Below are 72,089 nucleotides of genomic sequence, written 5' to 3'. Positions count from 1 at the left end.
TAGACAAACACGGACATACTTTTGCCCTCCAAATTCTGGGAGGTGGGTAACGTCCATTTGCCAGGCTTCTGGTGGGCCTGTGCCACGAGGACTGACACCAGGGGCAAGGCCACTGGTGAACTGCTGACAGTCCAGGCACGACTGTACAATCCCTTTAGCCTCAGCAACTGACAGGTGGTGTTGTCACTGAAGCACCCTGGCAGACTGATGAAAGGATTCATGTGATGTCTGAGCCTGTGCACAGCGCTCTGCTGAGGGAGCAGCCCACGCTGGTGCTGCCAACCTGTCTGCTCTCTCATCGCCTTCTGCCAGACCTTGAGTTAGTGCAGTGTGGCTGCAAATATGGGTAATAAAGTACTGATGCTGTCGGTTAGACAGGAGGAGCCAGAATTCCTTAACCTGTTCAGAGTCCTGTTTCTTTAGGAGAAGACTTGCAGTGGTGGCCAGATAAGGTACTGAATTGTTTTTACTCTGTTATTTGCATGCTGTGCAGTTGATTTCTGATCCATTTTCTTTTTGTTTTTTAAATTAAATCCCCCCCCCCCAAATGTATTTTCTGTATTTCCTTTTGGAATATTGTATCTCAGTTTATGTGATATAATGTAATAAAGATTATTCTTTATTGTGCGCTTAGGAAAATTAAAAATAGCACCCTTATAGCTGCACGCCTGTTATTGCTGTTTTAACTTCCTTCTCTGTTTGCTCTGAAGGCCCTGCTGGAGATAATATGGTTTGGGGTGGGTTTTACTTCTTTTCTTTTTTAGGTGCACAAAGCATTTAATGTGCAATGGGAAACTCGTGAAGCAGTTTAAACTATCCTTCATCAAGAAACCTTCTTTGTTTTGATTGGCATTATTCCCAGAGATACTTTAGGCTTTTAAGCAGCAACAATGAAAGTTGATGTTTATTTGCAGTTGTGTTTGGAGTTGCCCAATAACAGAAACAAGTATCAGTTACTCCTTCAGAATCCCTTTGGCTTTGAATAGCTGGTTTTCTTTGGAACCTGAATTCATTTCCAGGCAAGAACTAATTCCCACATGAGATACAAGAATAATAGGGACACTAGCCAGCTAGCCCGGTGGTCAGGGGGTATCTGTAGTCACTTAAAGAAATCTTTGAGTGACTTTGACACTTGGGGAAATGTCTTTAAAAACAAAGCAAACAACCCAAAAAACTTGCCAGGAATAAAAGTGATTTTTGAATAAGGATATGGTATAAAAGTGCTACAAACTCTGTCCAAAGGTGTGCCGACTTTGTTAGGTCACCCGTTCTGGCAAGAATGTGTAAGAAATGACTGTTTCACTGACGTGTCTAACTCAAGACCTTTCTCTAGGACCACTGGCATTTCTAACACCAGTGCTGTGGGAACAGCCTGTGCAGTTTGCTCTGTACCCAGATCACAAACGTTCGCTCCACACGCTGAGCTCCTGAGCTTCTGTTTTAATTCTTCCCCCCCCCCCCCCCCCCCCCCCCGGCTCCGTTCTGCAGCTCCTGGTGCCCCCGCGCCGAGAAGGGCCCTGGCTGGGTTCGGCCGTTCCCGGCCGGTGGGTTCGGCAATTCCCGGCAGGCTCGGCAATTCCCGGCGGGTTCGTCAAGTCCCGGCGGGTTCGGAGGCCGGTCGCGCGTCGCCGTTGCCCGGGCAGCCGGTCCGGCCAGTCCCGGGCGGGGCCGTTATACGCTTTCGGACTCCCCGCTCCGTTTCCCGGGACACGCGTCCTGCCCACCCGCCGCTCTCGCTCAGTCGAGCCTTCGGCCATGGCTGAGCCGGTCGGTACTGCGGGAGCGGGAGAGGAGACCGGCCCCGAGCGCCGGGAGAGCGCTGAGCAAAGGGCTCGGTAAGCCCCGGGAGCCTCCGTCCTCTCACCCGCTGAGCCGGGGGGAGGAGACCGGAGGGGGAACCTGCCCAGGGGCCTGGCCACTGGCCGGTCCCACCCACCTGCGTCCCCCGGGCCACGGACCCCGCGGTTTGGGGGGGGAGAGAGAGAGGAGAGAGCCGCCCCTCTCCTCCGGCACCGCCGGGGAGAGCTCAGCAGCTCCCGCAGCGCCCACGCACGGCCCGGGCGGCGGCTGCTCGGCGCCGAGCTCCCCGGAGAAGCCCCGCCCGGGGCTTTCCGAAGGCGAGGGAAGAGGGAAGCGTCCCGCCCAGCCGGAGGAGGGGCCGGCCGGCCGGGAAGCAGGAGGCAGAGCCGGGGGCGGGGGGATGGACACGGCCCAGCCCACCCAGCCCGGTGCTGGCGAGGGAGGCCCCGCCCGCGGGAGGGGGAGCAGCGTGACCGCCCCTGGCCCCGCCCCTTGGGTTCCCTGGGCTCTCCCTCCCCTGACAGGCAGCGGTAGGAGCCCATGGAGGGGCTGCTCCGCAGGGTCGTGGGAGGGGCGGCCGGGCTGGGCCGTGCCGGGCGTTGCACAGGATGGGCGCGTTTCCACCGCAGGCTGCTGGGGGTCTTCGCCGCCGTTCAAGGGGCCGCCCCCCAGGTCAGGGAGCCGCCCCGAGACCGTACGGCCACTGAGAGCCTCGTCCCGTCCCGAGTCCCCGCGGCCTCTCGGGGTGCAGCCTGTGGGACCTGTCCCCCCACTCCCCTCCGAGCCAGCCCGGAGCGCGGCGCCTCGGCCGCCTCTCCTCGGCCTTAGAGCCCAGGGCGGGAGCGGAGCTCGGTGTCCCCCCGCCCCGAGAACGCCCCTGGCAAACACACCCCGCTCCCCCCCCGCCCCCCCGGCCATCCCCCACCGTTGGCTTTTCCGTCTGTGAAGCGGGAATTTGAAAAGAAACGGGCCCTGGGAGCATGTGTGGGGCAGGAGCAGAGGAGTGGGGGGGGTGGGGGGGGTGTCTGTGTCTGTGTCTCTGCCAGTCTGTCTGTGTGTGTCTGTGTGTGTGTGTGGGGGGGGGTGTCTGTGTCTGTGTCTCTGTCTGCCAGTCTGTCTGTGTGTGTCTGTGTGTGTCTGTGTGTGTGTGAGGGGATACAGCGGGTGGAGAGGGGTCCCGGCGTAGGGCGTGTGGAGAAACAGGGATGCCTTCCCAGGTGTTAACAGTTGCCAGTATCTCAGAGCTCCCAGTAAGAGATGGTGGATGGTTGTGGGGTGAGAAAGGACCTTAGAGATCCGTCTTGTTCCAGCCCCCATGCTGTGGGCAGCGGTGGCCACCCCATGCCTGTGGCTTCTGTGTCCCTGAGGAGAAGGAGCGTCTGGTGGAGAGAGACACCGGCTGCACCAGTAGTAGTTCCCAGCAGCCGTGCAGAGCACAGGGCCAGGGCAGGAAGGTGCCTGTGCAGGCGCTGCTGGCTGTCCTGGCACGATGTGAGCGGGAGACCCGGTTTCCCTCAGCGACCCCTCGCTGGGAATGGCGGGCGAAGCGGTGCCAGGGAAACCGCATCAGGTGCTTCAGCTGCTCTCCCGCTGCAAAGGGGTTTTCCAGCAGCGCTGGCTGGGACGGGCTGTAAGGTGGAAAAGGTGTTCCCAGGTCCCCTGTGTGAGTCCTTGCACGGAGCTCTCAGAAGGGAATTATCCCGGTGTGGCAGGAGAATTAGCGGTGCCTTGGCTGGGAGAGGCGGGGGATGCTCTGTGGTGGCTCTGTGTGTGTCTGAGATGATCCTGGGGGCTTGGAAGGGGAACTACAGCAATTAGCTTTGGAAGTTTGCTTGTGGGAAGCTCAGCCGTGGTTGTAAATCCCTGTTCTGTGTGTTCTTTCCTCAGCCCTCAGCCACCTGCAGAACATCCTGATGGGCAGGAAGCTCAACAGCTACAAGCAGGTGCCGCCCATGACAGAGGTATTTCACAGCCCTGGTTCTTCTGGGGTTTGGTGTCCCTTGGGAAACTGTGGGGTGTCTGAAACTGCAGAAGGGTTTGCAGCTTGGAATGAATCCCAGTGCTTTGGGTGGGATTAAGGTGGTGTGGGTGGAGGTTTTGCCCTGGCTACAGGCCAAATGCCCACCACGCCGCTTGCTCACTCCCCTTTGTTAGAAATGCCAAAGGTCCCAAGAAAGGACTCGCAGTGACATACTAGTGAAACAGTAATTTATTATACCTTCCTGCAAGAGAGGGTGACCGAGCAAAGTAGGCACACCTGTGGTCAGAGTTTACAGCATTTTTATACCATATTCCCATCCGAAATCCCTCCCCTGTTTATCTATGGATTAGGTGTTTCCAACAGGAAAACCTGGTACAGGCTCAACCAAGGCGCCTTCTTCACCTGCTGCATGTCTGGCAGGTTCCTGCTTTCCATTGAAGCCAAATGGGGACCCTCAAATGCTTGCCTTTATCTCACTGCTTAGGCAGCTGAATAGCGGGGCTTGATTGGGACTCAGGGCACGTCTTATTTTATTTCTTCTCCAATCCCCATATGTTATACTTGTCTGTTTATAACACCACAAAGAACATGGAATCCCCACACAAGAAAGTAAAAGTAAAATACTTCTCAAAATAACAAATGTGAAAAGTTGTTTGAGCCAGGCAAAGTTTGGGAGCCAGGAAGTGAGCTGATTCCAGACTACTTTAAATCCCCAGGGTGTATCATCTTGAGCTACTCGGTAGAGAATCTTTGTTTGCTTCCACATATTATTTAAATCTGTTTCAATTTCTTTTTTCTGACTTATGTATGCACAACAGCTTTGTTATAATACCATGCACACACCTCCTTCTTTGGCCAGCAGCAGATCTGAGGCCATCCGATTGTGTCTAACTACGTTACTGAAGGAGGAAACTTGTAATTGCAATCTATGGACAGCATCCCTTGTGTCCCTTTGGAAGAACTCCATGCTAGCAGATATATTAACTACAAAGAGTCCTTTTTCTTGTTGTATCTTTTGTGTTTGATCTGTTAATTTCTGAATGCTGGCATGAATGGACTGAGAGTGGTCAGACAGATTCCTGCAGCACGTGCCACCAGAATCTTGACAGCCGTGTCTGTGAGCCAGGAACAGGAGATCAGTTGCTGCAGGATTCTGTGAGGTGGCAGGTCTCACAGAATCCACATCCGTGGCGAAGTGGCTTAGCTACCTTTGCTGTTGTATTTGTTTGCTTTGCCAGTCAGGAGTGTCAGGAGTGTCTGGGTGTAGGTTACAGCAGCTTCTCTTCTGGTACAGGCAGCCATTATTGTCAGTGATCTTAGGCTGTGGGGAAGTCACTGTTTCACTAATTTTCAGGCGTATTTTAAAGACTGTCAAATAGTTCAGTATGTCCCAGAACAAAACTTGAGTCCACCGTGGCTGCAGTTGGAACACTTGACTGATCCTGGTGTCAGGATCTGGTCCTGGTTCCTGCAGGCTTGCTTTCTTCTGGATGCACAGCTTTATCCACTTGGCTGGTCCCCACTAGGTTCCCGTATCTGTAATGACACAGGCAGATCTCCTTCCCCCAGTTAGTACCTGTAACTTCATTTCTTCCTAACACCTGACATTGACTTTCTTTGATCCCTTCCAAACCTCCTTTTAAACCTACTCCATGTTTCACCATTGGAGGTGCCAAACTGTCCTGAGGCAGACTTAAATGGTTCAAAAGAGAAAGAGCTTTGTTTAGTCGAGCAGCTGGGGAGATGTCCTTCCCTCCCCCTTTTTGTTTGTGAAGCAAACGCTTGAGAGTTTGATTCCTCCGTTCCCCCATGGCCTGGCCTGTGGGCGAGTGCGGTGTCCCTGTGACATGGGGAATGCCCCAGAGCTGGCAGGAGGTTTGTGTTGCCTGTGCTGTATATCCTGGGCCACTGTCGGGTCTGATTTCAGGGGGTACCCCAGGTGCTGCTGTGGCAGAGCGCACGTGGCATTGGACATGTTTACTAGATCCCCCTTTGTGCAGTAGCCCCACACTGCCAGAGAAAAGGGCTCTAGACAAACATGGACATACTTTTGCCCTCCAAATTCTGGGAGGTGGGTAACGTCCATTTGCCAGGCTTCTGGTGGGCCTGTGCCACGAGGACTGACACCAGGGGCAAGGCCACTGGTGAACTGCTGACAGTCCAGGCACGACTGTACAATCCCTTTAGCCTCAGCAACTGACAGGTGGTGTTGTCGCTGAAGCACCCTGGCAGACTGATGAAAGGATTCATGTGATGTCCGAGCCTGTGCACAGCGCTCTGCTGAGGGAGCAGCCCACGCTGGTGCTGCCAACCTGTCTGCTCTCTCATCGCCTTCTGCCAGACCTTGAGTTAGTGCAGTGTGGCTGCAAATATGGGTAATAAAGTACTGATGCTGTCGGTTAGACAGGAGGAGCCAGAATTCCTTAACCAACCTGTACAATCTCTGGTCTGAAACCCCTTTCAATAGTGCCCGTTCCATGCGGGTCACTATTCCCACCACACACAGGGAGTCACAGACTGTATGAACCGGTTCAGCTTTCCGCTTGTCAAACACTTGTACAGCTGCCTGCACCTCCAACTGCTGAGCTGAGGCTGGGGCTCCTTTTAATATCAAATGCTGCCTTTCTCCATTCTCTTGCCATGTCATTGCAGCCTTCTGAGTTCTGCCTCCCCCATCAGTAAATACTGTAACACCCCGAAACGGACACCCAGACAACAAGGGCTTTTCTTCTGTTTGACAGTTCTGTGCTACTGTAGAGATTCTGTGTGGTGGGTAATGCACTTTCATTTCCCCTGCACAGTCTAATAAAGCTATTTGCAGGGCAGTGCTGTTCCTCAAGGCAGTGACCTGGGCTGTCGCCTCCAAACACAGAGTCACAGTTCCCTTTGGCTGCATGGGCAAGAACACCCATTCTAACAGCCTTAAGGGATCTTTGTCATTAGTCCCCTGCATTATAATAGCAAACAGTCAGAATCCCATGGATGGGCACTAATAACTTCCAGGGCCTTTTCAGCTGCTTCTGACAGGATTCTGGGTGCTCCTGCACCACCTCCTCCCTTCAGCAATGCCACTAAAGGTTCCAGTTCCCTATTTGTAATGCCAGACAATGGTCTAACCTAGTTAATATCTCCGAGCAGCTTTTGAACATCATTTACCGTGCTGACCTCAGCTGGGATCTCAATCTTTTGGGGTGTTACGGTACTTTTATCAATCTGCCACCCCAGATATTTCCACACTGGCTTCTTTTGAATTTCCTCTGGAGCAATCTGTAACCCCTTGCTTTTCAAATGCCCTGTTAACTCATGAATCCAACTGTCAATGCTCAAGTTTTTTCCTGCAATCAGCCTCTCCTCCATGTCATGAGAGAAGATGAGGTCAGGATGGGCTTTTCGTACTGGAGCCAGTGCCCAGGGTACATGAGCCTGGCACACAGTGGGTGAATGTTTCGTGCCTTGTGGGAGCACCACCCAAAGATTCCTCTCCATGGGTTCATTTTTGTTTGTAGCAGGGACTGAAAAGGCAATTTTTCCTAATCATCAGGGTGTAGAGGAATAGTGAAAAAACAATCTTTGAGCTCAGTGATGAAAACGCCCCCGTTTTTAGGTCTGCTGTCTGGAGGGGTCATCCCGGGCTGCCAAGCTCCCAGCTCTCCCATCCCTGGAGGGACTTTCCTTAACTCGTGCTCCCAGCGCCATCTCCCGTCCTTTCCAGGAATGGCACCAAGAGGCGTGTTCCAGGGCCCTGTGGCAGGCGGGATGTGTCCCTTAGCCAGTGGCTCCCGTGTTGGATCCTGTCGGTGGGCAAGTGGCTGTGCGGGTCACAGCCCCTGATCAGCCCCAGCGGGGTTTCTGTTCCCAGGGTCAGTGTTTCCTGGGAGCTGCCCCCTGTCACCGGTGGCTCTCAGAGCCCCTTTCGCTGTGTCCCCAGCCCTGCTCTCAGGGGATAAGCGCATCCCTGGCCGCGCTCTCTCGGCCGCTTCTCGCAGCGCCGCTTTTCTGCCTCCCCCAGCGCGCAGCACAGCGCGGTCCTGCCGGCCAGCGGGGCTGAGCCCCGGGCGAGCGCTCGGAGCCGGGGCAGCGCCGGGACCGGGCGCCGTTTCCACGCTCCCACCTCCCCCCGTCCCGCTGTCAACTTTCTCCCCCACCCGCTCGTTCCCGGGTCAGCTTTTCCCTGGTAGTTTCTGCGATTGAGCAGCAATTGAGTTCCCTTCAGTTGGAATCCACATCCCCAGATGGGGCTGTTTTTCCCGCTCTGATGCCACCTGACGTGCCCAGGCTCAGGTGTGATCCCCCATCTGATGCAATGACCCCAAATCGAGGTATTCTTTCATTTAGCAGTACCTTAGTTACTTCTCTTGCTTTGTTAGTTCTGCAAGGGAAAGCTTCTGGCCATCCAGTAAAAGTATCCGTCAGTACCAACAGGTATGGATAACCCCCTTTTCTTTGGAATTCAGACAAATCAATTGGCCAGGTTTCTCCAGGAGTATTTCCCTTTCCAATCGTACCCCATTTTATTCGATTCCCTGTATTAGGATGATTTCTTCAGCACACTGCACGTTGCTGTGTGATCTGTTGGACAGTTGTACACATATTTTTCCCTATCCACTTTTGGCTTAAATATTCCTTTAAAGCATCTGCTCCCCAATGGGTTTTATCATGTTCTTTCTTAACCAAATTCCAAATGAGATTGGAGGGTCTAATTATCCTTCCATCCTCTAAAAGTGCCCATCCTTTAGAGGGGATTTGTACTTTAAGTTCTGACATGAATTCCTGATCTGATTTAGAATATTTAACATTTTCCTGATCACATAATTCAAGTTCATAGTCTTTACTGGTTGGAACCAGAGTTAAAATTTGATTTCCAGATGTCCTTTCTGCAGCCTGCTTAGCTTCATGATCGGCCAGTCTGTTACCTTTTTCTGGATCAGTGTTACTTTTGGTATGTCCCCGACAGTGCAGAATGGCAACCCTGGCTGGTGGCTGTACTGCTTCTAATAAGGGAAGTATTTCTCCTGCATGCTTAATGTGTTTCCCTTGACTTGTTAAAAGTCCACGTTCTTTCCAAATCGCTCCATGGGCAGCACAGCTCCAAAAGCATTCTTGGAGTCTGTCCATATATTTATCCTTTTTCCTGCTGCAAGTTCCAGTGCTGTGGTGAGGGCACTGATTTCTGCTTTTTGGGCTGAAGTTCCAATAGGTAAAGGATTTGATTCTCTTACCTGGTCAGTAGTGGTCACTGCATACCCAGCCTTAGGGATTCCTTGTCAGACGAAACTGCTGCCGCCTGTGAACCAGGAATCTTGGGCACCTTCTAAAGGTTCTTCCTTCAAATCAGGTCTGCTAGAATACACAGCTTCCATAGTCTCCAAGCAATCGTGTACCAGTGGTTCGGTTGTAGTTTCACTGAGAAAAGCAGCTGGCTTCACAGTGTTAGTTACTTTAATCACAGTGTCATCAGACTCCACAAGAATTGCTTGATATGTCAGAAATCTGGATGGGGAAAGCCAATGACTTCCCTTTTGCTGCAGAAGAGCAGACACAGTGTGAGAGACCATTGGTGTTATCTTCTGTCCTAAAGTGAATTTCTGGGTTTCTTCAATGTTAAGAATCCCAGCAGCTCCTGCTCGTGAACACCCTGGCCATCCCTTGCTCACTTCATCTAGCTGTTTAGAGAAGTTTGCCACCGCTCTTTTATAAGGTCCTAAATGCTGAGCCAGGGTTCCCAGGGCTACTCTTTGTTTCTCATGTGAGAAGAGCAAGAAGGGTTTAGTCACGTGCGGTAGCCCTAAGGCTGGAGCTCTCATGAGTTCCTTTTTTACTGTATTAAAAACGTTCTGAGCCTCTTTTGTCCACACCAGTTCTTCTCCGATCTCTTTCCAGTGCAGAATCACACAACCCAGGGGCTTTCCTTAGGGATTTCGCTGCTTTGTTTCCCTCCCATCCTTAGTCAGAGTTACCTCTCAACCCCCATCTTTAAGGAGAACATTAAATACATTCCACACCGATTACACCAAAAAGAAAACAAACTGTAGATTTCTATCAGGTCATTTTCTCTCTCTCACAGACACACTGTGACTCGGGCACTCCCCACTCACACCAGAGTCAGCTCATTCCACTCACACCAACCGCTCGTCAAATCCAAATCCCTTTTCAAAAGTCAGTTCCTTGTAACAATATCCAAAGTTCAGAGCAATCACTCAGTGCCACCAGAGCAGCGTTGGGACTCAAACCCTGGTCTCCCTGTGACAGGCAGGAGCTCTCTCACTGACCGCAGAGCAGCACGCTGTGACAGAAGTTGGCAGCAGGACTCCACACTCACCTTGTGATTACTGAAACACCTCGGTCACACTGCACAAGATCTTTATATGATAAATCCAAACCAGAACAATGCTCACTCAATACAGTTATGGAGATTCTGATTGTTAGCAGCATTTACAGGCTACTAACCAGGTGTATACAATCAGGCACCAGTGACCTGGGATACGACACTCGCCTGGGATGTCTCCCAACTGCCTACAGTATCCCCAGACGACCGGTCTCCAGAAACCAAATGCCAAGATACCCAAGTACACCAGATACAGACGGGCATCCACCACACCAGGAGCTCAAATAAAGTTAAAGGAACACCTTAACAATGGGAGGATGGTCCTGGTCTGCTGTTGCAGTGAGCCAGGCAGGGCGCGGAGTCCCTGCGGGAAATCCCAGGGCGTGCTTGGGGAGTCCTGTTCCTCACTGGGTCCTGCAGCCCAGCAGAGAGGGTCCCATCTGGGTGCCAAAGTGATGCCTCGGAAAGCTGGAATCCAAACTCACCAGCCTTGGTGACTGTTAAGCAGGGATCCTTTATTGTAGCTCTGGGCACACAGGGGATCGCTTCTCCCAGTGTGTATGCCCATTAGAGCCAAATTTCTCCTATTTATACAGATTAACTCTACATATTCATTCTAATTTCTAGGGAAAGGCAGAGTTATGCAAATGATTTGTAAGAAGTCATTTCTCTTAATTCCCCACAGATAGAGCATGCTCAGTGACAGCCAGGGGGTCCCTCGGTGGTCCCCAGGGGTGAAGGCTGAACGCCCTCCTTGCTCCCAGCGCACGTTCCCCACGTCTCCTCTCCATGCTTTTCTGGGCTCCCAACACCTGCACCAACTAGTTAGTTTTTTACTGAAAACATGATTACAGCCTGTCGTGGTTTTACCCCGGCTGAGAGCCGAGATCCACGCAGCTGCCTGCTCCTTAATTGAAACGAGCAGGGAAAGAGTGAAGAGCGGATGAGGTGAGAGGCAAGGGAAGGGAAAGGAAAGGGGCAAGTAACAACCCCAAAACCAAGACACTAAGAGGCCCGTGGGTTGGGATAAGGATAGTTTACTAAGATAACAGAAAGATACAATATAACAATGCTAACAGGACTTCAGAGCAAAAACACATGAAGCTGTTGATACACAATGCAGTTTCTCACCGAACCACATAACTCAGGCTGTGCCACCCAGAGCCGTCCTGGAACCCAACCTTCCTCCAAGAATTGTGTGTCCCGGAGCCGCCCCTGCTCTTTCCTCATCAGCCCCCCGATATCGTGGGCAGGACATAATTGGCATGGAATACTCTTTTTGGCCAGTTTGGGTCACCTGTCAGGGCTTCGCCCCTCCTTTCTCATGAATAGAGAAATACGAAGAGCTGAGAAAGTCCTTGACTGTCTGACAGCAGCTAAAACCATCAGGGTGTTATCAGCACTGCTTTCATTTTAACTCTCAAACACAGCATTCCATCCTCTGCTACAAATGAAGTTAGCTCTATCCTGACCAAAACCAGGACATTCTCCACCCCTTATTCCATACCATTTACGTCATGACCAGATCCAACCATTTCTTCTGGGTACAACCAGTTTCTTGTTTCAGACACACATATATGCATGTACACATGTATACGCACACATGTGCATACAGGGATTATTCCCTTAGTCTCTGGACCATTCCTCTGCGTTTGTTGAGTGAATGAACATTTAGTCCATGATGATTTTCAGGCTTCATTCGTTGTAACAGTCTCTCATGGTGTCAGTATGCGCCATTGGATCGTTGCGTGCTGCATCTCGGGCTCTCGACCAATACACCTGATATGGTCCATGTTCATAGTCTGTGAATCCAAGATGCTCATATTCAAAGGGAAGGAGGAAGAAGTTCTTGGAACACCAGGTCTTGGTCCCGTCATCCTTCATTGACTTGTTATGACTCCGGCTGTGACTCCATTAGTACAACATACAACAACATACAGCAATAATAGCAATAATGAATGTACAGTAATGGGTTATTTAGCAATTATAATAATAGAATTTCTACCTTATTAATTATATTGGCTATTCTCACCTAAAATCAAATCCCTTTGAGGTACACATTGAATTTCTCCATCCTCCTGCATTACCCACCAAGTACAACCAGGTCCTTGAGCAAAAACAATCCCAGACATGGGTTTACCTTTGCCTGAAGCAGGGATGACCCAAACTGTCTTACCTAATATACTCTTCATATGCACCACTGGGACTCTGTCTCCTTCTACAGTGTGTGGAAATTTTGACTGGGCAGGACCAGCTCGATTGGTGGATCCCCTAGAGTTAACCGACCACATGACTTTGGCTAAATGTGTATCCCAATGTTTGAATGTTCCACCACCCATCGCTTTCAGGGTAGTCTTTAAGAGCCCATTATATCGTTCAATTTTCCCAGAGGCTGGTGCATGATAAGGAATGTGGTACACCCACTCAATGCCATGCTCTTTGGCCCAGGTGTCTATGACAGCGTTTCGGAAATGAGTCCCGTTGTCTGACTCGATTCTTTCTGGGGTGCCGTGTCGCCATAGGACTTGCCTTTCCAGGCCCAGGATTGTATTCCAGGCAGTGGCATGTGGTACGGGATCGTAAGCACGTAACGTTTGCCATGGCGGGTTCGTGGGAGGGTGATGTAATCAATCTGCCAGGCCTCCCCATATTTATATTTCATCCACCTTCCTCCATACCAAAGGGGCTTTAACCTCTTAGCTTGCTTGATTGTGGCACACGTCTCACATTCATGGATAACTTGTGCAATAGCATCCATGGTTAAGTCCACCCCTCGATCCTGAGCCCATCTATATGTTGCATCTCTCCCTTGATGACCTGAGGAATCATGAGCCCATTGAGCTATGAATAATTCACCTTTACATTGCCAGTCTAGATCTACCTGAGCCACTTCAATGCTAGCAGCCTGATCTGCCTGATGGTTGTTTTGATGTTCCTCTACGGCCCAACTCTTTGGTACATGGGCGTCAACATGACGTACCTTTGCAACCAGCTTCTCTAACTGGGCAGCAATACCTTGCCATAAGTCAGCAGCCCATATGGGTTTGCCTCTATGCTGCCAGTTGTTCTTTTTTCACTGCTGCAACCACCCCCACAGAGCATTAGCTACCATCCATGAATCAGTATAAAGGTAGAGGATTGGCCACTTTTCTCTCTCAGCAATGTCCAGGGCTAACTGGATGGCCTTCACCTCAGCAAACTGGCTTGATTCACCTTTTTCTTCAGTGGCTTCTGCTACTCGTCTTGTGGGACTCCATACAGCAGCTTTCCATCTTCGATGCCTTCCCACAAGGCGACAGGAGCCATCAGTGAAAAGGGCATATGGCTTCTCATTCTCAGGCAGTTTGTTGTAAGGTGGGGCTTCTTCAGCCCGTGTTACCTCCTCATCCTCTGGTGACATCCCAAAATCTTTGCCTTCTGGCCAGTCTGTGATCACTTCCACAATACGTGGGCTATTAGGGTTTCCTATTCGAGCCCGCTGAGTAATTAGTGCAACCCCCCTTGCTCCACGTAGCATCAGTGGCCCGACTCCAAAACCCCAGCGGTTGACTTTGAGTCTCCCCTTGTGCTTTCTGCCAGAGACTCCAGGTGGGGCCATTCTTCCCAACTGCCGTGTAAAGCACATTTTTAACATCTGTCCCTGTCTGGACAGGCCCAAGGGCCACTGCATGGACTATCTCGCGTTTGATCTGCTCAAAGGCTTGTTGCTGCTCAGGGCCCCATTGGAAATCATTCTTCTTCCGAGTCATGTGGTAGAGTGGGCTCACAATGAGACTGTAGTTTGGGACATGCATTCTTCAAAAACCTATAACACCTAAGAAAGCTTGTGTTTCCTTTTTGTTGCTTGGTGGAGACATAGCTGCTATTTTATTGATAATGTCCATTGGGATCTGACGATGCCCATCCTGCCATTTTATTCCTAAAAACTGTATTTCTTGTGTAGGCCCCTTGACTTTACTTTGTTTTATAGCAAGACCAGCTTCTAAAAGGATTTGAATTATCCTTTTTCCTTTCTCAAATACTTCCTTTGCTGTATTGCCCCATACAATGATGTCATCAATATACTGCAGGTGCTCTGGGGCTTCACCCTTTTCCAGTGTAGTCGGAATTAGTCCATGGCAGATGGTGGGGCTGTGTTTCCACCCCTGGGGCAGACGATTCCATGTATATTGGATGCCTCTCCAAGTGAAAGCAAACTGTGGCCTGCACTCTGGCGCCAGTGGTATTGAGAAGAAAGCATTTGCAATGTCAGTTGTGGTGTACCACTTGGCTGCCTTTGATTCCAGTTCACACTGCAGTTCCAGCATGTCCGGTACAGCAGCACTCATACCTGGAGTGACTTCATTTAGGCCACGATAATCCACTGTCAGCCTCCACTCTCCATCAGACTTCCGCACTGGCCATATGGGACTGTTAAAGGGTGAGCGGGTTCGGCTGATCACTCCTTGACTCTCCAGTTGACGAATCATCTTATGGATGGGGATCAGGGAGTCTCGGTTAGTATGGTATTGTCTTCTGTGCACCGTCATCGTAGCAATTGGCACTTGCTGTTCTTCAACCTTCAACAACCCCACAACAGAAGGATCCTCTGATAGTCCAGGCAAGGCACGCAATTGTTCAATGTCTTCTGTCTCCAAAGCAGCTATTCCAAAACCCCACCGGTACCCTTTTGGGTCTTTGAAATACCCTCTATAGAGATAATCTATACCTAAAATGCACGAAGCGTCTGGGCCAGTCAGAATGAGGTGTTTCTCCCAGTCCTTCCCAGTTAGGCTCACTTCAGCCTCTAACACAGTCAATTGTTGGGATCCCCCTGTCACTCTGGAAATACAAACAGGTTCTGCCCCTACATGATTCGATGGCATTAGCGTACACTGGGCAGCAGTATCCACCAGAGCCTTGTACTCTTGTGGGTCTGAGAGCCAGGCCATCGGATTCGCACAGTCCAATAAACACTGTTATCCCTCTCCTCCACCGGGATGGAGGCAGGGTCCCTCTATTGTTGCTGATTGTATTTGCAGTGTTCTTCCTGGCAGAATCTCATTGTGCAATTGTTTTACCCCGCAGCTCATTTACTCATGTCTCACGATCTGCACCCAGATAGACTGCTTTGGCAGAGGTTAAAGCCCCTTGCGTTCAAACCGACGTCAGATTGCTATGGGTGGCCTGGGGCAGCTGGGCTTAACCCCTGAGTGATGTCCAATTAGGTGCTTTATCGTGAGGAGGTCTTCACAATTCTCGGGAACAGAATTAAGACTCAAAATGAAGTCAAGGTTTAAGTTACTTTACTTGGCCTGCAACAAGTGTGCAGGAGAAGGGGGGGAATAGGGAAGAGAAAGAGAAAAGAGTGAGAAAGAGAGTGAGAGAGAGAGAGATTGCAATATCTACCACCACGGAGCTGAGATGTCCCATCAGTCTGAATTGACTTCACGTCAGATGGGGGTGGGGTTTCATTAGTTGCTACTTGTCATGGTTCAGCGCTGGGTGCATGGGGCATTGCTCCACTGCAGACATGCACACTAACGTGGTAGTTCTTCTTGGTTATATACAGTTCAATGTTACTTATTCATTAGGTTACCTCATACACCTGTACATATTCATAACCTGTCCCGCTTCGTATTAAAATGAGTTCCAAGAAGTGATTTCCATCAACTCCTCCCCGCTGCGCCTGTGCACTGCTGTTTGGTGGTGGTGGTTGAGGGTCATGGGGATGAAGTCGGATGGCTCCTCCGAAGGCAAGTAACCTTCTGTTTTGCGCAGACTCAGACAAAAACTGAACCCTTGACTCTGATCCAAACTACAAGTTTGGTTTCAGCAGGTTTTGTGTACCTTCAAGGACAAGGGGGAGCTTGAACTAGTTACAATGAAATGCTTTGCCTGCATTTGTGACCAATTCGAGACAAGCAAGGAATTCATCGAACAGATCAGGAGGAGGGGGGTACTGGAAATTGTCAAAGAAGTCATTTTATTTCCACAGAGCACATAGTCCTTGGATGTGTAATTTACTTAAAATACGGTGTTAGACTCAAACTTACGTCCTAATTGATGTTTCTTTGCCACGACGGAGAGAGACGGGACACAGCTTGATGCAAGCAAGAGTCGATTTATTGTGAAGAATCATTCCTTTTTATATGCTCTGCAGACAGCTGCTTACTTTCAAACATAGGGTGTTCGTGGGCTACATCTGATTGGTCAACGTTTTGCTATCACAGCAGCATCTCTATCTTACCATGGTAATAGGAACTCTAAAACCTCATCGGATAGCAGATATACCTTAACAATAGAGGACACTTTTTACTAGAGCCTGCCCAATCAGGGGGCCGGCAACGATGCTGCCACCTTGTTTACTAAGTAGAGGAGGACAAGGAAGAGGATGAAATGGAGGATGATGAGGACAAGAGGAAGAAGGATCCAAGAAGGAATATGAAAAGGAGAAGGAGGTGCAAGTGGAGGTGGAGGAGGAGGCGTAGAAGGAGAAAGACGGACAATGAACAGTAATAGGAGGAATATTAAGGAAGAATATAGGTAAGTGGAGGAAGAATTTGAGGAAGAGAATGAGTCAGACAAAGAAGAGGTTGAGAAAGAGGAAGAAGAGGACGAAAAGAAAGAAGATTCCAGAAAGTAATACAGAGAAGAATATGAGGAGGAGGTGGATGCAGAGGTGGAGGAGCACGGACAGTGAATAGTATGAAGAGGAATAATAAGGAAGAATACAGGCAAGTGGAGGAGGACATGGAGGAGGATGTGATGGAGGAAGAAAAGGAAGAAGAATGCAAGAAAGAATATGAGGAGAAGAAGGAGTTGGACATTCAGGTGGAGGAAGAGTTGGAGTAGGAGGAAGACAGACAATGAAGAGTAGGAGGTGGAATACTTATAAGGAACTAAAGATAAGAGATGGAAAACTACAGGGATGAGAAAGAGACAGAGGAAGAATAGGTTGAAAAAGAGGAAGGACTAGGAGAATGAAGATTCCAGAAAGGAATACTGAGAAGAATATGAGGAGGCGGAGGAGGTGGTGGCGGAGGAGGAGGAGGACGGAGAATGAACAGTATGAAGAGGAATAATAAGGAAGAATACAGGTAAGAAGAGGAGGACAAGGAGGAGGATGAGATGGAGGAAAATGAGGACAAGGAGGAGGAAGAATCCAAGAAGGAATAGGAAAAGGAGAAGGAGGTGCAAGTGGAGGAGAAGGAGGAGGCAAGTAGGATGGAAGCAAACAATGAACAGTATGAGGAGGAATATTAAGGAGGAATACAGGTAAAGTGGAGGAAGAATACGTGGATGAGGATGAGACAGACAAAGAAGAAGCTGAGAAAGAGGAAGAAGAGGACGAGGAGAAAGAAGATTCCAGAAAGGAATACAAAAAATGTTATGAGGAGGAGGAGGAGGTGGAGGCAGAGGCAGAGGAGCACAGACAATGAACAGTATGAGGAGGAATAATAAGGACGAATAGAGGTAAGTGGAGGAGGACTAAGAGCAGGAGAAAGATGCGATGGAGGAAGAAGAGAAAGAGGAGGAAGAAGAATCTAAGAAGGAATATGAGGAGGAGGAGAAGGAGGTGGAGGAGGAGGAAGACAGACAACGAAGAATAAGAGGAGGAATACTTATAAGTAACTAAAGGTAAGAGGTGGAAAACTACAAGGATGAGAATGAGACAGAGGAAGAGGAGGTTGAAAAGGAGGAAGAAGAGGATGAGGAGAAAGAAAATTCTAGAAAGGAATACTGAGAAGAATATGAGGAGGATGAGGAGGTTGAGGTGGAGGAGCACGGACAGTGAACATTATGAGGAGGAATACTAAGGAGGAACACAGATAAGAGAAAGAAGGAATATGAGGAGGAGGAGGAGGATACATACTAAGAAGAGATTGATAAAGATGAAAAACAGGACTGGGAGAAATGAAGATTCAGGAAAGGAATACTGAGAAGAGTATTAGAAGGCAGAGGAGATGGAGGTGGAGGTGCACGGGGAATGAAGAATATGAGGAGGACTACTAATGATCAATACAGGTAAGCAGAGCAGGATAAGGAGGAGGATGAGATGGAGGACGAAGAGAAAAAGGAGAAAGAAGAATACAAGAAGGAATATGAGGAGAAGGAGGAGGTGGAGGTTCTGATGGAGGAGGAGTCGGAGTGGGAGGAAGACAGACAATGAAGAGGAAGACGTGAAATACTAATAAAGAACTAAAGATAAGATGTGGAAAACTACGAGTATGAGAATGAGACAGAGGAAGAAGAGGTTGAAAAGGAGGAAGAGGACGAGTAGGATGAAGAATCCAGAAAGGAATCCAGGGAGGAATCTGAGGCAGAGGAGGAGGAGGAGGCATAGGAGGAGGAAGGACAATGAAGAGTATGAGGAAGAATAAGAAGGAAGAAAACAGGTAAGTGGAGGAGGACGAGGTGGAATATGTGGTGGAGGAAGAAGAGGAAGAAGAATCCAAGAAGGATTGCGAAAAGGAGGAGGTAGAGGGGGAGCAGAAGGAGGAGGTGAGGAGGACGAAGACAGACAATGAACAGTATGAGGAGGAATATTAAGGAGGAATACAGGTAAAGTGGAGGAAGAATACAGGAAGAGGATGAGACAGACAAAGAAGAGGTTGAGAAAGAGGAAGAAGAGGATGAGGAGAAAGAAGATTCCAAAAAGGAATACAGGGAGGAATATGAGGAAGAGAAGGATTAGGAGGCAGATTTGGAGGAGGACCGACAATGAACAGTATGAGGAGGAGGAGGAAGACAGACAATGAACAAGATGAGGAGGAATACTAAGGAGGAACACAGGTAAGAGAAAGAAGGAACATGAGGAGGAGTGAGAGACAGTGGAAGAAATGGTTGTGAAGCAGGGAGAAGAGGACGAGGAGAATGAAGATTCCAGAAAGGAATAGTGAGAAGAATATGAGGAGGTGGAGGAGGTGGAGGCGGAGTTGGAGGAGGACTGACAATGAACAGTATGAGGAGGAATAATAAGGAAGAATACAGGTAAGATGAAGAGGACGATGAAGAGGATGAGATGGAGGAAGAAAAGGAAGAGGAGGAAGAAATATCCAATACGGAATACGAGGAGGAGGAGGAGGTGGAGGAGGAGGAAGACAGAATATGAAGAATAAGAGGAGGAATACTAAGGAGGAACTAAATCCAAGAAAAGGAATGATATGATGATGAAAATAGTACAGAGGAAGAAGAGTTTGAGAATGAGGAAGAAGAGGACGAGAAGGAATTATCCAGAGAGTTATACAGGGAGGAATATGAGGAAGAATAAGAGGAGGAATCCAAGGAGGAACATAAGAAGGAACACAAGAAGTAATACGAGGAGAAGGAGGAATGCAAGGAGGAACTGAGAAGGAATATGAGGAGGATGAGGAATACTTGGAGGTGGAGGAGGAGGCGGAGGATAGACAATGAACAGTATGAGGAGGTATAGGCTGAGGAAGAAGATGAGAAAAAAAAGACGAAAGAAAAAACGGCGACGAAAGAAAAATCGGAGGAAGAAAAAACGGCGATGAAAGAAAAAAACGGCGACGAAAGAAAAAACGGCGATGAAAAAAATGAAGGAGAAAGAAAAAACCGTGACGAGAGAAAAAACGAAGGAAAAAGAAAAAACGGCGACGAAAGAAAAAATGAAGGATAAAGAAAAAACGTCGACGAAAGAAAAAACGAAGGTGAAAGAAAAAACGGCGACGAAAGAAAGAACAACGACGAAAGAAAAAATGAAGGAGAAAGAAAAATGGCGACGAAAGAAAAAACGAAGGAGATTGAAAAAACGGCGACGAAAGAAAAAACGGCGACGAAAGAAAAAACAAAGTAGAAAGAAAAAGCCGAAGAAAGAAAAAACAGAGACGAAAGAAAAAACGAAGGAGAAAGAAAAAACGAACGAGAAAGAAAAAACGAATGAGGAAGAAAAAACAGCGACGAAATAAAAAACGGCGACGAAAGAAAAAACGAAGGAGAAAGAAAAAACGAAGGAGAAAGAAAAAAAGGCGACAAAAGAAAAAACGGAGAAGAAATAAAACAAAGGATAAAGAAAAAACGACGACGAAAGAAAAAACGACGAAAGAAAAAACAGAGGAGAAAGAAAATACGAATGAGAAAGAAAAAACGGCGACGAAAGAAAAAAAGGAGAAAGAAAAAACTGCGACCAAAGAAAAAATGGTGACAAAAGAAAAAACGGCGACGAAAGAAAAATCGGAGGAAGAAAAAACGGCGACAAAAGAAAAAACGGCGACAAATAAAAAAAATGGAGAAAGAAAAAAAGGCGACTAAAGAAAAGAAGAAAGAGAAAGAAAAAACAAAGGAGAAAGAAATAACAAAGGAGAAAGAAAAAAGGCGACGAAAGAAAAAACGAAGGAGTAAGAAAACACGACGAAAGAAAAAACGAAGGAGAAAGAAAAAACATTGACGAAAGAAAAAATGGCGATGAAAGAAAAAACGGTGACGAAAGAAAAAACGAAGGAGAAAGAAAAAACGGTGACGAAAGAAAAAACGGAGAAAGAAAAAACGGCGACAAAAAAAAACGCAAGAAAATATGGCGATGAAAGAAAAAACGAAGGAGAAAGAAAAAATGGCGACGAAAGAAGAAACAAAGGAGAAAGAAAAAACGGCAATGAAAGAAACGAAGGAGAAAGAAAAAACGGCGACGAAAGAAAAAAGAGCGACGAAAGAAAAAAGGAAGGAGAATGAAAAAACGGCGACGAAAGAAAAAACGAAGAAGAAAGAAAAAATGGCGACGATAGAAAAAAAAAAGGAGAAAGAAAAAATGCTGGAGAAAGAAAAACTGAAGGGAAAAAAAGGCGACAAAAGAAAAAACGAAGGAGAAAGAAAAAACGAAGGAGAAAGAAAAAAGGAGAATGGAAAAACGAAGGAGAAAGAAAAAAGGCAAAGAAAAAACAAAGGAGAAAGAAAAAACGGCGACAAAAGAAAACATGAAGGAGAAAGAAAAAACGAAGGAGAAAGAAAAAACGTTGATGAAAGAAAAAACGGAGAAGAAAGAAAAAACAAAGTAGAAATAAAATACGACGAATAAAGAAAAAACGGCGATGAAAGAAAAAACGAAGGAGAAAGAAAAAACTGCGGTGAAAGAAAAAACAAAGGAGAAAGAAAAAACTGCGACGAAAGAAAAACAATGATGAAAGAAAAAACAAAGAAAAAAGAAAAATCTGCGAAGAAGAAAGAAAAAAAAGGCGACGAAAGAAAAAACGAAGGAGAAATAAAAAACGTCGACGAAAGAAAAAATGAAGGAGAAAGAAAACACGGAGACATAAGAAAAAACGAAGGTGAAAGACGAAACGGCGACGAAAGAAAAAACGAAGGAGAAAGAAATAACAAAGGAGAAAGAAAAAACGGTGACGAAAGAAAAAACGGAGTAATATAAAACTGCGACGAAAGAAAAAACAAAGGAAAAGTAAAAACGAATGAGAAAGAAAAAACGAATGAGGATGAAAAAACAGCGAAGAAAGAAAAATTGGTGACAAAAGAAAAAACGAAGGAGAAAGAAAATACGAAGGAGAAAAAAAAACAAAGAAAGAAAATATGACGAAAGAAAAAACAAAGAAAGAAAAAACTGCGACGAAAGAAAAAACGGCGACGAAAGAAAACACGAAGGAGAAAGAAAAAACGGCAACAAAAAAAAAACGATGGAGAAAGATAAAATGGCGACGAAAGAAAAAACGAAGGAGAAAGAAAAAACGTAGACAAAAGGAAAAACGGAACAGAAAAAAAGAAGAAAAAATGACAGCAAAAGAAAAAACAACGACGAAAGAAAAAACAGAGGAGAAAGAAAATACGAATGAGAAAGAAAAATGGCGACGAAAGAAAAAAAGGAGAAAGAAAAAACTGCGATGAAAGAAAAAACGGCGACGAAAGAAAAAAAGGAGAAAGAATAAACTGCGACGAAAGAAAAAACGGCATCGAAAGAAATATCGGAGGAAGAAAAAACGGCGAGGAAAGAAAAAACAAAGTAGAAAGAAAAAACAGAGGAGAAAGAAATAACAAAGGAGAATGAAAAAAGGCGATGAAAGTAATAACGGAGTAAGATAAAACGGCGACGAAAGATAAACCGAAGGAGAAAGAAAAAATGGCGACAAAAGAAAAAACGAAGGAGAAAGAAAAAACGGCGACGAAAAAAAACGAAGGAGAAAGAAAAAATGGCGATGAAAGAAAAAACAAAGGAGAAAGAAAAAATGGTGAAGAAAGAAAAAACGAAGGAGAAAGAAAAAACAGCGACGAGAGAAAAAACGAAGGAAAAAGAAAAAACGGCGACGAAAGAAAAAACGAAGGAGAAATAAAAAACGTCGATGAAAGAAAAAACGAAGGAGAAAGAAAACACGGAGACATAAGAAAAAACGAAGGTGAGAGACGAAACCGCGACAAAAGAAAAAACGAAGGAGAAAGAAATAACAAAGGAAAAAGAAAAAACGGTGACGAAAGAAAAAATGAAGGAGTAATATAAAACTGCGACGAAAGAAAAAACGAAGGAGAAAGAAATAACAAAGGAGAAAGAAAAAACGGTGACAAAAGAAAAAACGAAGGAGAAAGAAAACACGGAGAAATAAGAAAAAACGAAGGAGAAAGAAAAAAACGGCGATGAAAGAAAAACTGAAGGAGAAAGAAAAAACGGCGACGAAAGAAAAAATGAAGGAAAAATAACGGCGACGAAAGAAAAAACGAAGGTGAAAGACGAAACGGCGACAAAAGAAAAAACGAAGGAGAAAGAAATAACAAAGGAGAAAGAAAAAATGGTGACAAAAGAAAAAACGAAGGGGAAAGAAAACACGGTGACATAAGAAAAAACGAAGGAGAAAAAAAACGGCAATGAAAGAAAAAACGAAAGAGAAAGAAAAAACTGCGACGAAAGAAATAACAGAGACGAAAGAAAACACGAAGGAGAAAGAAAAAACGAATGAGAAAGAAAAAATGAATGAGGAAGAAAAAACAGTGACGAAAGAAAAAACGAAGGAGAATGAAAAAACGGTGACGACAGAAAAAATGGCGACGAAAGAAAAAACGGCGACGAAAGAAAAAAATGAAGGAGAAAGAAAAAACAGCGACGAATGAAAAACCGAAGGAGAAAGAAAAAACGGCGACGGAAAAAATGAAGGAGATAGAAAATACGGCGATGAAAGAAAAAACGACGGAGAAAGAAAAAAAGGCGACGAAAGAAAAAATGAAGGAGAAAGAAAAAAGGCGATGAAAGAAAAAACGAATGAGTATGAAAAAAAGGCGATGAAAGAAAAAAAGGAGAAAGAAAAAACGGCGACGAAACAAAAAACAGCGATGAAAGAAAAAATGGCAACTAAAGAAAAACGGGAGAAAGAATAAAAGGCGACTAAAGAAAAGACGAAAGAGAAAGAAAAAACGAAGGAGAAAGAAATAACAAAGGAGAAAGAAAAAAGGCGACGAAAGAAAAAACGAAGGAGTAAGAAAAAACACCGACGAAAGAAAAAACGAAGGAGAAAGAAAAAACGTTGATGAAAGAAAAAACGGCGACGAAAGAAAAAACGGAGAAAGAAAAAACGGCGACAAAAAAAAAACGCAAGAAAAAATGGCGACGAAAGAAAAAATGAAGGAGAAAATAATCGGAGATGAAAGAAAAAACGAAGGAGAAAGAAAAAATGGCGACGAAAGAAGAAACGAAGAAGAAAGAAAAAACGGCGACGAAAGAAAAAACGGCGACGAAAGAAAAAACGGCGACGAAAGAAAAATCGAAGGAGGAAGAAAAAACGGCGACGAAAGAAAAAACGGCAACGAAAGAAAAAATGGCGACGAAAGAAGAAACGAAGGAGAAAGAAAAAACGGCGACGAAAGAAAAATCGGAGGAAGAAAAAACGGCGACGAAAGAAAAAACGACGATGAAAGAAAAAACAAAGGAGAAAAAAAAGAGGAGAAAGAAATAACAAAGGAGAATGAAAAAAGGCGATGAAAGTAATAACGGAGTAAGATAAAACGGCGACGAAAGAAAAAACGGAGAAAGAAAAAACTTTGACGAAAGAAAAAACGGCGACGAAAGTAAAAACGAAGGAGAAAGAAAAAACCGCGACGAGAGAAAAAACGAAGGAAAAAGAAAAAAATCGTGATGAAAGAAAAAAAGAAGGATAAAGACAAAACGGCGATGAAAGAAAAAACGATGAAAGAAAAAACAAAGGAGAAAGAAAAACGGCGACGAAAGAAAAAACGGCGACGAAAGAAAGAACGAAGGAGAAAGAAAAAACGGCGACGAAACAAAAACCGAAGGAGATTGAAAAAACGGCGACGAAAGAAAAAACGGCTAAGAAAGAAAAAACAAAGTAGAAAGAAAAATGCCGAAGAAAGAAAAAATGGAGACGAAAGAAAAAATGAAGGAGAAAGAAAAAACGAATGAGGAAGAAAAAACGAATGAGGAAGAAAAAACAGTGACGAAAGAAAAAACGGTGACGAAAGAAAAAACATAGGAGAAAGAAAATATGAATGAAAAAGAAAAAACGGCGACGAAAGAAAAAAGGAAGGAGAAAGAAAAAACGATGGAGAAAGATAAAACGGCGACGAAAGAAAAAACGAAGGAGAAAAAAAAACGGCGACAAAAGAAAAAACAAAGGAGAAAAAAAAAAGGACAAAAAAACCGACGACGAAAGTAAAAACAACGACGAAAGAAAAAACAGAGGAGAAAGAAAATACAAATGAGAAAGAAAAAACGGCGACGAAAGAAAAAAAGGAGGAAGAAAAAAAGGCGACTAAAGAAAAGAAGAAAGAGAAAGAAAAAACAAAGGAGAAAGAAATAACAAAGGAGAAAGAAAAACGGCTACGAAAGAAAAAACGGAGTAAGAAAAAACAACGACGAAAGAAAAAACGAAGGAGAAAGAAAAAACGGCGATGAAAGAAAAAACGTCGACAAAAGAAAAAACGGCAATAAAAAAAAACCGAAGGTGAAAGAAAAAACGGCGTCGAAAGAAAAAACGTTGAAAGAAAAAATGGCGAAGAAAGAAAAAACGGCGACGAAAGGAAAAAGGAAGTAGAAAGAAAACACGGAGACGTAAGAAAAAACGAAGGAGAAAAAAATGGCGAATAAATAAAAAACGGAGAACGATAAAACGGCGATGAAAGAAAAAATGAAGGAGAAAGAAAAAGTGGTGACGAAAGAAAAAACGAAGCAGAAAGAAAAAATGGCGACGATAGAAAAAACAAAGGAGGAAGAAAAAATGCCGAAGAAAGAAAAAATGAAGGGAAAAAAAGGCGACAAAAAAAAATTGAAGGAGAAAGAAAAAACGAAGGAGAAAGAAAAAAAGTAGGAGAATGGAAAAATGAAGGAGAAAGAAAGAACGAAGGAGGAAGAAAAAACGAAGTATGAAGAAAAATGGCGACGAAAGAAAAAACGAAGGGGAAAGAAAAAAACTGTGACAAAAAGAAAAACGGCAACGAAAGAAAAAACGAAGGAAAAAGAATAAACGGTGATGAAAGAAAAAATGAAGGAGAAAGAAAAACAACTACGAAAAAAAACGGCGACGAAAGAAAAAACGGCGACAAATGAAAAAACGAAGGAGAAAGAAAAAATGGCGACGAAAGAAAAAACGAAGGAGAAAGAAAAAATGGCGACGAATGAAAAAACCAAGGAGAAAGAAAAAACAGCGAAGAAAGAAAAAACGTTGAAAGAAAAAATGAAGGAGAAAGAAAAAACGGCAACGAAAGAAAAAATGAAGGAAAAATAACGGCGACGAAAGAAAAATGAATGAGAAAGAAAAACGGCGAAGAAAGGAAAAATGAAAGAGAAAGAGAAAACGAAGGAGAAAGAAAAAACGGCGATGAAAGAAAAATTGGAGAAGAAAGAAAAAACAAAGGAGAAAGAAAATACAACGATGAAAGAAAAAACAAAGGAGAAAGAAAATATGAATGAGAAAGAAAAAATGGCGAAGAAAGAAAGAACAGCAACGAAAGAAAAAACGAAGGAGAAAAAAAAACGGCGACTAAAGAAAAAACGGTGATGAAAGAAAGAACGAAGGAGAAAGAAAAAACAGTGACGAAAGAAAACACGGCGACAAAACAAAAAACGAAGGAGATAGAAAAAACGGCGACGAGAGAAAAAACGGCTACGAAAGAAAAAACAAAGTAGAAAGAAATTGCCGAATAAAGAAAAAACGATGAAAGAAAAAATGAAGGAGAAAGAAAAAACGAATGAGAAAGAAAAAACGAATGAGGATGAAAAAACAGCGAAGAAAGAAAAAATGGCGACGAAATAAAAAACGAAGGAGAAAGAAAAAACGAAGGAGAAAAAAAACAATGGAGAAAGAAAATATGACGACGAAAGAAAAAACGGCGACGAAAGAAAAAACGGCGATGAAAGAGAAAACGGCGACGAAAGAAAACACGAAGGAGAAAGAAAAAAGGCGACGAAAGAAAAAACGGAGAAAGAAAAAACGGCGATGAAAGAAAAAACGAAGGAGAAAGAAAAAACGAAGGAGAAAGAAAAATCAAAGACAAAAGAAAAACAACGACAAAAGAAAAAAGGAGAAAGAAAATACGAATGAGAAAGAAAAAACGGCGACGAAAGAAAAAATGAAGGTGAAAGAAAAAAAGGCGACGAAAGAAAGAACGACGAAAGTAAAAACGAAGGAGAAAGAAAAACGGCGACGAAAGCAAAAACAGAGGCGAAAGAAAGAACGAAGGAGAAAGAAAAAACGGTAACGAAAGAAAAAACGGCGACGAAAGAAAAAACGAAGGAGATTGAAAAAACGGCGACGAAAGAAAAAACGGCGATGAAAGAAAAAACGGCGACGAAAGTAAAAACGGCGTCGAAAGAAAAAACGGCGACGAAAGAAAAAACGGAGAAAGAAAAAACGGCGAATAAAGAAAAGACGAAAAAGAAAGAAAAAACGAAGGAGAAAGAAATAACAAAGGAGAAAGAAAAAAGGCGACGAAAGATAAAACAGAGGAGTAAGTAAAAACAACGAAGGAAAAAAAAACGAAGGAGAAAGAAAAAACAGTGACGAAAGAAAAAACGAAGGAGAAAAAAAACGGTGACGAAAGAAAAAACAGCGACGAAAGTAAAAACGGCAACAAAAGAAAAAACAAAGGAGAAAGAAAAAACGGCGACAAAAAAAACGAAGGAGAAAGAAAAAGTGGCGACGAAAGAAAAAACGAAGGAGAAAGAAAAATCGGCGACGAAAGAAAAAATGGAGAAAGATAAAACGTCGACGAAAGAAAAAGCGGCGACAAAAAAAAAACGAAGGATAAACAAAAAATGGCGACGAAAGAAAAAAGAAGGAGTAAGAAAAAATGGCGATGAAGGAGAAAGAAAAAACTAAGGAGAAATAAAAAACGTCGACAATGCAGAAAGAAAAAACTAAGGAGAAAGAAAATACGGCGACGAAGCAGAAAGAAAAAACGAAGGAGAAAGAAAAAACAGCGACGAAGCGGAAAGAAAAAACGAAGGGGAAAGAAAAAACGGCGACGATGCAGAAAGAAAAAACGGCCTGTCCGGACAGGGACAGATGTTAAAAATGTGCTTTACACGGCAGTTGGGAAGAATGGCCCTACCTGGAGTCTCTGGCAGAAAGCACAAGGGGAGACTCGAGGTCAACCGCTGGGGTTTTGGAGTCGGGCCACTGATGCTACGTGGAGCAAGAGGGGTTGCACTAATTACTCAGCGGGCTCGAATAGGAAACCCTAATCGCCCAGGTATTGTGGAAGTGATCACAGACTGGCCAGAAGGCAAAGATTTTGGGATGTCACCAGAGGATGAGGAGGTAACACGGGCTGAAGAAGCCCCACCTTACAACAAACTGCCTGAGAATGAGAAGCAATATGCCCTTTTCACTGATGGCTCCTGTCGCCTTGTGGGAAGGCATTGAAGATGGAAAGCTGCTGTATTGAGTCCCACAAGACGAGTTGGGCCGTAGAGGAACATCAAAACAACCATCAGGCAGATCAGGCTGCTAGCATTGAAGTGGCTCAGGTAGATCTAGACTAGCAACGTAAAGGTGAATTATTCATAGCTCGATGGGCTCATGATTCCTCAGGTCATCAAGGGAGAGATGCAACATATAGATGGGCTCAGGATCGAGGGGTGGACTTAACCATGGATGCTATTGCACAAGTTATCCATGAGTGTGAGACGTGTGCCACAATCAAGCAAGCTAAGAGGTTAAAGCCACTTTGGTATGGAGGAAGGTGGATGAAATATAAATATGGGGAGGCCTGGCAGATTGATTACATCACCCTCCCATGAACCCGCCATGGCAAACGTTACGTGCTTACGATGGTGGAGGCAACCACCAGCTGGCTAGAAACATATCCCGTACCACATGCCACTGCCCGGAATACAATCCTGGGCCTGGAAAGGCAAGTCCTATGGCGACACGGCACCCCAGAAAGAATCGAGTCAGACAACGGGACTCATTTCCGAAACGCTGTCATAGACACCTGGGCCAAAGAGCATGGCATTGAGTGGGTGTACCACATTCCTTATCATGCACCAGCCTCTGGGAAAATTGAACGATATAATGGACTCTTAAAGACTACCCTGAAAGCGATGGGTGGTGGAACATTCAAACATTGGGATACACATTTAGCCAAAGCCACGTGGTTGGTTAACTCTAGGGGATCCACCAATCGGGCTGGTCCTGCCCAGTCAAAATTTCTACGTACTGTAGAAGGAGACAGAGTCCCAGTGGTGCATATGAAGAGTATATTAGGGAAGACGGTTTGGGTCATCCCTGCTTCAGGCAAAGGTAAACCCATGTCTGGGATTGTTTTTGCTCAAGGACCTGGCTGTACTTGGTGGGTAATGCAGAGGGATGGAGAAGTTTGATGTGTACCTCAGAGGGATTTGATTCCCTCCCCAAACCCCCTTCCTTTTAAGGAATAAGTGATTTTGTGGTGCTTGGCTCTCAGCTGGGGCAAAACCACAACATACAGGTACAGCGGAAGATGCATATTTCTTCTGCTACCATCAATACCAATCCTGGAAATTCCCAAGTAGTCAAGTGATTCAAGCGATCAGTGCTCTGTCACCCTCACAGTTAAAAGAGAACAAATGTGTCCCTTTCTATGCAGACATAATGCAAAGAGAGCACAGCTCGTCATTGCACAGTCTGGGTCACACAAGACTTTGAGAACCTTAATTTCTAATGGGATGAATGTGGACCATGATATTATAGCTTAGACAAAAAGAATTAAAAAGAAACAAACAACTAAAATCCCTACTAAATCAGACTAGTTCTAACATGTTCTGTAGTCAGCAAAATGCAGAAGAAGATAAGGAGTTTGTTGTTATTTAGAAATAACCAGTCATCAGTTTCCACGTGGCATTCTTAAGCTCCTGGTTCCTCATGCTGTAGATGAGGGGGTTCACTGCTGGTGGAAACACCGAGTAAAGAAATGCCACTACCAGGTCCAGAAATAGTGAGGAGATGGAGGGGGACTTCAGGTAGGAAAACCCTGCAGTGCTAACAAACAGGAAGACCACGACCAAGTGAGGGAGGCAGGTGGAAAAAGCTTTGTGCTGTCCCTGCTGTGATAGATGAGCCTTTGTTCAGTAAACCACATGTACCTTGAAACAGGTTGTAACATTCTGATTTTGTAAGAATGATTGTGTAACGTATATTGTTAGTTGCTAACGAAGCATAGAACTGAGTTATAGGTCACTTAGAAGTGGAAACCATAGGAATTAAGTAGCCAATGAATGAGCTTGCTGTTAAAGATGACCAAATATGGGAGAGGGGTCAACTAAGGGACAAGTGAGGAAGAGGAGCAACTTCATCCCATCGACCACTAGAAGGTAGAAGACGACCCCCTAACAACAACTGGCGCATGTGCAGAAGAAGCCTCAGTGAAACAATCGGGACCCGGAACTAAAGGACTATAAAACCCTGAATTGGGAGAGGGACGGTGCGTGCCGTTGGTAGAGCTGAGACGCTCTGGCCGCCCAGCGCTGTTTGCTTAATTGCCGCCTGCCAAATTAATAAAATTAAGTTTGTAACTGAATTAACTGGTTTCCGACTGGTGACTGGGAAACCCACGATAACAATTTGGTGCCGTGACTCGGATGGAGAACAACCGGACGTGAGCCTCTGAGCAGGGAGGCGCCCCGCTGTATCAGCGGCCCTGCCAGAGGATCCGCTCGGCTCTCCACCGACGAACCGAAATTCTCAGCAATAAGCACAGGAAAGCCGGCAAAGCCCCTTAATCTTTGTGCACGAAGCCCCGGACGAAGACGCAGGACGCGTGAGTACAGGCCAGTTTACCGTTCGGTTGGGGCCAGGATTCCCGGGGTGGGAGAGGTACGAACCCCGAGAGGTGAGTAAGAGTACAGACCCTGGATGATGGGACAGAGGAAAAGCAGGCCCACTGTCACCATGGGTGGGGGAGATCCTGTGAATCTTTCCCCAGTACCCCCGAGTAGTCCATTGGGACTGATAATTAAGTACTGGGATGCTCACCCTTCTAGGCGGGTAAGAGTAAAGTAAAGATGATACATTAATGTATGGAAGTCTGGGCAGGACAACCCATAAGGGGTGAATCTGTTCGCTGGCCCAGGTTTGGTTCCTTTGAGGATTGGGTATGTCAAGCTCTAAATTTGTGTGTAAATGAAAAGGAACCCTTTAGTTTAGAAGAAAGTGAATATGCAGCCCTTTGGGTAATTTCTGAAACAAGGGCAAATTTATACCCTTTAAGTGAAAGAGAACCCTTTACGAGAAGTGGCAATGGGGGGATGAGAAAATGTTTAAAGAAGACTAGGGGTGTCAAGAACTTTATTTGCTGGGGATAAGGAGTAAGACAGAGCCCCTGGTAAAACTGAAAGTATGTCCCCAGCAGTAAGAAATTGAGTTCCTTGTGGACTCAGGGACGGAAAGATCCACCATCCAAAGTTTACCCCCGGGGATGTAAAATTTCCTCGGAGACAGTACAGGTAATTGGCGCAAAAGGGGAACCCTTTGCGGTACCCGTGGTCAAGGAAATATTATTTGAAAGCAACTCCAAAATTGGCTTAGAGTCATTGTTGCTGGTGCCTGAAGCCGACTATAATTTACTGAGACGAGACTTAATGGTTAAACTAGGAATTTCTTTGGAAATAAATAAAAAAACCAATTACGAGTTAAATTATGCTCCCTTAAAGTCGAAGACGAAAAGCAAATTAACCCTGAGGTATGGTATACCCCAGAGACCACGGGAAGATTAAATATTAAACCTTTTGTGATTGTGATTAAGGACCCTGAGGTCCCGGTACAAATTAAACAATGCCCACTACCTGAGGAGGGTAGGAAGGGATTGAAACCAGAAATTAAAAGACTAACAACTTTTACGGGAATATGAGCCGGGCCAAGGAGTAACCCTCGTCCAGTCTGTGGACGACTTGTTGTTGGTCGGAGAACATGAGGAAACAATTAGACGGGAGAGTATTAAACTTTTAAACTTTTTAGCTTTACAGGGTTTAAAGGTGTTTAAACAAAAATTACAGTCTGTAGAAGAAGTAGCAAAGTACCTAGGACACAGACTCAGTAAAGGAACTAAGAAATTGGATCGTGAAAGGGTTAATGGAATACTCTCTATGCCTCTGCCCAGAAATAAATGACAAGTGTAACAATTATTGGGACTTTTTGGGTATTGTAGGCAATGGGTTGAGAATTTTAGTGGAAAAGCAAAATTTTTATATGCTAAATTAGCTCACGATGGGTTGCTAAAGTGGACTCCAGAGGATGGAGAAAAATTGGAAACACTTAAGAGGGAATTGACAAATGCCCCCATGCTCAGTTTACCCGACTTGCAGAGACCCTTTTTATTATTTGTTAATACAGAGGGAGGTGTCGCATACGGGGTATTGGCTCAGGAGTGGGCAGGAAGCAAAAACCTATAGCCTATCAAACTATTAGACCCGATTAGTAGGGGATGGCCCATTTGTCTGCAAATAATAGCAGCCACGGCACTATTGGTGGAGGAAGCTCTCAAAATTACCTTTGGAGGAGATTGAAAGTAATCTCCCCACAGAACATCAGGGGAGTATTACAACAAAAAAAAAAAGCAGACAAATGCTTTTTTTAATTGCTTCTCCAACGTTGTCTCTAGAAACTACCTCTCTGCAGAATCCGGCCCAATTTTTATATCTGGAACCTTATTCACAGACTCAAAATATGCTTTTGGAATAGCTTGTACATTTAGAAGATTTGGAAATAGAGAGGGTTAACAAATTTACAAGGAAAAGACTAATCCATCAAGAGCTTACAAGCCATAAGGGGCCTTAAGAAAATTGCAGTGGTACGCTTGAGGGGACACCAGAAAGGGTTAACCCTGCAAATAAGAGCAAATAATTTAGCTGACTAAGAAGCTAAAAGAGCTGCTTTACTAATTCTGGAGACTAGGGACACAGATATATCGGATAAGAGGCAGAAAGAACTAAATCCACAGGTACCGAAATTCATACCAGAGGAGTAAGAAAAACTAATAAAGATGGGAATACAAAAGAATAGTTCAGGAACCTGAGAATTACCTGACAGCCAAGAGGTTTTTCCTAAAACAATGGCCCTCAAAATTTTACAAAGAATACACAGCGGTACACACTGGGGCACTCAAGCCTTAATTGACCAATTTGTAATTAAGTATATGTGCACTGGTTTATATGATCTGGCTAAGCAAATTTTAAGGGGATGTATAACGTGCCAAAGGGTCAATAGACAATATCTAAGAAGAAATAAAGCAGCTGAATCCTGTAGTTTCACAAAATGTTTTAACTAGTTTTTTTAACAGTACTGCTGCCTACAACAATAGTTTTCCTCCTCCCAGGCACTGTGCCCCTCCCCTGTGCTGGCATCTTGCTGGTGCCAGTGTATCTGCGGGGTGGACCTGGCCAGGGAGATCACAGAGTTACAGCCGCGTGGTGGTGTGCTGACTTAGCAGGCAGCTCAGCTGCTTCCCCTGGCTGGTTCACCAAGCAAGCATGGAAGCTGCTTGCACTGGCTGGAGGGAAGCACAAGATGCACATGGAAAAAGCAGGAGGAAGAATCCTGGCCCATAGACCCTTTTCTAATACACAAATTGATTTTACCGATTCGACAACACGAACCACGGCCTGGGTGGAGGTTAAAATATTATTAGAAAAAAAAAAAAATTAATTACTCCCCGATGTGGGATTGTTGAAACTGTAGATTTGGAATTGAGTGGCAACACCACACACCATGGCACTCACAAAGTTCTGGCAGAGTTGAAAGAATGAATGGAGAAATTAAAAAACAATTAACAAAATTAAAATTGGAAACAGGGATGTCCTGGATTAGGTGTTGACCATTGGCTCTATTAAATATCTAAACACAGCCGAGAACTGATGTGGGTGTTTCTCCCTTTGAAATGTTATATGGGATGTCATATGACATGAGTAACCCGGGGAATCATCCGCGATTGGAGGATTCCCTAGTAGAGGCTTACAAAACACAACTAATGGCAAGAAGAAAGGAGTTAATAAGAAAAGGAATATTGGCACAACGCCCCCCTCCTTGGATATGGCGATACACAAGATACAACCGGGTGACAAAGTCCTGATAAAGACTTGGAAAGAAACTTCTTTAACACCTCAAAGGGAGGGACCTTTTCTTGTCTTACTTACAACAGATACAGCCATTAGATCTGCTGAGTGTGGATGGACACATGCCAGTCGAGTGAAGGGACCTATTTCGGATTCAACATTGCAAGAGCCATCCTGGAAGGTCACCAATTCCCCTGGAAGTCTCAGAATGACCCTAAAGAGATCTTAAACACCGATGTTCTTATACAGATAAGTGATGAAGGAGAAACTTGTAACTATAAGTGTGTAATAATTTTACAGTTAAGTGTGGAGTCAAACATTGTAATTGTTATCCTTTTGTGTGCTTTATTTGTAAAATCTGCCAAGGACGGTGGTGGTCTCATTGTTAGGAAGGAACCCCTCCTAGGGGAATTTATGGGAATAATTACACACAAAAATTGAAATTGACACAAGAAATATTTGAGTATAAAACAGCTTAAGAGGAAATTGAAAAATGGTCACCACAGTGGTGGAATATATATAGGTTACCAGAATATTATTGTTTCCACCCAAACGAGCCTGTTCCTCTTTCAATAACTCTTGTCCAGGTGTGTTGCCGGAGAGACCTAAGTGGAGTATGGTGCAGCTCCCCAGAGTAAAACGAATAACTGGGAGAAATTCAAACAAAGGTGCGCTAAGAGAAAAATCTCGGAGCCTCCTGAAGAATACCCCTGCTGCCGGGAAGATGGAACACCCCGTGACTCGAAGCAACCGAGCCGACGGGCGAGGCAGAGGTGTAAAAAAGTGTGGAGGACGGAACCCCGAGATCAGAGTAACGCGCAAGCCTCGGAGGAGCTGCCCTAGTGCAAATCCGTCTCTGCCACATGAGACCCCCCTGCCCCATAGAAAGCCCCCGGTGCCAAGAGACCCCCCTGCCCCATAGAGACCCCCCCGTACCACAGAGACCCCCCTGTACAATAGAGAATCTTCTGCCCCATAGAGACCCCTGCCCCATAGAAACCCCCCTGTAGAAGAGAGACCCCCCTGCCCCATAGATCCCCCTGCCCCATAGAGACCCCACTGCCCCATAGCAACCCCCCTGCCCCATAGAGATCCCCTGCCCCATAGAGACCACACTGCCCCATAGAGACCCCCTGACCCATAGAAAACCCCCCTGCCCCAGAGATCCCCCTGCCCCATAGAGACCCCACTGCCCCACAGAGACCCTCCCTGCCCCATAGATAACTCCCAGCCCCATAGAGACCCTCCTGTACAACAGAGACCCCCCTGTACAATAAGGACCCCCTGCCCCATAGAGACGCCCTGCCCCATAGAAAACACTCCTGCTCCATAGATCCCCCAGCCCCATAGAGATCCCCCTGCCCCATAGCAACCCCCCTGCCCCATAGAGACTCCCATGTACCACAGACAACCCCCAGCCTCATGGAACCCCCCCTGCCCCATAGAGACCTCCTGCCCCATAGATCCCCCCTGCCCCATAGATCCGTCTCTGCCACGAGACCCCCCTGCCCCATAGAGACCTCCTGCCCCATAGATCCCCCCTGCCCCATAGATCCGTCTCTGCCACGAGACCCCCCTGCCCCATAGAGACCACCTGTACCACAGAAACCCTACTGCCCAATAGAGACCCCCTGCCCCATAGAGGCCCCCTTGCCCCATAGATCCGTCTCTACCGCATAGAGACACCCCTGCCCCACAGAACTCCCTGCCCCATAGAGACCCCCCTGTAAAAAACAGGGTCCCCTGCCCCAGAGAGTTCCACTGCCCCATAGAGACTCCCCTGCCCCATATCAAACCCCCTGCCCCATAGAGATCCCCGTGTACCACAGAGACCCCCCTGTACAATAGAGACCCCCTGCCCCATAGAGACCCCCTGCCCCATAGAGACCCCCCTGTACCACAGAGACCCCCCTGTACAATAAGGACCCCCTGCCCCATAGATCTGTCTCTGCCGCATAGAGACCCACCTGCCCCATAGATCCCCCTGCCCCATAGAGACCCCCTGCCCCATACAGACCCTCTGCCCCATAGCAACCCCCCTGCCCCATAGAGATCCCCTGCCCCATAGAGACCCCCCTGTACCATAGAGACCCCCCTGTAAAAAACAGACCCCCCTGTACAATAGAAACGCCACCTGCCCTATAGCAACCCCTCTGCCCCATAGAAACCCCCCTGCCCCATAGATCCCCCCTGCCCCATAGATCGGTCCCTGCCACATGAGACCCCCCTGCCCCATAGAAACCCCCCTGTACCACAGACACCCCCCTGTACAACAGAGACCCCTCTGCCCCATAGAACACCCTGCCCCATAGAGACCCCCGTCCCCATAGCAAAACCCCTGCCCCATAGAGAACCCCTTGTACCACAGAGACCCCCCCTGTACAATAGAGACCCCCTGCCCCATAGAGACCCCCTGCCCCATAGAGACCCCCCTGTACCATAGAGACCCTCTGTACAATAGAGACCCCCCTGCCACATAGCAACCCCCCTGCCCCATAGAGACTCCCCTGTACCATAGAGACCCCCCTGTACAATAAGTACCCCCCCATGTACAATAGAGACCCCCTGCCCCATAGAGACCCCCCTGTCCCATAGAGACCCCCTGCCCCATACATCCCCCTACCCCACACATCCCCCTGCCCCATAGAGACTCCCCTGCCCCATAGAAAACCCCCTGCCCCATAGAGACCCCCCTATACCACAGAGACCCCCCTGTAAAATAGAGACACCCCTGCCCCATAGAGACCCCCTGCCCCATAAAAACCCCCCTGCCCCACAGAGAACCCCCTATACCACAGAGACCCCCCTATAAAATAGAGAACCGCTGCCCCATAGAAACCCCCCTGTAGAAGAGAGACCCCCCCTGACCCATAGATCCCCCTGCCCCATAGAGAACCCACTGCCCCATAGCAAAACCCCTTGCCCCATAGAGATCCACTGACCCATAGAAACCCCCGTTGCCCCATAGATCCCTCAGCCCCATAGAGACCCCACTGCCCCACAGAGACCCTCCCTGCCCCATAGCACCCCCCCAGCCCCATAGAGACCCCCCTGTACCACAGAGACCCCCCTGTACAATAAGGACCCCCTGCCCCATAGATCCGTCTCTGCCGCATAGAGACCCACCTGCCCCATAGATCCCCCTGCCCCATAGAGACCCCCTGCCCCATAGATCCCCCTGCCCCATAGCAACCCCCCTGCCCCATAGAGACCCCCCTGTAAAAAACAGACCCCCCTGTACAATAGAGACCCCCCCTGCCCCATAGAAACACCCTGCCCCATAGAGAACCCCCTACCCCATAGAGACCCCCCTGCCCCATAGCAACCTCTCTGCCCCATAGAGACCCCCCTGCCCCATAGAGACACCTGTGCCCCATAGAGACTCCCTGCCCCATAAAAACCCCCCTGCCCCATGGAGACCCCCTGCCCCATACAGACCCCCCTGCCCCATACAGACCCACTGACCCATAGAAAAAACCCCTGCCCCATAGATCCTCCCTGCCCCATAGATCCGTCTCTGCCACATGAGACCCCCCTGCCCCATAGAAACCCCCCTGTGCCACAGAAAACCCCCTGCCCCATAGAGACGCCCCTGCCCCATAGAGACCCCCCTGTAAAAAACAGACCCCCCTGCCCCAGAGAGTTCCACTGCCCCATAGAGACTCCCCTGCCCCATAGAGACCCCCCTGTACCACAGAGACCCCCCTATAAAATAGAGACCCCCTAACCCATAGAGACCCCCCTTCCACATAGATCCCCCTGCCCCATAGAGACCCCTGCCCCATAGAGACCACCCTGCTCCATAGAGATCCCCTGCCCCATAGAGACCACACTGCCCCATAGAGACCCCCTGACCCATAGAAACCCCCGCTGCCCTATAGATCCCCCAGCCCCATAGAGACCTCACTGCCCCACAGAGACCCTCCCTGCCCCATAGCACCCCCCCAGCCCCATAGAGACCCCCCTGTACCACAGAGACCCCCCTGTACAATGGAGACCCCCTGCCCCATAGATCCGTCTCTGCCGCATAGAGACCCACCTGCCCCATAGATCCCCCTGCCCCATAGAGAACCCCGTGCCCCATAGCAACCCCCCTGCCCCAGAGATCCCCCTGCCCCATAGCAACCCCCCTGCCCCATAGCAACCCCCCTGCCCCATAGAGACCTCCCTGTACCACAGACACCCCCCTGCCCCATAGAGACCCCCCTGCCCCATAGAGATCACCCTGACCCGTGGAAAACCCCCCTGCCCCATAGATCCCCCTGCCCCACAGAGATCCCCCTGCCCCATAGCAACCGCCCTGCCCCATAGAGACTCCCATGTACCACAGACAACCCCCTGCCCCATGGAAACCCCCCTGCCCCATAGAGACCTCCTGCCCCATAGATCCCCCCTGCCCCATAGATCCGTCTCTGCCATGAGACCCCCCTGCCCCATAGAGACCCCCCTGTACCACTGAGACCCCCCTGTACAATAGAGACTGGAGAAATTCAAACGAAGGTGCACTAAGAGAAAAATCTCGGAGCCTCCTGAAGAATACCCCTGCTGCCGGGAAGATGGAACACCCCGTGACTCGAAGCAACCGAGCCGACGGGCGAGGCAGAGGTGTAAAAACTGTGGAGGACGGAACCCCGAGATCAGAGTAATGCGCAAGCCTCGGAGGAGCTGCCCTAGTGCAAATCCCGGCTTAACACTGCCTCAGGAACACACCCACCTAGGAAAAGAAAAAGAGGGGCTAGAGGGCAATAAATGGGATCAAGAAAAACCTTGTAGGAAATCAGAATACCACCACCCATCCTGGCTGATTGTTTTAATTATTGTATGTATCTGGGAGCAATTAATTAGACCATGTCAAGGATCCTTGTTAGGTGGGAGGATTCAAAGGTCCTTAAAGTTAATGTTAACGGAAAAATCCCTAAGATCACGATCTGAGGTGGTGTTACAGAACAGAGAGGTTTAGATCTCCTATTTTTAAAACAAGGGGGACTTTGTGTAGCCTTAGGAGAAGAATGCTGTATTTATGCAGATCATACCGGCATTGTTAGAGATACTGTGGCTAAACTTAGGGAAGGGTTGGAAAAGAGATGACGAGAAAGAGACTCTCAACAAGGCTGGTATGAATCATGGTTTAACTCTTCCCCCGGTTGACTAAACTCTTATACTAAGCCACCGAGAATTACAATGGTTTACTGAACAAAATGGTGATAAAAACAAAAAGGGGGGGATTGTGATAGATGAGCCTTTGTTCAGTAAACCACATGTACCTTGAAACAGGTTGTAACGTTCTGATTTTGTAAATGATTGTGTAACGTATATTGTTAGTTGCTAACGAAGCATAGAACTGAGTTATAGGTCACTTAGAAGTGGAAACCATAGGAATTAAGTAGCCAATGAATGAGCTTGCTGTTAAAGATGACCAAATATGGGAGAGGGGTCAACTAAGGGACAAGTGAGGAAGAGGAGCAACTTCATCCCATCGACCACTAGAAGGTAGAAGACGACCCCCTAACAACAACTGGCGCATGTGCAGAAGAAGCCTCAGTGAAACAATCGGGACCCGGAACTAAAGGACTATAAAACCCTGAATTTGGAGAGGGACGGTGCGTGCCGTTGGTAGAGCTGAGACGCTCCGGCCGCCCAGCGCTGTTTGCTTAATTGCCGCCTGCCAAATTAATAAAATTAAGTTTGTAACTGAATTAACTGGTTTCCGACTGATGACTGGGAAACCCACGATAACAGTCTTCTTTTCTACTCTTTGTATAAACAGGTGTAATTTTTCCTTTATTCCTGTCACTGGGGACTTCACCTGACTTCTATGACTTTTCAAATATTATGGAGAGTGGCTTGGAAACTACATCAGCCAATTCCCTGAGGACTCTGGGATGCACCTCATCAGGTTCCATGGGCTTGAGCAGTCAGTTTCCTAAGATGGTCATGAACTTCATGTTCACTAACAGCAGAAGCGATATAGTGATCCCAGGTCCCCCATTACAGAATCATATAATGTGTTAAGTTGGTAGGGACCTTTAAAGGTCACCTAGTCCAAATCCTCAGCAGTACACATGGACATCTTTAATAGATCAGATTGCTCAGACCCTCATCAAACTTGACCTTGAATATCTCCAAGGATGGGGCCTCTGCTATCTCTCTGGGGAACCTGTTCCAATGATCTACCATCTTCATATTGAAGAATCTTTTCCTAATATCTAACCCAAATTTACCTTTTTCTAGTTTAAATCCATTTCCTCTTGTCATATCACTACACGTCCTTATAAACAGTCCTTCTCCAGCTTTCCAGTAAGTCCCCTTCAGGTACTTGAAGGCTGTTATAAGGTTTCCTCAGAGCCTTCTCTTCTCCAGGCTGAACAAATCCAACTCTCTCAGCCTGTCTGCATCAGAGAGGTGCTCCAGTCCTTTGATCATTTTGTGGCCCTCCTCTGGACACGCTCCAACAGGTCCATGTCCTTCTTGTGTTGAGGGCTCCAAAGCTGGACACAGTTTTCCATGTGAGGTCTCGCCAGAGCAGAGCAGAGGGGCAGAATCACCTCTCCCGCTCTGCTGGCCACACTTCTTTTGATGCAGCCCAGGATGCTGTTGGCCTTCTGGGCTGCAGATGCACATTGATGGCTCATGTACAGCTTTTCATCCATGAGTACCACAAAGCCTTTTTCCACAGGGCTGCTCTTCATCTCATCATCCTGCAGCCTGTATTCATAATGAGGATTGTCCCAACCTCTGTGCAGGACCATGCATTTAGGTTGCCAAGTTTGCATGGGCCCATGTCTCTAGCTGGTCCAACTCCCTGTGTGTGGCATCCTGTCCCTCTGGCGTACTGACTGCACTACCCTGCTTGATACCATCAGCAAACTTGCTGAGGGTGCACTCAATCACATCTTATTAGTTATCATTAATAAAGATATTGAACAAGCACAGAAGTGAGGCTGACAGGTTGGTAGTTCCTGGGGTCCTCTTTCCTACCCTTTTTGAAAATGAATGTAATATTTCCTCTCTTCCAGTCACTAGGGACTTCACCTGACTGCCATAACTTTTCAAATATCATGGAGAATGGCTTGGAAACTACATGAGCCAATTCCTTCAGGACTCTGGGATGCATGTCATCATTATGTATATTCAGGCTCCTCAGGTGGCCATGAACCTTATCTTCAATTACAGTGGGAGGAACTCTGTCTCCCTGGTCCCTGTCTTGTGGGCCATCAACTTGAGACCAGTGAGGAGAGGGGTAACCAGTGAAGACTGAGGCAAAAAAAAAATTGAAAACCTCAGTCTCTTCCTCCTCTGATGTTACCAGTTCACTATTGTAGCTCAATGTGGAGGGTATGTGTTCTTTATCCTTCTTTTTCTTATTTACCTGTAGAAGCCCTTCTTCTGTTCTTGGCATCCTGTGTCAAGTTCAGCTCCAGCCATGCTTTGGCTTTCCTAAACTCGTCCCTACAGAACCTGGCAACATCCCTGTACTTCCCCCAGGATACCTGTCCCACTTTCACTGCCTGTGTAGTTCCATCCTGCTCATGACTATTCTTTATGGACATCTCTTCACACTCTATTCATTTCTTAACATAAAAGGCAACACCTCCACCCCTCCTTCTCCTGTCCCTTCTGAACAGCTTGTAGCCATCGATAGCCACACTCTAGTCATTGGATTCATCACAGCAAGTTTTGTTAGTGGCCACTACGTTGTAGCTTTCCAGTAGCATGGTAGGTTCCAGTTCCTCCTGTTAGTTGTCCATGCTGTGTGCATTGGTGTAGAGGCACTTCAGCTGGCTAGTGGCTGTGTCACCTTCTTAGATGGACATCCCTTTATTCCTTCAAGGCATTCCATGGAAGTTGCTCTGTCATCTCCTATTACGTCAGGAGCCTCTGGGTTGTGCTGCAGTGCCCTTTCTTAACCCTCCTTTTCTGGTTGATATATCTGTACAAGTCCTTCTTGTTATTCTTGGCATCCCTTGCCGAGTTTAGATCCACCCATGTGATCTGATAAAAGGCCTTGTGTATAGACAATACATATCAACCTGAGGGCAGATCACAGGAAGGATAACTACTGTGTTTATGACATTCAGAAACAAAACATGAGAATTCGTGAATTTCAGAAGATCAGGTGAATTTTACCATTTAAATAATTTGAGTGAAATAGATCTCTCTGCATCATAGCTTTCTCATCTGTGAACATGAAATTGTACAGTGCATATTTGACATATACAATTTTTAAATAACAACACAAGGAATGCATAGAAGATTACAGACTTTTATTTCAGTAGATATGAAGATGAAATCTGGATATTTTATCAGCAACATTACAAGTGTCATCCACTGGTTATCAGCATTAATTTGAACATAAAGACGCATTTGGTGCCTAACAGCACCCAGACCATTATGAAGACAGATGTTGGGCTGAGGGCACATTTAATTAGATTAGCTAGCTACATTACTGAGTGAGTTACTATTTCTGTTTGCTCTGACTAACAAATGGTTTCAGAATGTTGTTAACCACCCATTCTTTTGCACGTTGCTTTTAGCAAATGCTGCATTCATTTGTAATCCCCCAGAACACACATATTCTTCAGCTTCTTAGGCACAAGAATCTAGTCTCTAAATAGGACTGGCGGTAGCAATTATAAAACAATGTGGAAAGATAATTTCCTGTGAGAAAATTGTGAGCAAACAGTGCTTTGTTCATTATAAATTTTTGCACAAAGGCTACTTTTAACAATTATCTTCAGGAAAAACAGTGGTGAATTCTAGCTAGAATCTTCCACTTACTTTCCTGCTGCTTTCCATCTAGTTACTTATCTACCTTCCATGCCTATCTTCATTTAGACATTTGTTAGATCTTTGATCTAACCCAGTCCACACTGTATTAGACCACAGATCCACTAATAATCCTGCTTTCTGCAGTGTACAGTTGCATATATTATGCAAAAATGGATACTACATTAGGGGCATGTCAGACAGTCATCCTTGCCTTGACATCTCCTGTCTGTTTCTGTCAGCTGACATTTTTGTCATAGAGGGAAATCTTCAGCTACTATAGGCACTATTCCATTAGCATAAAAAGTCAGTGTGGACATATCAGAAACTGAGACAGAGTTGTAGAATTTTTGAACTGTTACCTTGACACTTGAAATCTATTCTAAATAACATCATTTTGGGTAGTCATCAGGGTAGCAGCTTTTATGACACTTTTTCTACAAGTAAACACACCCAAAGTAAAACAGAAAACAGGCAGAAAAACACTGCTTTGTACCACAGAACTGTGCTCACCTATAGCACTCCTTTGGGCTTCAAGCAAGCCTTTTCATCCCCATGTCAGGAAAGCAGGTAAGGTTAATGGATGATGTATTTTCCTAAGCATGTTTCTCAGTTTGCTATATTGCCCTTTAAAATATGAAGCAGACTCTCTGAAGCCATATAAATAATAGTTTACCAGAGACCTTCAAAAAGGTGGTTGATGCCCTTGCCTTTGGCTGTATTTTCCTGACTCTGTCAGATAGGAACAAGAAGAATTGCTCTGTAAAACAGGTGATTAAAACAAAAACCAAAAAAACCCTATCTACCACCACCACCACAAAGCTTCTTCCATTAATACAAATTAAACTGATGGAAACTAAAACCAATGGGCAAGGATGATAAACCATTCAAGTAGTGCACTACAAATAACACAGTTATCACTGCACATACTTTTGTAGGGAAGATGTGCACTGTTCTGTCAGATGAAGGCAGGATTACTTCTTGAATTTTCCTCTTGGCATTTGTAGACTGCTAAATTAATTATTGCTATTCAACCTTGTTTTGAACCTTGGGCGGGGTAATGTAGCTTTTATTTCTATCAGGAAATGCTGATAACCCTCATTCTATTTTTGAGCTTTATTTCTTGCATTTAGTGTTACAGATGCCAGCTTTATCAGTCCCTTTCTCTGAGGGAAGCTTTTAAATCTTTTTTTAGTATTATGATTCAGTAACTTATTTCTGCCAACAAGCTTTTCAGGTATGTGTACCAATAGATTTTTTCCAGATTCCCATGTAAGTAGAAATCAGTTGGAGAGTAAGTCTGAGTGACGAAAACATTGCAGAGATCCAGCTCTACATGCTTATTCATTTTTACCACATGCCAGCCCTCATACTTGCCTAGTTCCTTCCCTCACAGTCTCCTATCAAACCAATTTAAATCCACAGCAACAGAATCCTCAGAACTACAGGATGGCATCCCTGACACAGCCTCAGACCCTTCTAGTCAGATGAGAAAAATTTTCTTCTCATTTATGTTTGGTTTATACTACTGACCAGAATGGTGTGATCCTAGTATATTCCACAGTACAGCAAAACAGGATCCAACCTTCGTGCAAGTACCCTGATGCCACCAGCAGGGTCTGCACCTCTGCAGTCTCTGGAAGGGGAAGCTGGGGCTGCCCTAGGCCAGATCTTGCCGGTTCCAACTGATTCCAGCAGACCCGCCATAGGGCACAACTGAGCCCCTCAGCCATGGGTGGGCACCTCAGGGAATGTGCTGCTAAAGGAGGGCAAGATGCTGCCTGGTGATGAGGAAAATAGAGCTGGGGTGGAGGGGAAGGTGGTTTAGCTTTTTTGCATTTGTTTTTCACCACCTAACTCTATTTTAATTGGCAAAAATTGACATTTACCACAAGTTGCATCTCTTTTGCCTGTGACAATAACTGGTAAGTGATCTCACCATCTTTATCGGGCTCCTTGAGCTTTTCTATCTTATTTTATCTCCTTGTCCTGTTGAAGAGAGGGATTGAGTTATCTGTTGGGTGGGCGTCTGGCAGTTGGCCAAGGTCAACCCACTGTAGGCGTTAACACCAACAGATTTTGCTTATGACACCAACAAGAAGTTTCAGCTCAACAAATAGTAAACACAGGACAGTAAAGCTTTGTTTGTCGTTTCATGAAGCTAATATGAAGCTTCTGAAAAGGTTTCAAACACATCAATTTCATTCATGAGTGAGAATCATTAATAAACAAAATTAAAATATCACTAGTGTCCAGAGACTAGTTATTTCACCCTTGCAAAACCTTAACTTGCTCACGTAGACTGTGCATTTAAAGAGAGATGTAATTTTTGTTCCATTATACTTGTAGAATTCTATTTTTAAAAGATAATTAAAATACTTGAGGACTTGACTGAGACATACAGAAGATGTATGGTTATCCTCAACTTCAACTGGGGTTACAGAAGTTTAGTGGCTTGAAAAAGGCAGCCCTCACCATTATACTATTTAAAATATTGGAGACATCTTGCCCACTGCTAAAATGTATTACTATTATGGTGTCAGATTAATCCATTTTGCTTATGTCCAGCAAAGTAGAAAAATTGCCTTAAACAGAAAGATCTCATAATCATAACACAGTTGAGTAGCAAGGGATTGAATCGGGTCAAAAACATTACTTAAAAGCTAAAAGTCAGTTGCAGAAGCAGCGATGTTCCATCCCTTTAGACTACAACTAAGGTTCTACCTCAGAAGACTTTGGATCGTAACTGAATACTACCATAATTCTATTGCCAAGGCAATGAGTGAATACCTTCATCTAGCCATATCAAAAGACAGCTCAACTCAGAGCTGCTGCCTTTTACATCACACACACATTCCACAAACTCCGTGGGCATCAAAAGTGATGGTAGAAAAAGAGTATCTCCATGCTAATACCATCTGTAGCAATTAAAGGTAAGAAAGTATGTTATCTTTATAGCTTAAATTGAGAAATTTTGCTGTTACTGGAACAAGCAGCTTGCTAGGCTTCCGGCCTTTGATCTAAATAAAGTAATAATTCATGCCACTGATAACACCAGAATTGTTACACATGGTTGAATACCAAGACAGATTCAATTGCAAGATACTATTATTTTCATAAGTTTTGCTTTTATTCCCTAGATGACTATAAGTAAGGAAATGTATTACCACTTCATTCAAAAAATACAAATACAGTAACTTACATGTTTAATAGTTTTTAGTGTTCTGAGGTTATGTCAAGCACAGATGATCATCCAGTGATTTAACTCACATGGATAAATCCCGTTGTTCATTTCTTTTCCCTTCTGTTTCAGCAGAGTTCTATGGATATTACAGTTGTCATTATCTACCCACAGGCAGTTTCAAAATGCCCACAGGCATCTTGCTTAGCTGCAGCTTGAGGTTTTGGACAAAAGTAGTGTCATATAGAGCTGCAAAACTTAAAATATGTATATATAAAAAAATATCTGTCATCTTGTGGTATTTCAACCTGTAAGACATATGCTGGAGGTCTAAAGCTGCCACTGGTAAAACAGCCTCAATGTTCCTACGAATTCTACACGAGAACTCTTATCAGAAAAACATTGCTTAAGGCAGTCCTATACAAGACAGAAGTTTGAAAGATAAATGGTTCCCTAAGCTGAAACCGATGTGTTTTTTTCTAAGTACAAGTGATTACAGCATAATTTCATGAGCTGCTAGCAAAGATTTTACAGTCCCAACTGGTAATATAAGTAGACACTGTGACTTAATAAGATATTTTCCAAAATGTGAAGTATGAACACATCTTGAAAAAAGTATGAAAAGCGTGTTTTGGCAGCATTTTCTAGAGTAAGTGGCAAGGGAGAGTCTGTACCTCGCATAACAGATCACCCTCAAGAAATGCAGAAAAATGGTGCTGGGAAGTCTCAGGAAGCTTGCAAAATTGGTGGAAGACAAAACAGGCTACATTTTGATGTGCTCATGCTTCCCATTTTTCATGCATTAAGATGAAAATAATGGCATCAATTAAAACCAAAACAAACTATCCTTAACAAAGTTAGGAAGATATATTGAGGTAAATAAAACCTTAATGATATTGAAACTCTGACACTAGATCAGAACATTAAAACTGAAAAATATGAATTATTGAATTTACATTATTCTTCAGTATTTACACAGAAGCAGAATCATTCACGCTGCAAGAATAGCAAAATATTTTCTATTGATTAAAAGCTGTGAAGTAGTAATTATAGTAATCTTTCAGATTTTTTTGACTGAGTAAAATCTTATCTGAGAATATTGAAAGATTTAGCTGAGAAGTTTATCAAATTTTTAGAGAAATACTAAAATATCAGTGGAGATCTGGAGGCCTGAAAAGAATCCAGTATTATGTCAATTCCTGAAAATTATGCAAAATTATGAGATGTGAGAAACTAGAGGCAGCATAGCATGATATAAATACTGTTAAAAGAACAATAACCAGGACAGGAGTTACAACTAGAGTAGAACAAAAATGATAATACTCTTGTGATACAAGTCTTGTGGAATCACAAATCTAGTTAATGGAAGCAATGGCATCATCATAGTAGTGAGCAAAGGGCTCAGCTTAGTTACACGAGACACTCTTTAAAAACAATGTAAAAATGAGAAAAAAGAGATAACTAGTCAAATGGTCCTGTGAGAGACCTGGATAGAACTGTTACCTATGCAATATCCTGGCATCATTATCAAACTCCCTAATCCATACTACTATGTTAGTAAACTTTCTGTTAGGGGGTCATAACTGAAATTGATCTTTAATAAAACAAATATGTAAACTAACAAGTGATTAAAGAGCTCATGGAATGGAATTTTGTTTTCTCAATCAGTTTGATGTCACCTGATGCAACAGGAAAGGATACCATGAAAATTTAACCAGATTTCTTGGTAAAATGAGCTCATCTGAACAATTTACGTTCTAATATGTGCTCTAATACAAGGTTTTTGAATAAAAGCTGTACTTAAAAGGACAGAAGTGTGGAATCCTGCAATGGAGAAGTCTAGATTTCTTCAGAAAAAAAAACCAACCCTGAAAAGTGAAGTTTCATTTAAGGAAGGGAATAAGGGAATATGACACCCACAGGTATTTCATGAAAGGACTGTAAAAAGAAGACAATGTGTTTAATCATACAGGATTAACCAGACCTTTACTTAAAGTCCTGTTCCTAGTTCTGTCTGCTACAGTTAAAATCATTATGAGCGAGAACGAGCACCTTTCAAATGGAAGTAAGAATTTTTTGTCAGTTCAGTAATTCAAACTGGTACAGAAAATTTCCATGAATAACCAAGTTAAATTCGTTATACAAGCCTTCCCGCTACCCATTCTTCTTCCTGAAAATTATGCTTACCTTCCCCCTGTCTATCTAGGTTGTCTGGCTGACATTTCAGTTCTTCTGAAGAACAGGGGTAGGAGGTGGGAAGAGATAGCTATGATAAGGTCCTTGCTGGGAGGATTCTGCTGTTTCTGGTGGCAGGGCTCCATCATCAATGTTGGGGCCCTTTGGGGCTACTTTTATAGATTTTCAGCCATAGTCTTCCTCTTTTTCCAAGCTAAAGGCTACTCCTACCTGTAGCTCACCCACACACAGGGTTACTGTTTGCTACATGGAGACTTCAGGATTTGTGAGCCCTTCGCTGCCTGTGGGACTCAACATCCAGGTCACGCACCAGTCAGGTGGCCGCTGGCAGCTATTAACCGAGCTTCAACCAGCAGCTCATGCCAAAGCAAATCCAGGTATGTCCTGACAACCTGTACAGTCAGAAAAGCAGAAAGCCTGTGTCCATTCACTAGTAATGCAAAATTTTTATGTCTGGGCTACAGTTTACTTTTCTTCTTAAAAACACGGAAAAATGAAAAGAGGCTAGAAATACAAAAGTTAGAGCAATCACATCTATTTGCCAGAGTCTATAGAACTTTGCTTTAGGTACAAAAGTGGCAATGAGATCTGAAATCTCCAAGTTGAAGCTAGATGAATTTAGGCTTGAAATAAGACACGTACTATTAACTGTGAAAAAAATTAACCACTAGGGTGAATTAAATGAATAGACAGAAGGTTTTCTATGTCTTAATTATATGAAGATCATCTTTAAAAAATAGAAAAGGAAAATAGAGGAAGGTATTATTAATGGAAGTATTGAAGGTTCCGACCATAATCTACGGCAATCTTTTCTGTTTAGTTCCCACAGAGTGGCTTAATTTGCCTGTAATTCTACAGAGATATGTCTTGCAAAATTTAGCAAAAACCAAGTCCTCAGTTAATAGTATCCCTGCTATCATTCTGAGGGCAAAACCATAACCTTTTAAAAAAGTATTTCATAGTGTTTCTGGCTTTTCCATCTGCTCTCTGTTCAAAGGCCTTGCCTTCTAAAACCTTACTGGCCCAAGACCACAATTTAGGAACCACAGAATAAATGTAGTTAAGAGTTCATTCCTACCGGTGCTGAAAACTGATAACACGCTATGATCACTTTTCACATAATTAAACTAGCAGTTAGAAGCACATTCATCACCACAGAGAAAGAAATTTGTAGCCCCTGCCAACAATCATCTAGTCTCAAGGGCAACAGTAGAGGAGTTAATCTAAAGGGTCTCTAAAAAAACAGCACCAGCGCTCCTAAGGGCTTTCTTCCTTGATACAAACCTCACAATTTTTCCATGTGTTCTGTCCAATAAAAACTAACAGGAACAACATGGACTTGCAGGGTAGGCTAGTTCAGACATGCACCAAATTACAATACATTTTATATAAAACAATTTTTTCCCTACTTTATGGCTTAACGGTGGAGCAGAAAACCAGGACCAAGATTTGGCTTTGTTTTTTCTTGGTTCTGTTTTGCTTGCATTTTCCCCCCCTCAAACATAGTTATAAATCATATAGGATTCACTGAGGCAGAAAGCCCTTTTACTTTCCAAGTTACAACCCTCTACCTTCTGCCCCAAGGATTTAGCTTGTACTTAAATAGCTATGTGCCTTGCATGTCTGTCCAGTTTAAAAATCTAGTTTTTTCTTTTCAATTTACTGTTCAACCTGACCTGAGATTTCTATAGCTACAATCCACTGTTGCTTTCTACAGCAAAACTCCTCATACAAGTAGCAATACTGCCTAGACAAGATATAACACAACTCAAGCCTGTCAAACCGTTTGGCAAGTATTGCTTACTGGTTTTAATTCTGCCTTTTTATGCCTGCTTCACTTTACTCTTTAAAGCACTATACGTTCCTCAAATCCATCACTCCTCTTTTTTCTTTTTTTCCCTTTCTCTCATATTTTAGGATAACAGATTACTTCAACAGGGACACAGACTTTTTAAAAAAATATTTTAAGTTACAGTGATTAGTAACTGTATTTTCCTTTACTGCTTGTACTGGGGTAGAATAAAATAAATGAGCCCATAGGTATACATCTGTTAGGTTTAAATAATACCTGAAGGTAAAAAAGGAGAAAGTATATTTTTCAAGGACAAAATTCTGCGTGTTCAAATGTATTTCTAACATCAAACTAGCATTATACACTTATATCAAATCAGAAACTTCTTTCAAAACATAATTATACTGTTCAAAGACAACTACTGTGTACTTTTCTGAGACAATACAATGCAACTACACTATGCAGAGCACATTTCATACAAACTGCATTATGAAATGTACCACTGAGATAAATAATAGTTACACAGTCAAACAACAATAACAAAGAGAGAAAAACATTAAGTCATAAGAAATAGAGACTATATTCCATATAATTTGAAAAGAGGACAGAGTCAGTAAGACAGGTATAAAGGCATTTCTAGGAGTTAAGAATAATAAAGGTTTTCAGAACAGCTAAAGTAAGACTGTATAAGATACATGAGTTTGCCACTATGTTAGCAAATGGAGTGAGTTACTGTCAAAGAGAAAAGGTCATCATTTATTTTCTGCGATTTTCTAAGTAATTGTAATATTGCCAGTGAAGCATTAATCGCTTGAAACATGCTGACAACCACCAATGAAATACTAAGTATGAAAAATTAGGATGGCAAGTCCAAATAAATTCTGTCAATACTAAACAAAGAAAACAAATGTGCCAGAGGGGCTTATGTGACCAAACACTAGAGCAAGTTAGCCTTTGATATTATGACTGATCTTGAGTTAAAATAAGCCACCTGAAGAAAGTGACTATGCTTGAAGACCTGTTACTGCTCTCAGAGGCTTTGAATCAAACAAAAGATCAGAAACAATGCCTGATGGTCCCTTGAACAATGCTTCAGATGAGTAAATTTAATACAAAGGCCAGAATATTATCTAGCAGAAGCTATACAATAAGAGAGCGTGAGAGAAGGAAACATTAGTAAATTCTACAATGAATTCTGTTGGATATGAGTCAGAGCAAGAAGTAATTTTGATTACTGAGTTAATGATTTTGAGGTCAGCTTGCATTCTAGTTAGTCTGTCACTTGAGTTTAGTGGGCAACTGTAAGGCAACAGTCAGGTAGAACTAAGGTCTATAATACTGCAAGAACTGCAGGAATTCTGGCATTGGAAAGGCAAATCAATTGCTCCAGATACAAAAAAAACCCCAAGCAGGTATTTCCTTTCACCATTAAAGTGGAAATATTTTAGGAGTTGGATTTCTTCTTTCCTCTAGAATTCTCTGTAGCTTGCAATTTTTCCTTACGTAGAAAAGTGAAAAAACAGGTGAGAGCTACCTTAAATGAAAGTGAAAATTTCCACCTTTGATTTGCATTAGAGGAAGTTAATAGATTGGGTCTATCAAAGACTGCCCTTTGTATGTGTACAAATTGACTAGGACCATTAGCTATAAAATGTCTAGACAACTTTTCAACCCCATAAATTTTAGGAATTTGACTTGAAAGGTATTCGGAATTAAATAGAAATCCAGGTCAGCAACATTCCTACATAGAAAATAAACATTTCAAGTGAAAAATTAAGCCCTTAAAAACTGTGAAGCTGAGTGAAATGAGAATCTACAGTGCTATCTAGTACTGAAGGCTAGACAGCACTGAACATCCTTCCTTAAAATTGTTTGATGTTACTTGACTTACATAATATCTGAGTTAATCTCATTATCTATGACTAATTTCTCGTTTGCCTGTTCATTATCTGAAAATGAACAAAGAAAATTCTGCATATTTCAACATGGGAGGTAAATCTTCCTTTAGATGAGAGCTATTTAATGATTTAAACTTTGAAAACTTAAAATACTTCCTATAATGCAAAAACTCAAAATCACAGTTGAGTCAATTTCTGGCATTTCACAATGTTGCCTTAGAAATGACTAATGTATAAAGCTGTAAGGGAATATGGACTGATATAAACCAATTAAATCCTCCTAGCAACTTGTTTCAATTGACCTTTGAATCGTGATCTACAACATATCTAAACATTATATGAAATCCATAGTGTCATACAGATTAATCACAACAATCACAATGTTGTGATATGAGAAATTATACGGACCGATTTGTATCCTTTTCCCCAGATCTAATCAATTCCGATTGACAGAGCAACTATTAGGTGCCAAGATAAAAAGTTGAAGTCAAATTAACTGCTGCCCTCTAACAAGTCTGTCTTAACAATGAAACATACCATACTGAAATAAAAAGTTATCAGCTGAATGCATGGCAGCAGATAAATGCAACAAACATACAAGCAACAATTATCTTTTCAATAAGATTCAGATGCTTTTTTTCTAGGCACAAAAAATTATAGGTCTAAAGTCTGTAACACCTTAGAAGAAATGTGTGTTTCTGCTATACCATGTCAGTTCAGTTTAAATTCTTGATTCTTAGGGCCTCGGCAAGCATTTGTAAAGGCTTTCAAATCCTAGGCACAATTAGAAAAGCATGTTTTTCATGTGTAGGCATGGGTTTGAAATCTCTTTTGTCCCCACCCCCCCACCCCGAGTGGAAAGATGTTCTATTTAATTGGAACTAGAACACTGAGTTTCCTATTCACCAGCATTGTTTCTAAACCAGGAATGTATAAATTCAATATTCTGAAATACACACCAAAATTGCTGCCAATTTAAAGTCCATAGGCATCATATGTATGCTCTTCCTAGGAATCAGTAAGTAGTCTCTATGATTTTCTCTCTCCCCTGTACTAAATCTAACAAACCATCTACCTAAGTTTCTTTGGCTTCCCTTCTGCTTTGATTAGTTTGCACTGTTTAGAGTTTTTTTAACAGTTATGCCAAATACAGTATGCAATACAGTTGTAATGCCTACAGTTAGTGCAGGGTAGCTACACCCTACACTACAAATTGAATATACATTCAACAAGCTGCAACTTACAGTCTGTGGGCAGAAGCTGGCCTGTAACAAGAGATAACCACATAGGCAAGTAATAGAGCCTGAACATGCACACACTTCTGCCTCAATACACAAAGACAGAATTGGAACATGTTGCTCCCACCACAACCAACTCAGAGAGAAAGGAGGTGCTGAGCAGCCTTGCATGCTATGCTGTTTGCTCTGCTGCCAGTCTAAACTTATCACCAAACTGGTTCCTACCACAAGTGTGGCTTAAACCAACCCTCACTTAAGCAGTAAGCACAAGGGAGGAATTTCAGAGGTACTATACCATCATACTGCCCTTGGCTTCACTGAGAATCTTTTAATATATCTATTGCTTAGAGCTCTCATTATGTACATAATTTAATATAGATTTATTACAAGTCTAAATTAGCATCTCATAACGTGCCATTTTGCTGTTCTTCAAGATGTTGTCCTAACTGACTGAATTTGAGAGATCTATTTCAAAAGCAGTAACCATAATTCTATTAAGCATATTTTCACCATTTTTTCATTATTGTGATGTTTTATAAGTAGCTTTTTCATCAAAACGATAAGTTTTATGTAATAAATTGCAAGAAATAAATGATAGTGAAAATTTTGTTGCCAACATTGAAGTGTAAGACATAAAACCTCTGTTTTTCCCTCTAGGAGAAAAAAGAAAGTTATGGCTATGGCTTTTCTTTGGTCAGAATTATACTTCGCAGCCTAAAAAGTCTTAGGCTAAATCATTTATTCTACAGTTATATGTGAGCCATTGTTGGACTAAACATTCCTCTGAATGAACAGGTCTTGTAAAAATACTTATTTGGGGATCACTCAGGTAAGAAAAGGATATGTACTTTTTTCTTGATGAAAAGGACGTATTTACCGCACAGATTAAATATCTTCCTTCTGGAGAAATCCAACCCTATTCATCTCTCTCCTAATCTAGATCTTTATTCAATATTAATTTCCTTTCTGTACCCTCCTCTTTTGAAACAGCTAATCTAATCTACTGGTGACATTCACAGGGAATGAATGAAGACCTGTTTACTGAAACCTACAGGATTGTATTAGTTAGTTCATTTAAACTATCCTTCCAGGAATGCATCAAGGATTAAGCAAGTAGCATCTGACATACATTCCTCCAAGGAGTTTTCTCATTTCCAATTCCTCGCAAGAAATCTGCTTATGTTTTAACTCAATTTCTCATCGGGAATTGCCACCTGCCTCTAATTTGATGCACAACAGAAATCTGCAGACTCACAAATACTAAAGTGCATAATTATAATCACAAAATTTTTGTGCAATAGCTTTAAATCTATTCAATATAATGTTGAAAGTTGACTATACTGGAAAACAAGTTTCCTCTGGAACTGGAGAGAATCCAAATCCTTGTTCAACCTGGAAGGTTTGTGTCATCTTGGTCAACCACCAGATGACCCCAAAGCTGTTTATGTGTCTACAGTGAAAGTTACACAAAAAAACACCATCTGGCTGCTTCAACACCTAAAGTTTACCAAAGCAGCAATGGCAAAACTGACCCTCTCTTTACTTAGCCTGCTGTAAAACCCTTCTGGGGATAAAACACATAAGCACTGTTTGAAGCAGAGACTGTATAGTAAGATCTCCTCTCATACAGGTGTATGTTCTCATTTGAAATATTTCTAGGCCATAAATTTCTGCCCACAATCTTCTCAATACTTGCTCAGTGTTTTGGCTGTAGTTAATCCTGCTCCTTGATGCCTATACCTACCTACTTATGCTCCACAGAACTCATCCCCTTCCCACTGGCAGAGCCACAAAGGTTGACCTTACATGTAAATCCTCTAAAGAATCTACACCTTATTCTCTCGCTGCATTTCCCTTAAAGGAAAATGTCACCATAAACACAATAGAAATGCCAGGATCCTCAGGAATGTTAATATTCCTGGCTACAGTAAAGCATAAAAGGTAAATCTGTTCCGTTCAATGTGCTAGTAGCAAAAATGAATTTGATTACATATGTTCTGTTAGGTGGTTCTTCAAAACGTCTGTGAAATCAGTATCTGGGAGAAATTTGAGACTGTCACATGAAATAATACCTTCCTCAATGGATGGACTCCTTCAAATTGCTTCCAAAGACTCACTACCAGCAAAAATTCAGAAACATAACAACCACTTTTTTTGAGAAAAAGAAGCAGGAGAGATATGAAGACAGTATTAAGCCTAAAGCACACATCTATGCATTATTATATTATTATTACTATTATCATAATTACCAGTGATTTCATAACTATGTTATTTCCCCAAGATTTAAAGAGCAACTTATTACAAGACTACTTATACTCTGTTAGACTTGTAGCTTACTTTACATTCTAACCAATATGAACATACTGCATTCAAAATGCTAGTTTTAAGTTATGATTCCTGAAAAAGAGGAAGAATATAAATCCAGCAGGAACTCCACAACGAGACATTTTCTTCTACAAAAAACCACAAATAGCTAACAGTCCTTATTAGTAACAGTTTTTTATGCAAGACAAACTACTTATTCTGGAGATTTTATTGTTTGCCTGTATGAAAAAAAGATGAACCTAACATTTTACTAAGACAGGTATTTTGTCAAAATTACTACTATAGAAAGCTATTGCCAGATTATGAAATGGTTGTTCTATGGTTTTACAACCACCTGTAACAAATCCAGTGGAAATTCCAATAATCAAACATGATTGGCTATCTCCCAGGTTTGGATGCAGCTCACAGCTTAATATCTGATTACAAACTCAGAGCTGCATTCATAATCAAAACTCAGCTGAGTAACCAGGAAGTTAGTGTTTCAAAAATATTATGGGATCACGTCAATATTTAGGTCTTGCAATGGTATACATTTCATGTCCAAGAGAGAGTTTGTGAATATTTCCTCAGTGCTCATAGCTTCCCCACAGGAGGATAAAAATAAGCAAAATACAACCTGCACATTCAATTATCCTGAGTATAGTAACACGTTTAAAAGAAAACAATTTCCACAGAAAGCTTTTGGTTAAGAATTCCATATAGATTACCGCCTTTGATTAAGCTGTTCCTGTATCAATGATAGCAAAAAAGCAGAGGTTCTGTAAAAAAAGCTTGTAACATTAAGATTTTAAAAGTTTGACACAGCTTGTTTTCTCGAAATGGATGTCCTACTAATCCTACCAGATTAGTAAATGTAGGTTGGTGCCTCTGTGACAGTACCCCTCTTCTCTCAGGTACTGAACATAAAAATCTGTTACATGGAGTTACCAAGAGCCTGGGGCAAGCCACTGACTCACACCCACGCTGCCTGAATCAGGTCATCAGATTTGACTTTTGTGAATCCATTTTAGAACTGATGCTCACAAGCATTAGCAGAATGGTAAGGAGCAGGCTGTATCACTCCTCAGCAGAGCTTTGAAAACATCCCTTACAGTCTGGCAAAAGAAAGACACAGAGCCACCACAAGGAGCATTAGGGATTCAGGCCAAGCAGTCTGTTTCCTGAATAGACCTGAGATAAATTGGCAACAACACAAAAAAGAAAAAATACCTCACAGAACTATGGTGTGGTACTGTGAGGTATTTTCCAAAGGATGACACGTAGCCATGACAAGCATACTTCTGCCCTTCCAAAACTTGCTCTGTTCCTGTGCTGCTCAGCCAGTGCTGCAGGAAAAGAGCTCTTGTGGCTGCCCCGTGTGGGTGCAGCGAGCCGGGAGCCCTTCTCAGCAGGGGCTGTTTTGCCCAAGCAAGATCCCCTGCGGAAAGCGAGCCCTGTCAAGGGGCTGTGCTCAGTGCTACCGAGGAAAAGAGGACAGTCCTGGGGGGGCCTCCCTTGGGGCCCGCCCGGGGGTCCAGAAAGCTTCCTCCCCCGGCACGTGGGGCACGAGTGCACCTTCGTGGGGGCCGAGCAGCGGGCCCCGAGCCAAAACGGCCCTAAGGAGCCCTGGCAAGGGACCAGCGCACTCAGTGCCACAGAGGCAGGCAAAAAACCCCGGGGCACAGCTACTAGCCCACCGTGGGGGAAAAAAAGCCCTCCTCTCCCCAGCTGCAGGGCACGAGAGGCCACCTTCGTGGGGCACCAGCAGCAGGCAGTGACCCAGCCCAGATGGTCGGGAGGGGCCCTGGCAAGGGGTCCTGCTCAGTGCTGCAGAGGAAGGCAAAAAACCCCTGGGGACCAGTGCCAATCCGCCCCGGGGGAAAATTCCTTCCTGACCCCAGCCGCAGAGCTGGCGATCGGCTATTCCCTGAGCAGGTGAGCAAGACCGGCTCCCTCCTCCCACCGGCTGGTCACACCTCCCAGGAGAGGCCCGAGCCCTGTTCTCCCTCAGCCCGGAGCCTGATCTCCTCCCCGGCCCCATCAACTTGGGGGCAAGGATGCTTCCCGCGCCTGGCAGGGTGCCGGCATGGGCTCCAAAGCTCTGGGACGCCTTCAGAATTGCTGCACCCTGGTTGCTTACGGCTGCTGCCCCTGGCTCCGCGGGGGATGAGGGTGGTGAGCTCTGCAGGCTTCTCAAGAAGGCATCCCCTTGCTCTTGGCATGGCCTTCCAGCTGGAAAGGTCCATCAAATGATCTTCAAAGGCAGCTCTGCTGTGAGCTGGTATTGCATTAGAAGACCTCCAGCAGCCCTGTCCTGCCCTTGGAGTGTCATCCTCCCTCAGCCCCCTTTTCACCAGCTCCTCTAGGAGCTCATCCTCCTACATATGCCTGGGGCTGTCCCCGGGACAGCTCTGGCAGGGGCCTGGCAGGACACCCCCTTTTATATTGCCCCGGGGCATGGTGACTTCACTGTTTCCTGGTGACCGGGTGTGACGGGCAGGCCTCCCCCCCCCCCCCCCCCCCTCCCCCCCGCCGGCCATGCACAGCCCCGCCAGCTGCAGCCCCGCCCAGCACCCTTAGAGGAAGGCCTTTGGGGTGCTGGGCCCCAGGCAGTCGCTGTGCCCAGGAGGCACAGGGGCTGTCCCGGCCTTTGGTGGCCATGCAGCGGGCACAGCTGCTCAGTGTCCCTGACATGTCCTCTGCCCCTGAGCTCCCAAGGACAAAGCCAGTGGCCTTAGTCTTCTCTCACAAACCAAGCATGACACAAACCAATCCTGTGGCACAGAGACCATCCCTATAACCCATCAGGTAGTTCAGAACTCTGCTTCACATACTCCTCAGAAATATACCTAAATTTTTACTACACTAGATTTTGGTTTAAGAAGAACAAGTATTCATCATGAACAAATAATCCACTAGCTCCAGAAAATTATTTCAGTAACATACATTTCCATAATAGAACGACAGACTGATACTCAAGTTAAAATAAAGGATTTCCCCCCTCCCCCCCCGCCTGCTGTTTATCTTAGGTTCTTTAATTTTAGGATTAAATACAAAACAAAGAACAATTGAGGATTTGGGTATTTCGAAATGTTTAGGCATCCAGCTACAAGATTATGTATAACCCACAGAGTTACATGAAAGAGTCTCGTAAAAATATTATTGACTATTGTAATCTGTATTGTGTAAGTTAAAGTGAATAAAGAAAAAGAAAATGGCAAATGTATAAGCATAAAATAGTGTTCAAAGCATCTGCTTTCCAAACCTCCCTAAATCGCTATTGAATGCACTATTAAGTTATTTAACAGTCTGGGTCATTAGTCATACTGTTCCACACAGGGAACCTCACATGCTTTCCCCCTTCTGTCCATGTAATCCTACTCCATCCCTTGGTGCTGCTTTTTTTTTTTTTTTTTGGTGGCAGCTTCAACCATCTAATCAGGATCATTTTCTCTTTTTGAAGTTTTTAAGCTCCATCATCCAAGCTCTAAAGTGATTATAGTTCTTGCTGAAAAGTACAGAAAAGAAACCAACTGTCTTCTTTCTCACCCCCTCCATGAAAGAACACTTACATCCACTTCACATGTTGGTTCCCTGCACATACTTTGGTTTCAAATTCCATAAATTACACCTCTTAGCATTTAAGCAAGTAATACTTTAACATATTCCACTCATCTCTCTTGAGATGAAGTGCGATGGTGATGAACCCTAAACATCTAAAACCCCTTTTTTCCTCCTCAATGTATATCCTAGCTTTATGAACACGTTTAATACATTCCGTAAAATGACCACCTTGCTTAGAACAGAAACTGTGCCCTTCCTTTTATCTGTCATTTCAGACTTAACTTGATTAACTTGATATCTGAATCATAATGAATGTCAGTATTTCCATGTGCAGTTTACATTAAATTGTTTTAGAATGTTTGTGAACATTTGGAAAAAACAATTAATTCAATTTGTTTGTGTTTCTCATGGGTTTTTTTTTTTTGCAGTTTTAACAATGTCGTGTGTGTGTCCCCTTTTTTTTTAATGTGAGATAATGGAGGGGTTTTTTTCACAGTAAAAAAAATATTCTTGCAGAAAACTAAAATACACTTTGAAGAGAAAGGTAAATAAACCATCCCTATTTTCTGGCCAGCTCTGTAGAGTTGGTAATTTCCAGCTGTCTTGATTTGTTAAGTAATATGGCTGTTGTGACACACTTGTACATAGAGGACAGTATTAAAAGTACCATCACTGTCACCTATCACTGTCACCTGAGCTACAATCTATGTCTATAAAGTCACCTTTCTGGATTGAATTGCATTATGAAGTAAATGCATTTGAATCTCTTGTTGAAAGGCAGCTTTCACCTCCATTTCTACATGTGGTTCATATGGTTCACAAGAGAAGTGGGAAGAGGGAGAGCAGAGGAAGAAGATGCATGTAGGAAGTGGCTTCCACCCACATGGCCATGAACATCTTCAGATGAAGTAATGATACAGATTCAGTTCTTCCCCAGTGCTATTTTGCTTGTTTTTTTTCTTGGGACTACCTCAGCTGTAAAGCAGGTGGTGGGCATTGTCATGTCATCTACTTCTTATGCGGAGAACTACAGGATGGTGTCTGGGTTATTCCTCATGGTCTCCCTCACCACTGAACTGGAAGAGGGTGAAGTACAGAGAGGAAGGCCAGAAACATAAAGTCCATGTAAAGAGCCTGAAGTGACGAATTTTAAGACTGTTTGCAATGATGATTTTTAATTCCAAAGAAATTCTGTCATGCTGCCAATGTTACATTGTGGCCAGTTTCATGCACCAACATGCTTGCTATGTTTTGTTATTTAAATGAATTATTTCAAATTTTAACTGGGAATCACGTAGTCTAGAGAATGTGGCAGTATGGGAATAAAGCTGAATGCTGGCACTCTTGTCATACAGAGTGCATCACTACAGCAGGTGAGCAATAATAACACAGAAATATTCTGCTGCCCATTTCTGATTACTTACATTAATACTCAATGTGGTACCGTATTTTTTTCCCTATTTGTGTCATTTCATCTCTTATGGTACACAGATTTTCGTTAAAATTGGCATATGCTCTGCATAATCTACAATGCCACTATATTTTGAAATCATTTCAGTATCATTGTGATTTCGTGATTAAAATCCGTAATTCTGGCCACAACAAAGGCAAGCTTTAGAATTCTCTGGGACAAATTAGTTGTGAGTAATAATTCCTGTTCAATGTCCTGTGCTAAAATCCTAAAGTACAACTGTACCATCTGGACTATAACAACAAGTTAGTTTGTTAGTGATAAGTAAAGGAGGTGTACAGGGACCTGTGCTGTCACAAGCAGTACAGCATGTTGATCGCTGTGACAACAATGCAACTTCCATTGCTAATACAATTAAAGTTAATTAAGTTACAGAAAGAGGGATGATTATTTTTTCTCTGTAGCATTTTAACTGCCTGTAATTACTATATTATTACACCTACATGAAATTACATGCATTTATACCCTTTGGCCTCTGGTGAAAACAAAATGTTCCTTAGCTTTGGTGTTCCCTTTTAGTTAGTAAGATCTCTACAGTCTTTGCAATAGTGAAATGCTCATGTGAGCAGGGGAAGACTAAAAATAAAAAGACACTGGTTCAACACTGTATCTCCCAAGTACAAGTCTAGTATTCTAACGTGATTGTTTTTCTAATGTCTTAAAAGAACCCTGGAACCAAAATGCAGAAACCCTTTCTGTACAGGACTGGTCTTTAGCTTGGCAGAACCTGGGACTTCAGAGCAGTTACCTCCAGGTTGGTGCAAATGAGAACTCACCACCCTTGGGACATTCTGTCATATTCTTATAGAGAAAACTGTACCTTCCTTACTATCTGCTCTGGCTAACGATGAAAAATTCCACTGTTTACAACTTCACATATTTTTTCCCCCAACCACATGAAATTTGCAGTAAGAATAATTCAGTGTGACAGCTTATCTTTTTGCCCAGTGGGGGGTCTTCACCTGAGTGTGGCTGTGAAAGCAATTTCCATGTTGATGATGACCGAAGCCTTTATGTTTCAGAGCCAAACAAGTTAAAAGAAGCGGGATGATACCAGTATCATAGTCACAAGTATCTTCCTATTTCAAAGGAAATGAAATTAAGCTAATAAACAGCACACATGGTACTCGGATCCTTTAAAATAAATCCACATAAATAATGCTATATATAGTGGCATACTATAACAGAAATGCTTGTAAAGTCTTATTTGTAGATGTTAATAAGACAGTCAAGATCTAAAGCTTGGCATTATTACTTCTTAGTCAAAGGGTTTGTTTTAAAGTGCAAACTACAAAGAAATAACCTTGATCGTGGGAGAACAGCAAACTAGATTACATCTCAATCCTTAAATAAAGCAAAAAACAACCCTAACATACCCTCTAGTAGCGTATGGAATGCCACGTTTGGGAGTGCTGATAACACAGGGATGTTTCTAGTTGTTGCCAAGCAATCAAGGACTTTTCAGTTGTTCCTATTTCTCTCCACTCCCCGCCCCTCTTCCCCTTCTCCCTCCTCCCACCCTCCCCCGTCTGTTGCTAACGAGAAAGGAGGGGAGACAGCCAGGACAGATGACCCGAGCAGGCCAAAGGCGGTATTCAACGCCAATTACGTCATGGGCAGCATAAACGGGGGGGGGGGGGCTGGTGGGGGGAGGAGCAGGAGGCAGCTCTAGGATCAACGGTTTTCAGGGCTGTCCTGTGCTATATGACCTGAGTTTGTGCGGTTTGGTGGGACACTGCATTGTGTATCACCAGTTTCATATATTTTGCTATAAAGTCCTGTTATCATTGTTATATCTATCTTTCTGCTCTCCCAGTAAACTATCCCAACCCGCAAGGTTTTGGTTCCTTGGTTAGGGTTTTTTTTCCCGTCTCCCCCTCCCTTAACTCCTCCCTCCCCCCCCACTCCCTTTTAAAGAACAAGGGGCTCCTTAGTGCTCGGTTCTCAGCTGGCGCAAAATCATGATAATATCTAAACCAATTGTATTTCTATTAAAATATATTGTAAATATAAAGCATAATCATAATTTAAAATAATAAAAGGCATGTAATATGCCTTATGTATGATAGATGGCATTATATGATATGTTTGAATACATATTATTATCTGTTACAGAATCACAGAATTGTTGGGGTTGGAAGGGACCTCGAGAGGTCATCAGGTCCAACCTCCCTGCCAAAGCAGCTCCCCAGCTCATATTGCACAGAGAGGCATCCAGACGGGTCTTGAATATCTCCAGAGAAGGAGACTCCACCACCTCCCTGGGCAGCCTGTGCCAGGGCTCTGTCACCCTCACTGGGAAAAAGTTCTTCCGCATGTTGGTGCGGAACTTCCTGTGCTCCAACTTGCAGCCATTGCCCCTTGTCCTGTCTCCACAGAGCACTGAAAAGGGGCTGGCCATTTCCCCCTGCATCCCATACTTAAGATATTGATAAACATTAATAAGGTCCCCCCTTAGTCTTCTTTTCTCTAGACTGAACAGTCCCAGCTCACTCAGCCTTTCCTCACAGGGGAGATGCTCCAGGCCCTTCATCATCTTTGTAGCCCTTCTCTGGACTCTCTCCAGGAGATCCCTGTCCTTTTTATACCAGGGAGCCCAGAACTGGACACAATACTCGAGGTGGGGCCTGACCAGGGCGGAGTAGAGGGGGAGGATCACCTCCTTTGACCTGCTGGCCACACTCCTCTTGATGCACCCCAGGATCCCACTGGCTCTCTTAGCCACCAGGGCACACTGCTGGCTCATGGCCAACCTGTCATCTACCAGGACCCCCAGGTCCTTCTCTGCAGAAATTACAAAAGTAAGTAACTTATAAATAGTAACTTCTACATGAAGTTCACTTTAAAACTAAGCAGTTTGACACAGGAAGCCTTAAGTCCTGTTTTTCAAAAATGCATTGTAAAGCTCTTGAGTCTAATTAACTTACATTGTAAGGTAATTACATTGTAATACATTGCAAAAGCCTAATTCTGATTAACTTCACTATGATGGAATTATTTCTAATCAACATTGGCATAAGTGGATTCAATACGAACTGTCACATAAGCTTAGATTTTCAGGGGGGGGAAGCAGAGACTTAATTAGATATATCTTCACATCCTTCTTGCAAGTCAATTTACATTTCCGAAGACAAATATTCAAAATAAACTAAGGATTTCAAGCTACCAAATACTAGCCCTTTCTAATTTCAGTTGTATGTAAGGAAACAGAACAAACTCCTTCCCTATGATAGCATCTCTTCCTTCCTTCACTATGACTAACCCTCCAGAGGCCTGTGAGAAGCAGCAATCCCAAGTGGCCAGACATGCCAGAAGAACTCACTGGTGTGCCATAAAGCACACTCCTTAACACTGACATTACTCAAATGGTTTACTGGGTCTGTTGGGATGAAGTTAACTGTCTTCACAGCATTGTGTATGGTGCTGTGTTCCCCATCTAGAGTGGTGGTAACACTCCAGTGTGCTGCCTGCTGCTGAATGGCACTGGCACAGTGTCAAGGCTGTCCCTCCACACCTTTCCCTATAATGGTCAGGAGGCCAGGGATGAGCAGAATGATAGGAGGGAACAGCTGACTTAAACTGACCATAGGAATTTTCCATACAATGTCATACTCAGCAATAAGAACTCAGGGAATGGAGAAGGAAGAGGAGGTGTTTAGTGTGATAGAGCTTCCCTTCAGCCATTACATGTGCTGAGGCCCTGCTTCCCAGAAAGCGTCTGGACATCTGCCTGCTGATGTGAAGGAGTGAATTAACTCCTTATTTTTGCTTTGCTTGTATGTGTAGCTTTTGCTTCTCTTATTAAATTGCCATTCTTACTAAATTGTCATCTTAATCCATAAATCATTTCACCATCCTTCCATTTTTTCCTCTATCTCCTGGGAGAAAGGAGAGAGCAAAAGGTAAGAAGGGTTGTTTGGCTGCTGAAAAATGTCAACTCACCACAACACGTTTAGTGCAAAGTGATTATCAACATTTCAGGAAGAGAAGACATTTTGTGTGACCAAAGCAGTATTTTCATTTATTCACAGTACCATTTATCTCTTTGAGACTCTCTTAATTTTCAGTAGGAAAATAAAAGCACATATATTTCCTTACTACAGCTATGCAGATCTTTACTGATGACATTCAGAGTCAGTTGGCCTGTGGAATCTCCATCCATGGAGTTACTCAAAACTTGACTGGATATGGCCCTGAGCAACCTGACACAGCTTTGAAGTTTGCCCTGCTTTGAATCATGTTTGGACCACACGAACTCCAATGTTTGCTTGTTACCTCAGTTATTTTAGGGTTCTGTGATAATGTAATCTTTGCTTCTTTGAAAGCAGAATTCTAAAAGGTCACTTTCAGCATTCCAGCAGACTCACAGAGGGTTTAATAAACCAAGCTGCCTGCATTAAGGAGTTGGGCTACTTGCTTTTTCCCTGTCTTTCCTAGTTTTCTTCTTTTATGGCAACAAAGAAGAAATTGTTAATCAGGAGTACCAGAAATTAACTGGTTGAAAGGGTGGGGCTCAAAGAGAAAGCCTGCAATAATTATGATCTACTCTTCTCAGTTTGTGTCCTGGTTTCGGTCAGGATGGAGGAAAAAAACCAAAAAACTAAGCATTATTTTAATAATGTTTGCACAGTTGTGCAAGTATGTGGACCTATTTCAGTTCTCAGAGAAATTCAGCAAAGCCAGAAGGCACTGAAGCCAGGAACCACAACTGCTAGTTGCAAAAAGAACTCCATAGAAATCATCTAAGAAATCAACAAAATGTGTGACTTTTTGGGAGAGTTCCCTCTATTCAAGGCAGCCATATTATTGACCTGTGGGCTTAACTGAACTTGAAAGAGCTTTTCATCTCCTCTGCCCGAGACTAGGGATATTGGAGATATGCTTTCCACTGCAAAGTGCAAAATCTACAACTTACAGCCATCATCTCCAGTTCCCACTGCTAAAAAGGTAGGGATGCTTTGACGTGATCACTGGCAGTGTCAGACCCATCCTTTCTGTATCACTGTGTATTTGCAGAATATGCAGGACATCTATCGAGTATCAGAGATGTCTCCACAACTCACCTGTCGATAATGGCACACATGTCAATGGGAACGTTGGCAAAGCTTCCCAGCTGCCCGTGCTCCACTGCGTGCAAGTCCACCAGCTGGTCATCCACATGAATAAACTGCATGCATCCTTGAAACGAATGTTGGAATAGCCAGTGATCCGAGTCATTCATCTGCAGCGGAAACCCTGCAGAGCAGCAGAATAAAGAACATTATTAGCTTCCCATACTATTACCCGAGTCAGTATTTTTTCACAGGAAAGGACGTGTTTTCTAGATGAAGGAAGAAAAAGGCAAGTTGGGAAGGAAATATTATACAGTTATTAGATTACATTGCAATGTTATTGATGTAAGTCATTGGCAACTACCTGCAAGAATTCACACTGGTGACTCCCTAATTTTTGTCTACAGGATGGAAGTTTTCTCCAACCCTTCTCCTTCTACAGCCCCCTTTTGCAGTTTCTCGTTAGTTCTCTCTTCATACAGAGATTAAGAGAAGAAGGATTCATTGCTGAATTTTAGGAATCATATTCCCATTCCTCAGATTTTTCTGAGAAAAAAGGATTCCATGAATCCCATGAAGTGAAGTTCCAGTTCAGCTTTCTCTAGAATTGAGCTTCTTGGGCAATGAGTATTTGTGCTGGAAACTTTCTACAAAATTGAAACTAGGCCTAAAATCTAATGTCTTGGCCCGTTTCTGAAAGATCTGATGACAATCTGTAGTATTTTCATTTTCACACTGAATACATTCATTTGCCTGTCTTTCTGAAGGTGGTTTATAAGAGGTGAGAATGAATTAGTGTCTTGACTCAGACTAAAAGGCAGGAAGCAGAGGATGTTTGTATGAAATTGTTTAACTGAATACTCTTCAGAAGTGAATGTGTCAATTTACTTGAGAAAAATGTCCTTGATAAGACAGAACTTGATTCTCTACTTATAAATCTTTGCCAATGAAGTCCCTGAAAACGCTTGAAGAAAATAATTTAGAATCTGATAAGATGAAAGCAGGAAGGGAGAGGAGTTAACAACAGTTTATTGGTACAAAAGGTAGAAAGTTTGAAAAATGTAAAAGGGTTCTGCAGACTTCAGCTAGGAAGACGACTAGCCAAGCAGTTCTTAATGGACAATGGTAAAAAAAGATTCACATAATCTTGTTTTGTTAGCTAAAACAGATAATACAGCTCCCCTTCCTTCTCCCATTTTCCTACCCAACTTCTGATCCACAACGCATTATTGCCTTCTTCAGTAACATGGAAACAACTATTTGTGGAGACGGTTGAGTAACAGATTATCAAACGGACAATGTTTGAACAGCAACAGGAAAAAGGAATAAGCATAATTTTAAATTCTGTTCCTGAATACAGTTTATCACGTGCCTCACCAATAGTTGGCTTGGCTGAAATAAAGGGCAATGGATAGAGGGCAGTAATGAGTAATTGGAGCTTGAGGACAGATGCTACTTAATGTAGCACCTATTACTAAAAATAACTCAGCTAACGTAAGTCCTTCCCAAAATACAATTAAAAACCATCATAACTGAAAGGCTTTACCAGAACATTCATATGACCAGCATTTTAAAAAAAGAATAAAATTCTACAACAGTCTTGCCCATCAGCCAAAAATTACTGCTGGTAGCTCCTCAATTTCTGTGTTCACATCAGTGAACACTTAGGAGTTCACTGGTGGCACCGCAGAATTATCAGAGATATTGCAGTAATTAATCAGTGACCATGCTAAATATTAGCTCTGACAAGCATTTCAAGAAATTGGACAAAGACTTGGCTTGAGGTGGTATCACCTTCAGAGCAAAATTATGATACTATAGCAGTGAGCCATAAACTGCTATGACAAAGGTAAATAACCCTCTCCCACTAATACACATCAGATGGAGAATAAAAAAACTCCTAGGGATCCCTCAATTGCCTAACTAGTGCATAATACCCTCACCAGACCAACTGACTCCCACCAAAATGGTGCCAATCCTAGACTGTGTGCATTGTTATTTTGGATTGACAGAAAAGTAAAGTTGAGGAACAGGATTTATCTTCTCTTCCCTGCATGTGCATTGTCTTATCTGATGAAGAGAGGACAGTGCATTCAGAAACCTGCCTCACAGGGTTTATTAACTTGCTATTTCTAGTGACTGATTAAATCAGTTCATCTGAGGCTTTACAAACAGATCAGAGAGACAGAAAGTGCAAGTTAATCCATTGTGTGGTGGATGCAAACACAGTATTTGCAGGTTCCTATCAGGTGCTTTCTCCAGTTATATTTAAACAGCTAACTTTTTGGTATAATCGTCTGTTTTTCAAGCTGACACTGAAACTACCCTGAACTCCTCAACAAGAGCCCCAAACTAACACCAAGCACATGATCATTTAGATCTTCAGTGCATTGGCAGACCTGTGCAGGAAACCTGTGTATCAAGTTCCAGTTCAAAGCATTTCCATAGTTTCTTTGTTTTAAATATTAAATTCAAGGTCACCAAGACTGAAGTAAATTCTTAGTAGCATTCATGTAAACTCAGAAATTCAAGGACGTTATATCAGTGTATGTTAATATAATGAAAGATTATCCACGATCCTACAAGCATTAAGATCAAAGGCTAGAGCCACCATTTACTCCTCACATAAAAAGGAGCACGATCCAAGTAACTAAGCCACAAATGTATGATTAGATTCAGCAATATATTCCAAAATTTATAACCAATATTTGATAGCATTTGAGAACTATGGAGGCATTTAGGTATGTGATTCTCAGTTTCACTGCATCTGATTATCAGTTCTTGTCCTACACAATAATAGCCACAGTTATTACTGGTCTCTGGAACATGTTCTTCAGCTTCGCTGCTGGTTGAACCTGCAAACAGGAATGTGGCAGCTGGCTCACTCAGCCTGGGACAGACACCCCAGGTCCCTGGGTCCCCAGGCTGAGCTGCGTTGACTGCAGTGGAAGGAGTTATATGGGCTGGAGTGGCTGGAGATGGCGATTGCTCCTACCCTAATTACATAAACCAAGCTTTCCTCCATTACCTAATGGAGCTGCATTCATTGAACATTAGTCAGTTTGGGATTCTGAACTTTTCTGTATTTACCAATGGATGAAGACTATGTCTTTGCCTATCTTCCTGCTACTCCCTTTCCTGTTTCTAATCAGGTAAGGAACTAGAAGAAGAAGGGATTTTATGCACCTGTACAGCACCTTGTTTAAATTGTCTGTCAGACTGACTGGCTGCCTCAAGGCACTTCAGTCATGCTATACTATAACAGATATGGAAAGAGATAATTTCAAAAACCAATTTGCTATCCAAAGGGAATGGAAGAATGGTGATTTTTTGAACCATAAGCTTCTCACAAACTGGCCTTCTCTAAGACCATTTTTTTCTTGTTTTACAATCATTGCCATAGCTTTGACAAACTTTTCAGAATGCAGTTAATAAACATGCTGTTAAGTAAAGAGTTTAGCATGTAGTAAAGCAACTAGATAAGCCTTGTGTGTAACACTTACATTGTTTCGAACCATTAGGCATACAGTCTAACCCTCAGTACTATTGGTGTGACCTGGACAATTTGGACAACTCTAGTCCCAGGCAATTGGGGCAAAGCTTCTGCCTCAAACATATATCTAGAACGACCTTCTAGTTGTTGTTTCAACATACAGAACAACACCTTCCCCTTCCTGATTTCCATTACTGAGACATGATTCACTTCATCATCCTTCCTACAGTGAATGAATTTTTAATTAAATGAAGTTCTGCAACCAAAGCTGACAGTAATGCTCTCACTTGAAAAATTAAAAATAATGAATGAACAATTTGGACAGCACTGTATTGATCTTGCTGACAAGAAATTATTTACATTTTCCAAATGCACATGAAATACAGTTTGGACAGTTTAAAACAATGTTCATACTTGTGATTACAAATGCACCTTAAAGTCAGGTACTCTCCTTTACACTCCAATATCAGGATTAAAAAACAGCACAGTATTGTTCAAGTGTCAACTAATATTCAAATTTTCTATACATAATCATACAGAGACAAAAGATGTTATTCTGAACCCACAGAACAAAATTCGAATTCAGTGCTAATAATGTACTCAGATTGAAGACATAGCTGGTGTTTCATATGTTAATAAACAGGAAAAGATGCTAAAAGCTCCATACACCTACCTACCCAAAAATCACTGTACGATTATATGCGTGCTTCAGTCAGATCAGAATGCAGTCCTTAGTGTGAAATGGAACACAGGCAATAACTCTGGAAAACTAGAAGTCTCCTGCTCTGAGACCATGCCATAAACTAAATTAAACAAACTGCAGAAGGGATGAGTTAAAACGGAGTATTTTTTTCATTTCATTGCATCTATGCGAAGCTATAGAAATGCTCAAAAAAAGCACACACATACACTTTCTAAGTATTTGAAGGAACACAGGTCCAGTACTGGAGGTTTCGAGTCATGCCTCTCCAAGTTCAGTCATAATTCTGCCTTATGGAATATCAAGACTAAGGATAGAGTTTGCCAAGATATTTGGATCCCATGTCTAGTAACTGTATTAACTATCCTGAAAATAAAAGGACTTCAGAGTCCTGCTCAGTGGAGTGTAGAAAGGCAAACCAGAATGGGAACTACAATTTTTCTCAGTGTGTTTGCAGAGAAAGCCACCAATTCATTGAATAAAGCATTGTCTAATAAATCAATCTTTACTTTTGCCATGAAAGAGAAACATGAGAATGTTTCTTTTTAGGTAGAGAAAAGCACATCTTACTAACGCTAGAGCTTAGGACAAGAGCATATTGTACTTCTAGCACTCCTTGAGCACACAGGAGCCCTCTAGGTAAAACTGGATAGCTTTAATGAAGTCTCCAGTGGGCTTTGCAGAATCTTCTCTGTACATGTAATTCACATTATGATGAAAAAGTTTAATCATATCTCACAAGACTTGGCAGCATTTTCTACCAGTGGTGTGACTCCTGATTTGTTTTGTCTCCTCTGGAAATCTGGTCTTCAGCCAGACCGTCTTCTCAAAAAATATTTTATAGCCATCTGTCTGCTTATTAATTAAAGACAGTTCTGGAAAAGCATTGAGATTTGTCAGTCTCTCTGTAAACTATGATTCCTTAATCCTCAGTTCAGTCCAATAACACTGATTCAGTACCTAACAGTTCTTGATGGGATTTAATTATTTGAAATGCAGCTTCTAGGACATCTCTACCTGAGGTACAAAGAATACCAATACAGTTCTCCTTTACCAGAGAAATTCTTCCTGGAGCATACCTGAGATGTAGGTATAATGATTCTACAGTTACGTGACCTAGCCATAGATATAGGTCATGTATGGCATAATAGTTTATCTGAACATGCAAATATACTGGTATTGTTTATAAGTTGGTCACCAGGGAAAGAAACAGGTAGATAATAAAACAATCTAACTAAGAAAAAGCCCAAAAGGTACTCAGATGCTAACAGCTGAGCAACTAGCTGTGAACCAACTATCTTCAAGCCACAATGCAATATATACAAGTATTATTTTACAAGATATTAAATGGCTTAGATAACAGCCCAGAAAAGAAGTAGAGGAAATACAGCTACGAAGGCAGCAACAAAACCAGAAACAGGAGCAAGGCAGACTATCTTTAACAGCATACTGGAAAATTATTAATGGTAACAAGGGAAGAATAAGACTACAGCTTTGTTAATTCAGTGCTCCTCTCAGATCGCTCTGGACCTTTACTGTGAAAAACAGTGTACTTGTTTAGAAGAACTGTTTTGAGACGCTTTTCCCAATGGCTGGCCATAGTATTCAAAAGATTCAAATATATTTGGGGCTTCTAGTTTGTGTTGGAAAATAGCAAGGTTGTAACTTGGACTTTCAGCTTGCAAGGTGATGGTACCAGTTCAGCCGTCTGAAATGAACTGTAATAAGAACTATAATAGGCCCGGTAATAGGCGCTGAGGTATATCTCACCTTTAACTATGGTGTCTTTTTCCTTTCCTTTTACTTTTCAATGCCCAAGGACAGGTACTATTTTTTCTTCTTGTTTTTTTTTTTTTTTTCTTTTTCCTTTCTTAAGGTAATTGCAAACATAGTCTCTTTCCCATTTTTAAAGTCATCATCTGAAAAACATGTAGACCATGTCATTGCCAAAGAGAGAGAGAATGTCTGGCAGATTGTGCCCAAGGGGGGAAAATCCTTCTGCTAGGGGGAAACAGGCACATAGCCCCCCTCTGTTCTCAAAACACATACCACCTGCACTACACTTGTTAAGAAATCTAACTAATTAAGCAGAACACAAGTGTGATTTTCATTCACAGGGAGTTATTTCAGTTTTAATAAATACCACAAGATGTCCTAAATACCAGAATTTGTTTAAATAGCTAAACTTCATACCCTAGTTCAGGTAGCACTGCAATAGAAAGGATTACAGAATCACAGAATTGTAGAGGTTGGATTCCTAACAATCTAAAAAGACTTCTATATTCAGAAAAGAAACTATTACTATTGTCAGATAAAACTCTTCAATGAAAAGACCTGTTGCAAACCAGGTACAAGAATAGTATATCTGACTGCTGCAGGCTTACCTTCCCATAATAGACATCATTACAAATACAAATACCCTACAGACACCAAAATTTTGTAAGATGAACCACTGCTTGGTGCTGGAAGAGAACAAATATAATTATTGCATGGCACTGGTTTTACTGATTTTGTTTTCAGACTGGGGGAAGATGAGATTGAAGTCTCTTCTAGCTCTGTGACCACATGACACATAATGGCTTCTCCCCCTTTATGGCTGTCTCTGAAGTTCTTCTGTAGATTGGATAGATGCTCGCCTAGATATTTTAGAACGGCAGTAAAATATTATTGTCCGCTGGGAAAAAAAGGATTAAATGCTACTGTATGTAGGGTATGGTAGAATCTTCACAGGAAGAGCACAAGGGGAAAAAATTAAGGAAAATAGCCTTAAAAATACACATAAATGCTAAAATTGATACTTGTCCAAATCACAACAGAAATAAATCAGGTATTATCTACTCAATGCACAGATAATTTTCC

The sequence above is a fragment of the Gallinula chloropus genome (assembly GCF_964237585.1).
Source record: "Gallinula chloropus genome assembly, chromosome: 32".
NCBI classification, from domain to species: Eukaryota; Metazoa; Chordata; class Aves; order Gruiformes; family Rallidae; genus Gallinula; species Gallinula chloropus.
The sequence above is the reverse complement of the archived record's forward strand: the minus strand, read 5'-3'. Positions refer to the sequence as shown.